A 72,089-nucleotide genomic window follows, 5' to 3' on the forward strand; every position below is an offset into this window, starting at 1 on the left:
GTAAATTTTGTTAATTTTTGTAATTTATATTATTTTATTTTTATGCATAACAAGTATTTGATGAAATATTTATATTAGTTATGGAGTAGATTTTATCTTTTTTGGCATGGGATTAAAAAATTGGATAACCTTGAGTCATTTATGTCTAATTTTGATTAGTAATTTAGAGTTGTTAGTTGATCTTGTTTTTATTAACGCTAACCTTTTACTAAGTTCATTTGGTAAATTGGTCAATTATACCTATTTAACTTTCTTCAATGTATAAAAATAAAATTCAAATACTATCACATTATATTTGGTATATACACTAACATTATATTTTAATGGTTATATAGGGATAATAATTAAAATTATTTTATTTAATTTAATACTTATATTTTTATGTTTATAAAATTTATAATTATATTTTTATTATATATAAAATTATAATATAAAAATATTTAAAAAATAATTAATAAATATTAAATAAAATATTTTTAAAATTTGGAATGAGTTTCTATTATTTTTTAAATATTATTGATAGTTTAATTTCCACTATGATACAAAATGAATTACGAGAGAAGTTAGAGGGTTATTAGTAATTTGAAATTGAGGGGGCAACTATAGTTCTAACCAAATCAATTAATTCTCTTAGTTTTGATTTTGAAATTCAAAAAATTTAGTTTGGTGCTCTTTTTATATCTACGTCTTATAACTCTAAGCTACAAATAATTTATGGTACGCATTTTTGTTCTTTCTCTCTCGCTCTTCCTCCCATCCGTTGCACATTTGACGTCTGCCTCCTGCCATCCATCGTGTCGCCGTCGTGTCTCCCGTCCGCCATCCTCATCGTGCGAGTCGCTCCCTCTTTGCCCTTCCATTGCGTGCAACCGCCTCTCCTTGTGCGTCCTCCCTCTCCGTTGATTCTACACTGTTGCGACGCGCAACTCTCTGTGCAACGTATCGCCGGCACGATTGGTCCCTCCCTATGGAGCTCCTCCTGCATTGTCATCATCGTCGTCGTCATGGAGCTCCTCTTGCTCTTCTTCTTTTTTTTGGTTTTGAATGATTCTTTTTACTAGTTTTGGATGTTTCTTTTCTTAAGTTTCGGATGTTTTTATCTTGTTTTTGGATGTTTCTTATTACTAGTTTTACATGTTTCTTTTTTTCTTGTGGTTTGGATATTTTTTTTTTTGGATGATTTTTTAAATAGTTTTAGATGTTTTTTTTCTTAGTTTTCGAATGTTTTTTTTATTATGAATTTTTAAAAAAAATTAAATATCTCATTTTTGTTAGATTTTGGATGTTTTTTGCTATGTTTTGAATTTTTTTATTAGAAATTTTTAAAATAGTTTTAAATTTTATAAAATGAATTTTGGAATTTTTAAAATGATTTTTAAAAATTTTAAACTGATTTGTTAAAACATGCACGGCTGTTTTTTTTTTCCAAATTTATTGTAAATAATAGTAAAAAGTGAAAATAAAGTTCGATTTAAATAAGATTGCGGGATATTTTTTGTTTTATTGAACCTTTTGTTGCGGTCTACGTTATAGTTGGCTAGTATTATATTTGGTTAGCTAGCAAAATTGTTTTAAATTATATTGGTTAATATTTTTTTGTTAACAGTTCAATATCTTTAATCCAACAGTTTAATGCTATATTTTTAGTCAATACTTTAAAATATTACTGCAGACTGATAATTAAAAATAATAAATTCAGATAGTATTGCTTATAAATTATTAAGATGTGAATGTTTAAAGGTAGAAATTCAAATACAATTAATTTCACATAAAATTAATAATTTTTAACTATTAATTTTACGTAAAATTAAATGCATCTTAATTTTCTTGTGTTTAAATATTCAAACAAAACTTTTGGTTCACCTGTCCTTATTGTTGTTTATATAAAGTGAAATATTGATGCACGAAACCCATTATGGTAGCTAGCTAACCTTTTCGAACCATTATTACATATCATGGAGATAGCATGGGATATACATGCTCCAAGTTATATTACAACTTTAATTTTGAGAAAAATCTAACTCATCATCACACATGATGAGAAACCAAAAAGAGAGAAAACTCATGAGGTTCATGAAGGCACCCTTCAGGTTGCTAATCAAGGCAAGGGACATGTACGTACAAGGCATGACCGATTGCTCCGCCAGCAGCCACTTCGCCTACGTGGACGCAGCCATGGGGTGCCCTACCGGCCAGCTCTGCCCTCTTCCTAGAAGCTTCAGTGTTACTTCATCGGCCCGGTCGAGCGCCAGTGATGACCACGATCTCATCATGGCTGCTGCTTCCCTTAGGAGACAAGAACGCAGCGGTAATGGCAATATGAATGAACACAGTGTTGTTGGGCGTTTAGGGACCAGGAAAGTACTTCGCCGTTGTAGCATGACGATTGGACGGATTGATGAGGACGAGGCGTGTGACTTTTCCGGAGAAGATTTGGAGGTCAAGCAGCGTGTCTTTCCCCGAAGCACAAGTTATGCTGCTTGGAGAGGAAGGGCCGTAGGGATCTTCTAAAGTTCTAATGAACAATATAAATGTAAGGGCAAAAATGAGTTATTTTCTCTTATATATTAAGATATCTGTTAATTTAAATTTAGGAAAATGAATAATTCGATAAATGTAAACATAATAAAGTTTTAAATGACATATTTTAAACGGAGAGAATATATATAATGATCTATGTTTTTCTTTATATAATTTGTTTCTTTTTTTTTAATTTTTTTTTTCCAATTGATTTGGTGTATTTAGCTTTATTATTGGCTGAATTTATTAGACGAACCTGAGATCTGAGAGACAAGGTTACAACTTACAGGCAAATGCATTTGTGCCTCTTTTCATGAGCAACGGCCACCCAAAATTATTGTAGTTAATTACATGTTAAATTCTTGTTTTTTTTTTTTTTTTTTTTTTTATTTTTTTTTTTTATTGAGTTCTAGACGAGAAATGGCCACCGAAAATTGTTGTAGTTACTTGTTAAATCCTTTTTTTATTGAGTTCTAGACGAGCAAACCGAACCGGCCAATTACCACTACAAGAGAGAATATTTTTTTGAAGAGAAAAGTTTGCTGTAAAATATTACTTTTGCTGCAATAGAAAAGTTTTCGCAACAAAAAATATATAATTGTTGTATGTTTTATTAGAATTTGTTGCCAAAAGTAGTAATTGGAGTCCATTTTTTATTTGTTGTTAACGATTTAGATTTTGTATCAAAATAGTTTGTTGTTAAATTATACTCAATAATAAAAAAAAATTTTGCTGCAAAAAATTTTAATTTTAGCAACCAAATTTTGTTGATGCAAAAATCAGATTAGCTAACTATTATAATATCTTTGGAAGAACATAATGTCGCTGCAAAGTTATTATTATTGTCGTCGGCGAATAAAATGAATAAAAAATATACATAACAAAAATCTCAAGCTCAAAAATACCATAAAATACTTTGTAATGGAATAAATATTGTTACAATATATATATATATATATATATATATATATATATATATATATATATATATAGAGGTGAATTTTACTCTACCCTTCCTATAATAACATGTAATTTACCATCTGTGACATGTCATCTTTTAATTGGTTGCTATGTTAACTATGGTTAAACTATTAGTAATTAAATTATAGTCTCAAGTGGGTGATTATGTAATTTACTAAAAATTCAATCTTTAATTTTTTCCCAAATCAAGCTCCCACACACCTAATTCTCTGTATCTCCTTCCCCATCTCCGTTTGTCCTTCTATCTCCTCTCTCCGCCGCCATGGATCCATACTTTCATCACTACCGTCGCCCAAATTCTTCCCCAAATCAAGCTCCCACACAATGAACCCTAATCTTCTGTATCTCCTTCCTCCATCTCCGTTTGTCCTTCTGTCTCCTCTCTCTGCCGCCATGGATCCCTACTTTCATCATTCCCGTCACCCAAATACGTACATTCCTCTTTCTCCGCCGTATAACCACCACCATCTCCGTCAAGTTTCCAACCACGTTCTTGTGAACCCTACCGCATTCAATTTCAACCCTCCCGTTTTTTTACCCGCCAATCCACTCTTTGTTCCTCAGGTTCCTGTTCTTTTCGAACATGATTCGCGTCACCGTAGTTCAATGCTATCGCAGTCTCCTTCAAATTCTAACCCTCGCCGCAGTGCTTCCAGGTTCAGTAAGGAGTGCTTTGGCAGAGCAAACCGCCGTTGCCGTGTGGTTGTTCCTCCGAATTCCGGTATCTAATCGAAACTTTGCTCGGAAGAGGCGCGAGACTCTTCTCTCGAGACAACGACTTTGGAACTGGATAGGTACGATTACGATAGAGCAGATAGGGTTCATGAATATAATGGCATTTCAAAGAAACAGGTTAAGAGTAAGAGTGTTTTTCTTAGAATCCAGGCGCCAAAACCGAGCAATGGTAAGAATGAGGATGATGAACAATTACATTGTGATGATTGTGCTGTTGTTGACTCATTGGTTATTTTAACACTAAAAAAATTATTTGGATAAGTTTTGCAAAGGAACACACTTAGATGCTCACACCCAGTAAGATTGTTTTTGATACACTGGCTTGATGGTAATAGTTTCTTGTGATTTGGAATTTTTTTCCCCCTAAAGGATGTAATGCTACATGATCTGGATTCTGCCAATGCACAACCTCAAGGTGGGCAAGAATCGATTGATGAGTGCAAACAATGGATATGGTGGCTTAGGAGTACAGGGACAGAATCGATTGATGAGTGTTGTGCTTCCACAAGGTACGTATTTTTATGGATGTCCATTATAATGGTGTTGAACAATACTTATCCACAAAGATGTTCTCATGCAATGACCCCTAATTGCATTTGCTTTGTGCAAGTGCAGCCATAGAGAAGATGACTTTATTTTCTGTTTGCATTGGTTCAGCTTGTCCAACTAGTTGGCCTTCTTCTATGCAACCACATTGTTCGCTTCCACATGTTGAAAATTGTTAAAGAACTGATGGTTGTTTTAGATTTGTATGTAATATGCTTGATGAAATCATTTATATTTGTTTTCATGCATGTTGAATGCACAAATATTTTTCTTACGATTGATACTCATTTGAGCTTATGATAGGTATTGAAGTATTTCTTTGTGGTGACAAGAGCTTCTTGATTCAGGATCTCCGTAGGTGATTTCAATGCTAGGGAACTCTTATCCCAATGCTGGTGGTCCACTTTCACAAAGCCATGTTATGGATATGTTGAATGATGTAAACTCAAGTGATAATTCTCGTTTTGACATGAATGACTTCCCTCAACTGACTAGTCGACCTAGTTCTGCTGGAGGGCCTCAAGCACAATTGGGTGCAAACGAAGATTTTCAGCTTTGCCAGGATTCAAAGGTGTAATAACTGGAGAAGATATGTGACCTGATTGGCTGTTATGCATTTCTTTCTAGCAATTTTGGCTGTTTTATGTTATCAAATAGTTTTTTTGTATAGTTGCCTTATGATTTGTTGTTTAAAGAGTCTCTTCTTACAGAGTTGAGTTATAGACTGAATTATGCACTTTCTCTTATGAAAAGTTTTATGGATTTACGTGCATATCTACCTTAGTTCCTTTGGTGCTTGGTTTTATTGCTTTGTTTATTATATTCTGAAATTGTAAGTCATGTAAGGTGTTAAATAAGCATATGGTTTCCTGGTTTGTATCTCATCAAGTGTTTGTAGGTTGGAACTACTTAATGTTGTCTTTTTATCACAAAATGTAGAATCACCATTAATAGATTGTTCCAACTCTTACTTCCTTGTGCAATTTGATTTTAACATGCTGATTTTTTATGTTGTAAGATATGATTCTGATTGGACTGAAAAAAATATTTTTTGCAAATCCTTGTTTGGACACAGAACAGCATAGTGAGTTCAAATTCATAATGATTAATGAGATCTGATAAATAAATGTCCTACTCCCTTCGCAAGTGAATTATGGTTAATATTAATAAACATGGCATAGAGAGTTCGAAATAATTAAAGAAAGGGAACCGAGGAATTTTCACGGTTCTTCCGGATTTTAAGAATTTGTTTAAAGATAGGTTTGGAGCAATGATTGAGTTGTCTTTGTGTGCATAAAAGTAATTAGCTTATACATTTTCCTTTAACTTTGAGTGTTTCTTGTTTTAGAGGATCTTGGTTGCCTGAAACTTGAATTTAAGTAAACGGTGGAAATGTGTATAGTAAAGTGGATTTTTTTTACTTCTTTTCATTATATTCCTCTAATACTTGAAATATTAGTTCATAATCATTAGCAACTGCTCCATTGTAGATTGATTTAAGAATTTCGAAGCTAAGACAATTCATCTGCAAGAAAGAAACCAGGTAACATCTACCTCAGTTTAAGGAAAATACACACAGGATTAAATAAAACTAATGCAGATGCTTATAATTTCTATATCTATTTAGTTGGAACCTAACACAATGGACATTTTGAATTCCATCTTGCCTCAGAGAAACACAATGTTCAAAACATACATCCCGAGAGAGGCAATGGCTTGATGAGTGTCAATGGCTGAAGCCATTTTACTTGTGGAATACCCTTCTAAAGCTTTTAAATGTTATAGAATTAACTACTATATTAAACATGATTCCACATAAAAATGTGACTATATTTGTAGAACTCCAAAGTGTGAAACAACTTGTCGGTTGCCACCATTCAAAATTCACCTTTGCCTTAAGATTACATTATGGTCTTGCTTTTGGTGCACAAATTGTGAATCACACTTTTCACAACTCGTACCACTGACCAGCAAGTGCACTGGGTCGTCTAAGTAATACCTCACGTGAGTAAGGGTCGAATCCCACGGAGATTGTTGGTTTGAAGCAATCTATGGTTATCTTGTAAATCTTAGTCAGGAAGTCAATTATGTTTATCAGTTGAATTGCAAATAAACAAGAGAGCATGGATTAAAGGTTACTTGTTATGCAGTAATGGAGAATATGTTGGAGTTTTGGAGATGCTTTGTCTTCTGAATATCTGCTTTCCTCTGTCTTCTTGTTCACGCACGCGCGTCCTCCTATGGCAAGCTGTGTGTTGGTGGATTACCGTTGTCAATGGCTACCTTCCATCCTTCCAGTGAAAACTACGCTCACGCGCTCTGTCACAGCACGGCTAATCACCGGTTGGTTCTCGATCCGGTTGGAATAGAATCCCTTGATTCCTTTGCGTTTGTCACTAACGCCCAGCCTTCAGGAGTTTGAAGCTAGTCACAGTCATTCAATCCTTGAATCCTACTCGGAATACTACAGACAAGGTTTAGACTTTCCGGATTCTCATGAATGCCGCCATCAATTCTAGCTTATACCACGAAGATTCTGATTAAGAGATCTAAGAGATACTCATTCAATCTGATATAGAACGGAGGTGGTTGTCAGGCACACGTTCATGGGTTGAGAATGGTGATGAGTGTCATGGATCATCACCTTCATCACAGTTAAGCGCGAATGAACATCTTAGATAGGAACAAGCGTGTTTGAATAGAAAACAGAAATACTTGCATTAATTCATCGAGACACAGCAGAGCTCCTCACCCCCAACAATGGAGTTTAGAGACTCATGCCGTCAAAGAGTACAAAGTTCAGATCTAAAATGTCATGAGATCCAAAATAAGTCTCTAAAAGTTGTTTAAATACTAAACTAGTAGCCTAGGTTTACAAAAAATGAGTAAACTATGATGGATGATGCAGAGATCCACTTCTAGGGCCCACTTGGTGTGTGCTGGGGCTGAGATTTAAGCAATTCACGTGCAGAGGCCATTTGTGGAGTTGAACGCCAGTTTTTGTGCCAGTTTGGGCGTTCAACTCCAGCTTTTGATCCTTTTCTGGCGCTGGACGCCAGAATTGGGCAGAGAACTGGCATTAAATGCCAGTTTACATCGTCTATCCTTGTGCAAAGTATGGACTATTATATATTTCTGGAAAGCCCTGGATGTCTACTTTCCAACGCAATTGGAAGCATGCCATTTCGAGTTCTGTAGCTCCAAAAAATCCACTTTGAGTGCAGGGAGGTCAGAATCCAACAACATCAGCAGTCCTTTTTCAGCCTGAATCAGATTTTTGCTCAGCTCCTTCAATTTCAGCCAGAAAAATACCTGAAATTACAGAAAAACACACAACTCATAGTAAAGTCCAAAAATATGAATTTTTCCTAAAAACTAATGAAAATAGACTAAAAACTAACTAGAACATACTCAAAACTATATGAAATTAACCCCAAAAAGCGTATAAAATATCCACTCATCAGCTTTCCATCTCAATCTTCATGGCTATCTTCATCTTCTGAATCTGCATAATGGAAATGAAGCAGTTCGAAATCAAATAATCAGTTGGAAGAAATTCATATTAAGCTTTTGAAACTTTTACAGGCTGAAGCTACTACTGAAAAAAAAGCAATATAGTTGACGCAAATCCATCAAGATTTATTGAATAAAAGTAAACTGCAGACAGCAATGTGTTAAGGCACAAAGATGTCCTACAATCATATACAATTACATTGAAGGAAGCAATTTAAGGGGAAGAAGTCAACCAAAACCTAGCTACCATATCAATACAGATACCAGATGTAAGACCCAGAATCTTTAAAAAGTCTTATTATGATCAAGTCTCAAATCCTACAGTTATTTATAGCCTTAATTTCAGGGATTATTTTATTAAAGATAATTAAGGCAAGTTTTGATTTCTTGGATTTGAGATAAGTTATGATTATTATCCAATTTTATAATTATTGGATTATTTTCTATATTTAAAGTATAAGGTTGATAGTTATAAAATGATAAGGATTTTATATGATTTGGATTAGATAAATAATATTTTAAATATTATTACTGCTATTTTGGAAAATGAAGAAATTAAGTACACTATTTCTAATTTTTAGATTTGGGCATTTTATTGAAAATAATTTGTGAAATTGGTGATCAAATAGTATTTTCTATATATAATTAGTGTTGGGTTTAATTTGGGTTTCAATTACTATATTATTCCCAATTTTAAGTGAAATTACCAATTTACCCCTAACCCTAATTTCACCCAACACCTTAACCTCTCTAACCCTAGCAGCCGCCACTGAAACCCTCTCCCAAAAACCCAGTAGCAGCCGTGGCACACAAACACGGTTTTCCCCTTTTCCCATGGAAAAAACGAAACAAAATCAAGAGAGATGGAATAGCATGCGACAGGGAGAAGGAAGAGAGGAGAGAGAGAGGCGCCGTCATCCTCATCGCCGGACCGCAAGGAGCGTCGCCGCCGAGCCCGTCACCGTGTCGTTGTCTTCATCGACGCCAGCTGAAGAGAGATGCGACGGAGAGAGAGAAAGGGCCCGCGGAAGGGAAGCGTCGCCGTTCCCTGAGGCCGCACCGTCGTCGCTGTCCATGGTGACCCACGAGCCGAGAGTGTGAGCGCGGGTGGAGGGCGGCACTGTTGTTGCCGTCGTTTCTCCCAACGGTGCTGCTATCACCGCCGTGAATCGCGATCCGGAGAGGGAGGAGATGCGAGCCATGGCCGGAGGGGAGAAGCCGCCGTCGTCCTCTCTGCGCCACCGTCGTCCTTGCCACAGGGTTAGCCGCTGTCATGTATGGCAGAGCCAGAAAGAGAGAGTTCAGGAGCAGAGCAAGAAAGAGAGAGATTTTAGGCTGGGCTGGGAGTCCAACCACCGTGTCCAGCCGCCGTTTGTGTCGCCGGTGCCGCCTCCACCAGAGCTGTCACCATCAGAAAGGGGTTCAGGCCGCCGCAGGTGTCGCTGCCGGAGAAGGGAGCTGCATCTCTGTGATTCCGACCGCCAGGAGTGGTTTTGTGACGTTAGGGACCACCGCCGGAGCTTCTGGCTATTGCTGCCGTCGCTGGAAAAGGTTGCCGGTAAGGGTTTTAATTGTGGTTTCTGTTCTTTTTGAATTCCGGGAATACTATAGTTGCTGCGTGTTGGTTTCAGATGTCGTGATCGGAATTTGTCGCCGCAGCCGCTTAAGGTGGCTGCCAGAGTTTTTCCTCTATTACCATTAAAATACAATAGATGAATAGTCATTCGAAGAAAAATCATTAAACATAAATATAGAATATTCAAAATATTCTATCACATCTTTTTACTAATATATATAAATCCAATCACTAGGATTGGTAACTAGTAATAAGTTAATAAGGAGCGAGTGGGTATAAAAAAAATCGTTCTTTTTGGTGAGAACACATAGTATTATTTCACTATGTATGTCACTATATGTGCTGGAATTCCTTTTCATCAATTCTAGATAAATCCTAATTAATAGAATAGGGAGATCTCATATATATATTTCATATATTTTCCATTTTTCGACTTTCTTTCAAATTATGCCTAACGGAGTATCAAACTTAGCTCTGCACAAATAAGATTGATATATTACGTATCAAATACGATTCAAAAATGCGGATATAGTCGAATGGTAAAATTTCTCTTTGCCAAGGAGAAGACGCGGGTTCGATTCCCGCTATCCGCCCCTGCCCTTAGTACTTTATTAAATCGATTATTAAATTATTAAAAAGTAATAAAAATTGTTAGAGTTGACTGTGATAGTATCTCCCCCCTTCGAGCTGGCCCGGAGACCGCCGCTGTTTCGGTTCAGCCGTCCTTTCTTAGTCTCAGTAAGTAAGTATATTTCGAAGAGCCTCGTGTTAGTATTTTGTTGTGTATGGTTAATGAATACGAGTTTTGATAACGTGGGGTCGAGTCCTGATTGTTGTATGTTGCGATTAGTGTTGCTATGGTCATTGCAAACGTGACTGGGAGTCGAGGTTTTGGTTGCCGTCAGTTCGGGGTGAGGCAAAAAGGACTCTATGAGACATTTGGATTATGGAATTGCGTTTTGAGGTAGGGGCGCTTTCCAAAAACTATGTTTTATATATTGGAATTATTACATATGGATACTGATATGAGACAATTGGTATTTGGTGATTGTATCTGCCTTGTGTGTTATTTGATTGTCTCGAATGGATAAGGATGCTTGTTTGGCTGAATTGTTGTGCGGCTTGTGAAATATAATGTTTTGAGGTTGATCCTTTAAAGATTTGAAATCTGAGTTTGATCTGTTGAGGATTGATTTGAATTGAGTTAATTATCTTGATAATGTGAGAAGTCGAACGCACTTTTGAATTCAGCCTGGTTTACTTTAATTGACTTGGTTTGGACAAATGATTTGTTATTGAGCCGTTTCTTTAAAGCTTTGGAAATGAGTTAAATTGGTTGATACTGAGTTGATCTTGAAATGGTTTTCTTGAAATATGCCACTGAGGCGACTGTTGGATTTAGCTCGCTTTGAATTGATTTCTGGTTTTGAGCTGTTGAAAAGGAATGAGAAACGGTTTAGTTGGGACCCGAACCGGGTGGCAAAAGTCCAAGTTTTAGGGGAGGTGCTGTCGAAATTTCTACAAAACCCTAGTCTTGCTTGAAAAGTTATTTTAAAAAGGTTGGATTTGAGAAATTGTATTACTTGATTTGTTAAGACAATATTTATGTTTTCAAGCTTAATTTATTTAATGAACTTTATGCGTTGAGTTCGGCTTATTTAGAAATGAACTATTTTTCACCGTTTGAACCACTAAAGGAAAGAATGATGCACTAATATTGATTTCAATATAAAAAGGAGCTTTTAGTGATTTCAAAGGAATCTAGACTTTTGATTGGGTAATTAAGTTGGAGGTATTTTGGAAGAGTTAGAAAATAGGTTCCAAAAAGAAACCTGAAAGTGGTTTGATTCAAATGAACCGGTTCCTTTTTAAATGAGTTGATTTTTGGACCGGGTTGGAACTTGTGATTTCGTATGGTCGGTTTCATAATAAATTCAGTTCATTTACTTGAACCGAGAATCCATGATTTTAATAGTTTTAGTGAATTTTAAGGAAATGATATAGGTTGACCTTCCCTAAAGACTTAGGACTCTGCCGAGAAGTTTTGAATATAAAATCCCATTGTTGGGTGGGTGATTTTGAATACTTTGAAATAAATCTTTAGCTTTCCATGGTTTTGGAAGTTTTGGAAAGAGAATGCTGAGAGCGGCTTTGTTTTGAAAAGGGAACTCACTTTGAGTAAATTTGGCTTATGAGCCTGAGATGATTTGAGAAACGAGATTTCTAAAGCCAAGGCTGAAAAGAGTTGAAACTTGATTTCAAAGTGAAATGAATTCAGAAAATGATTTATGGCTTAAATGCCGATTTCATGAATTTGATGATTTTGAATGTGGAAGTGCTGTATTGTTGTGAGCCGGAATGGCTGTGTATGATTATGAATATTGGCTGGTTCTGGATTGAACCGAGAGCCGGATGGCTGTGATGGATGTTGATCCATGGCCGAGAATGAAAGCATATATGCTGAGATAATGATAATTGTGATTTGCGCTTTCACTATCGGAGATTTGAGTTTCCCTATGTCATCAGGGTGGCCGGGCACTGTGAAATTCCCGGACGAGCTCACCCCCATAAATAATCACCAGTGATGGTGATGGATAAATATTCACCAGTGATGGTGATGGATAAATATTCACCAGTGATGGTGATGGATAAATATTCACCAGTGAGGGTGATGGATATGGATCATGATTATGATCAAGCTTATATTGAGCATAACTCGAGTTGGGGAGACACGACAGAGGGACAGTCCAATGGCTAGCTACCAGGACTTGTCGGGTTGGCTCTATAACCGACAGATGATATCATCAGCCACTAGGGACAGGCATGCATCATACGCATTTATGTGACATTGTTTGGGTGTGCATATTATACTTGGCTTGCCTATGTGATTAATTGCTAACTGTTCTACTTGTAATAACTGTTTGTTTGTGCTTGAACTTCCTATCTGTGTTTGCATCTGGGACTCTGTTGGATTGTGGTGATTGGTTGTTAGTTGGATTGTTTGGGCCTAGGGCCGTGGTTGGAATGAGATGAACCGATGGTTGATTTTGGTTTCGTATTTCTGGTTTGGAATAAAATATGAAAAACTATTTTGGTTCAGTATAGATAAACCTTTTTGAAAGGCTTGATGTTTTGAGAATAGAATGGTTCCTCTTTCAGAAAGGATTTTCGACCTTACTTTTATTGTAAACCGTTGTTTTTGAAAAGAGGCATAAGACGGTTATTAATTACTGGTACGGTTTATCTTCATGTATCCTATTACAGTAATTCCCAAAAACCCTCTACTGAGAACCCTTTCGAGGATGATGTTCTCACCCCCTACATTTTTCCCCTTTCAGGATATGGGCGCAGAAGTTGCGAAGAGCTTATTTATTTGTTGTTAAGATGTTCTGTATTGCTTTAGGTTATTATTTGTACCCTCGCCTTTATCTTGAGATATTCTGTAAGAGGGATAGGGATTGTATTGATTATTGCTTGTAATATATATATATGTATATATATGGATGTACTCTTTATGAGTTTTGTAAGTTGTATGGTATTTATGGATGTATGATATCGGATGAAAGTATTTTTGGATCGGTATTGCGGTTTAAAGTTTTTAAACAGGCTCATATTTTAGTATTAAATAGTATAAAAGTCGTCGTAATGTCCGAGCTATCAGAGTCGCACAGCCGGAAGTGTGAACTTTGGTAGTTAGGGTGTTACATTATGGTATCAGAGCAGTTCTTCCTGTAGAGCCTGAGGAATGGACTGACTATGCTTCAATTGCTTACTCTGAGCGTTTGTCATGTATTAGGCCTTGTCGAACGACGAGAATTAGAGCTTTATGCACATGACGATCTATGGATTTAACGCTGTTAGTCTTGCATTGCATAATTCTTGGTATTAAGTTTGGCCGGCTTAATACTAGTGAATTATGTATATGAAAGCACTAATGGTTATCATAGATGATATACGAGTTTCGAGTAAAGCGAATCGTGGGTTTGGGAGAACGTTAGAAACTTTTTCTCGAGGCTATTCAGTTGTGAGTCTTGAATTCTGTTCGAGTTGACCTGTTCTTTCATATCCTAACTTGAAGTTCTTGTTTGGTACTCCTCTTGAAAAGTAATTTGATGTTTCTACTCTATTTCTCTTTTCATATGCATTCTTGTTTGACCTCAGTTGCATGTGCTTGTTTGGAATCCTTGATGCATCTGTCTTCCTCTGTTTGAGTTCTTCTTGATTCAAGTATTCTTTGATATAGTCTTGAACTTGTCTTAATGTGCTGTGACTTTTAACTCCGGGTTCCGTGATTCATTCTTAGAGAACTTGTTGATTCAGTTTTCCTCTTATTTGACAGTGATTACAGCTAATTTTGAGATTTTTATAAAAAATTGCTGTTGATTAGATACATACTTATCTATATATGAACTTTGAAGATTTCTTATATAGTTTAACAATTATTTACTCCTAATACCTCGACTGTACTTTTACTGGTTTATAGAACTGCACCTACTTAAAATACAAGTTGACTTTCTAGTAACTTTACTATAGTTCCAATGGACATCTTCATTTGATTATATATTTGGATATTTTTCAAAATTTTGGAAAGGAAAGATTTTTCACTTTTTTCCCGGTTGAGTTTCATTTGATAAGCTTTACCTAACTTATTTTGTATTGAGTTTGATTTAGCATGCTATATGGTTCGTGCCATGGTTGTTCTTTTGGAAGTGTTGGACTCATAGCTTTCTTCCTATGAACAGGCTAAATTCTCTATTTAACCTTTCATCCCTATGAATGTCATACTTTACTTTATTTTTGACTAATCTTTTACATTTTGTGAACATTACCGTTGATCTTGGTTTGTCCTCTCTTGTGAATCTCATCCTTATGAGGGTCAGTTTAATTTGTTTCAAGTTAGTGCATTGTTTATTCTCCTATTATCTCTACAAGAGTTTTTAGTCAAAGATTTATCATTTAGAAATCACAAATGATTGAGTTGTCTTTTCCTATGACTTTTTCTTTTAGATCAATTGAAAGCTTGTTTGATGTCGCATGCCTAGTGGATCTTGTTTAAACTACTTTGATTTAAGATCTTTTCTAGTATGGCTTGACTCTTTTTTAGTACATCTTAAACTTCTTGAATGTTCTTCTGAGATGGTGATTTTAAGAACACTTTTGGAGTCTTGTTTTGAACTTTTTAAAGAAGTTTTGAATTCCCTTTGGAAGAATACTAAACGAAATTTATTTTTGTTGTTTGATTGAGATTGAAACCATTGTTCAATTTTGACGAAGTTAATTTAAAGTTGGCATACGCTGTTTTAAATGAAGTTTTGAAAAGCTTCCTTGTTTAGTGGAAATCGGTTCGTTTGTAACGCACCACTTATTTTCTCTACTAAATTGTAAGCAAATTTCTACCTTGGAATTTCTTTTCTAAAGAGAGTTTAACTTCCTCTTTCGTCCTTGCTATAAATGTTATACACGCCTGTTTGAATACGAATTTTGAGAATTTTGAACAAGTATTTGATTATTTCCGAGTTTTTATGAACTGCTTTTGGTTAGGTTGTGCACCCAACTATCCTTCTAAAATATTTGAGGAAATATTTTAGCTTTTAGCCAAACTTGTGTGCACCTTGTTTTTAAAATTCTACATGATCTGTTTCAACATAAAATTGTATTACAGCAAAGCCACGTTATTGCTTTTGTTATTCTCTTGGAGAATGTTTGTTACTTAACTTTTCTTCTAATTTGTGAAGTGGTTTTTCCGCAAGTATCGGTTCCTTTATGCACGATGTATTCGAAAGTATTTGTAATCATGCTCTTGAGTTCTGTGAGTTTTGTCTTGGGTTTGAAATGTTCTCTTCTGTAAACCTCATACTTCATCGACTCGTTTGAGTTTGTTTCAAACTGATGCGCTGGTTTTCTTCTTGTTGATCCTATTGAACTTATTTGATCCAAGGGTTATCTTTGAAGTTGTCAATTGATTTATTTCTAGCAAACTTCATTGCTTGAGTATCCTTGGTTATCTAGGATTGGATATATTCTCTCAAATCTATTATCGCTATCCTTGACATTTGACTCTCCTTTCTAAATCTTGTATCCTTCTGAGTAGACTCGAGAATTGTTTGATATCACGTGCGACTTGTAGACATAGTAACGCGATGCGTTAGTTCTTTAAGACGTGATATGTGTATGCGGAAGTTGATGCGGTAAGTGTACAACGTTAAGAGTTGTATGTGTTTTATTCCTTGCGAGCGGGTTTGCGGTTGTCAGGCTTGTGATCGAGTATGGGGATTGTAAAGTACTTGATGGAGTTGGGAAGTTGAAGCTTTGAGGTTGATATGAGATTAGTGTGCGAATGTTGAGTACGTCGTTTTAACCCCATTATATCTTATAGCCTTCGATGCCTTGCCTTACTATCACATGATTGACTCAGGATACCTTTTGCATTGAGCCTATCTTGTAATGTTTGCTTTGCGACCATGCTCCTACCTTTGCCTCCTTATGCTTATGACAATCAAAGTATTTGAAAATTGTATATATGATTATATTTTGATATATTTTTGCTTATTCCTTAAATGTGTTCAAGGGTGAACTGTTATGGAATTTCTTTCATTTTGTATCAATTTTCGAGGGCGAAAATTTTTATAAGGTGGGTAGGATGTAAGACCCAGAATCTTTAAAAAGTCTTATTATGATCAAGTCTCAAATCCTACAGTTATTTATAGCCTTAATTTCAGGGATTATTTTATTAAAGATAATTAAGGCAAGTTTTGATTTCTTGGATTTGAGATAAGTTATGATTATTATCCAATTTTATAATTATTGGATTATTTTCTATATTTAAAGTATAAGGATGATAGTTATGAAATGATAAGGATTTTACATGATTTGAATTAGATAAATAATATTTTAAATATTATTACTGCTATTTTGGAAAATGAAGAAATTAAGTACACTATTTCTAATTTTTAGATTTGGGCATTTTATTGAAAATAATTTGTGAAATTGGTGAGCAAATAGTATTTTCTATATATAATTAGTGTTGGATTTAATTTGGGTTTCAATTACTATATTATTCCCAATTTTAAGTAAAATTACCAATTTACCCCTAACCCTAATTTCACCTAACACCTTAACCTCTCTAACCCTAGCAGCCGCCACTGAAACCCTCTCCCAAAAACCCAGTAGCAGCTGTGGCACACAAACACGGTTTCCCCTTTTCCCATGGAAGAAACGAAACAAAATCAAGAGAGAGGGAATAGCGTGCGACAGGGAGAAAGAAGAGAGGAGAGAGAGAGGCGCCGTCATCCTCGTCGCCGGACCGCAAGGAGCGTCGCCGCTGAGCCCGTCATCATGTTGTTGTCTTCATCGACGCCAGCTGAAGAGAGATGCGACGGAGAGAGAGAAAGGGCCCGCGGAAGGGAAGCGTCGCCGTTCCCTGAGGCTGCACCGTCGTCGCTGTCCATGGTGACCCACGAACCGAGAGTGTGAGCGCGGGTGGAGGGCGGCACTTTTGTTGCCGTCGTTTCTCCCAACGGCGCTGCTATCACCGCCGTGAATCGCGATCCGGAGAGGGAGGAGATGCGAGCCATGGCCGGAGGGGAGAAGACGCCATATCTGGAAGCCGCCGTCGTCCTCTCTGTGCCACCGTCGTCCTTGCCACAGGGTCAGCCGCTGTCATGTATGGCAGAGCCAGAACGAGAAAGTTCAGGAGCAGAGCAAGAAAGAGAGAGATTTTAGGCTGGGCTGGGAGTCCAACCACCGTGTCCAGCCGCCGTTTGTGTCGCCGGTGCCGCCTCCGCCGGAGCTGTCGCCATCAGAAAGGGGTTCAGGCCGCCGCAAGTGTCGCTGCCGGAGAAGGGAGCTGCATCTCTGTGATTTCGACCGCCAGGAGTGGTTTTGTGACGTTAGGGACCACTGCCGGAGCTTCTGGCTACTGCTGCCGTCGCCGAAAAAGGTTGCCGGTAAGGGTTTTAATTGTGGTTTCTGTCCTTTTTGAATTCCGGGAATACTATAGTCGCTGCGTGTTGGTTTCAGATGTCGTGATCGGAATTTGTCACCGCAGCCGCTTGAGGTGGCTGCCGGGCTGCTGCCGAGCTGGCTCGGAGACCGCCGCTATTTCGGTTCAGCCGTCCTTTCTTAGTCTCAGTAAGTAAGTATATTTCGAAGAGCCTCGCGTTAGTATTTTGTTGTGTATGGTTAATGATTACGAGTTTTAATAACGTGGGGTCGAGTCCTGTTTGTTGTATGTTGCGATTAGTGTTGCTATGGTCATTGCGAACGTGACTGGGAGTCGAGGTTTTGGTTGCCGTCAGTTCGGGGTGAGGCAGAAAGGACTCTATGAGACATTTGGATTATGGAATTGCGTTTTGAGGTAGGGGCGCTTTCCAAAATCTATGTTTTATGTATTGGAATTATTACATATGGATACTGATATGAGACAATTGATATTTGGTGATTGTATCTGCCTTGTGTGTTATTTGATTGTCTCGAATGGTTAATGATGCTTGTTTGGCTGAATTGTTGTGCGGCTTGTAAAATATAATGTTTTGAGGTGGATTCTTTAAAGATTTGAAATCTGAGTTTGATCCGTTGAGGATTGATTTGAATTGAGTTAATTATCTTGATAATGTGAGAAGTCGAACGCACTTTTGAATTCAGCCTAGTTTACTTTAATTGACTTGGTTTGGACAAATGATTTGTTATTGAGCCGTTTCTTTAAAGCTTTGGAAATGAGTTAAATCGGTTGATACTGAGTTGATCTTGAAATATGCCACTGAGGCGACTGTTGGATTTAGCTCGCTTTGAATTGATTTCTGGTTTTGAGCTGTTGAAAAGGAATGAGAAACGGTTTAGTTGGGACCCGAACCGGGTGGCAAAAGTCCAAGTTTTAGGGGAGGTGCTGTCGAAATTTCTACAAAACCCTAGTCTTGCTTGAAAAGTTATTTTAAAAGGGTTGGATTTGAGAAATTGTATTACTTGATTTGTTAAGACAATATTTATGTTTTCAAGCTTAATTTATTTAATGAACTTTATGCGTTGAGTTCGGCTTATTTAGAAATGAACTATTTTTCACCGTTTGAACCACTGAAGGAAAGAATGATGCACTAATATTGATTTCAATATAAAAAGGAGCTTTTAGTGATTTCAAAGGAATCTAGACTTTTGATTGGGTAATTAAGTTGGAGGTATTTTGGAAGAGTTAGAAAAATAGGTTCCAAAAAGAAACCTGAAAGTGGTTTGATTCAAATGAACCGGTTCCTTTTTAAATGAGTTGATTTTTGGACCGGATTGGAACTTATGATTTCGTATGGTCGGTTTCATAATAAATTCAGTTCATTTACTTGAACCGAGAATCCATGATTTTAATAGTTTTAGTGAATTTTAAGGAAATGATATAGGTTGACCTTCCCTAAAGACTTAGGACTCTGCCGAGAAGTTTTGAATATAAAATCCCATTGTTGGGTGGGTGATTTTGAATACTTTGAAATAAATCTTTAGCTTTCCATGGTTTTGGAAGTTTTGGAAAGAGAATGTCGAGAGCGGCTTTGTTTTGAAAAGGGAACTCACTTTGAGTAAATTTGGCTTATGAGCCTGAGATGATTTAAGAAACGAGATTTCTAAAGCCAAGGCTGAAAAGAGTTGAAACTTGATTTCAAAGTGAAATGAATTCAGAAAATGATTTATAGCTTAGATGCCGATTTTATGAATTTGATGATTTTGAATGTGGAAGTGCTGTTTTGTTGTGAGCCGGAATGGCTGTGTATGATTATGAATATTGGCTGGTTCTGGATTGAACCGAGAGCCGGATGGCTGCGATGGATGTTGATCCATGGCCGAGAATGAAAGCATATATGCTGAGATAATGATAATTGTGATTTGCGCTTTCACTACAGGAGATTTGAGTTTTCCTATGTCGTCAGGGTGGCCGGGCACTGTGAAATTCCCGGACGAGCTCACCCCCATAAATATTCACCAGTGATGGTGATGGATAAATATTCACCAGTGAGGGTGATGGATAAATACTGTTAACTTATTTATTTATTTACAAAAATTAATCTAAAGTTTAACTACTTAGGCCTGCGAAATAACATGGGAAGACTCAAATAATTGCAATGCAGGATTGATTGAAAATATTTATTTTGTTTTCATGAATTTAGATTTTGAAACTGTTTTTTTATTTGTGTTTGAAAAATAAAAAAAAATGGGATACACAAGTCATAGTTTCCGATATGTGTTTAAAAAATTTAATTAAATTGGAGTACACAGATCTACATTTCGGAGTGCATATTCCAAATTTTTTTAATATTTTTAAACTCAAATCCGACGATCCGATTTCTACTTCCTAAATAAGATCATCACACTTTTAATACTAGAATAATTTACAATTAAAAAGCATCCCATTGTTAAATCAGTATTAAAAATAATAATGCGGAAATATGTAGTGAAAGTCTATGATAATAGATGTTAGGGTTGGCTCAAGTGAAAAGAAACCTCTAACTTTTAATTACACTCCAGTTCGGGGATGCCCCATCGGAGGTGTCATTTCTACTGGAGCCAGCCACAAACTGGTCTCCCCATTTATTGCGTGGGCGCCGTGCCAAAAATGCCTATTGCTCATGTCAATCCTAATTCATGGCTACCACATCTGAACTAGAGTGTAAATTCAATTCGCAGACGCGCCGCCTATGCTTTTGTGAATTTTTGGAACCATTTATCTTCATACTTTTTTTTGGAAATAATATAGTTGTGATATTTGTTTATATAAAAAAGTCTATGTATATTGATCACTTATATTAAGTAAACAAATTTTCTTAAAATTGATTTTATACTCAATCTTTTCTAACCACAGCTATGACTTCCTAATTTAATTTACTTTATACATTAGTTATTTGACGTCCATAAAATAATTCACTAATTATTCTTTATTCTTAAATTTCAGTAACAATAAATTTTTTATAGAGCACTTTTAAGTTTTTTTTCGATCAATCTAAAATTAGACTATGATAATCTCAGCAACTATGTTACACTTTTAAGCCATGTTATATAAATAATTATATGTTTGAGTACATTAAAAATATTTTTAATTCATATCATATTGTAACTATAATATATTTTATTACAATTATTATGGCTCCTTTATCAAAAAACTTTATTTTATGAACAAAAATTTATAACGGACTATACTGTGTATTAATTTATCATAACATTTGGTTTTGATAAAAAATAGCACTTTATATAAGTATAATATTAATTACTTAATTAATACCTTAAGTTTTTAACTGTAATAATATTTGTAATATTATGTTAATCTAAATAATTAATTAGTTTTTTTTTTATATATCAATGACGAATAAAAGAGTGATACATTGTGCAAAAAATCTTGTAAACTATCTCTTTAATCTTTTGAAAACGTAAGATGTTTCATTCCACTAGTCATTATTGAAGAAACACTTTCATATTAATCAACTGCAACATTTCAATCAACCGGGATTTACAGGATGGATTTGCTGGTTACACTTTTTTTAATAAATTTGAACCGTTTTAATAATTTTTATGCATAAATTCATTAATCAGCCATGAATAAATATTTAAAATTAACAACTATATATTTTCGGCTTTATAAAAGTCAATTGTCTTAAAATTATTTGTTTAGTATTTGACTATTAGTTTTATTTTTTACAATTTAATCCTATGTCAAGTAAATTAATATTAACTAGATTCTTGTTACGGTATTTTTTTTCTTTTTGTTATTTTCTCACAAGAAGAGACCTGTATGACAGTCTAAAATTTTTTTTTAACTATAATTTAATTTCGCACTTGTGTAGCCAAAGTCTTTCCAAGAAGAACACAAAAGCCTCCTTCGACAATTTATTTGTCAGCAATCAACATTTAGATTTACTCTCAGAACCAATGTATCAATGTTTAATTGAATACATTGATTCAAAGATTTTGAGAGTGAAACAAGAGGTACAAATAACGATACGCCAAGAGTTTCAGAATTTGGCCCAAACATTAACTCCTCCTGCAAACACCGTAATGTCTACTGCTGGAGGTGAAGAAGCAAATGGCAGTAGGGTAAGTAACAAGAATTAGTAATCTCTGTTTTAAGGATTACTAAAGTTTGCCAAATGCGAATTTCATGCTTAATAGTAGGTGAATATAGTAACATATGAACAGTACAAAATTGTGTTTAATGAAACTGAAAATGATCAAAATAAATATTTGTAATATATACATTTAATATGCAGGCAACTAACCGTGATGGACAACTGTGTGAGTTGGATGTCGTCAAATGTGAAGTTGAAAGATTGCATTCATTGACAATACCAGTAAGTAGAAATTATTTTATTAAGAATATGTTCATAATGAATAATTTGACTATGATTTCATGATTATTTTTATTTCAGTTGACGTTTGAAATCCCCAGAGATATGCTGGTCAATGAAGAAGAAGCAATGGTAGCTATATACTTATATAATGCTAATGCCTCTCCCGAGTAAGTATCTTGTTAATATACATATAGATAAAAGTTGTTAAATATTTTATTTCACGTGGTAAGATTATTTATTTATTTATCTATTTATTTTTACAACAGCGAGAAAATACTTGTATACGAAGGTGTGGATGGTTGTAGAAGATCATTCGATGCACTTAAGCCTATGCGATAGATAGATGCTAATGTAACATTCCAAATTTTTTTCGTTAAATTTTTTATTTTTCAAACCTCTGAGACTAACTTTATTTGTTACCTTTAAACTTGCTAGATATTAACAATGGTTGCATGCAAAATGACTCATGATGAAAAAAACCGTTCCGGAGGTCCAAAGATATGGTTTCTTCCGCCTAGGGTCTCCGTAAGTCATATGAATTCAAGGTCTACTATATGCTTTAATAAAACAACCAAAGTGAATCACAATTTTCATTGACTGTAAAACTTGATAGGAACAAGCACTTTCTTTTTTCTACCCACCATCAGAGGTGGTAATGAACTATTCAGCATACTTATCTGATGTTAGCAGCTTATCAAAGGTAGCTAATGTATTTGTTTTAACTTTGAAACCTACCCATCTACTTTCATTTGCCGTTATATGTTTTTATAATATTGGGTTTTTGTGATTTTTAGATTTATGTACCAATTAAGGACATCTTTAAACACTGGTACTTATTATGTGTTGACGTGAAGAAGATGAAGTTGATATGTATAGATCCGATGCAACAACGACCAAGGAAAACCATAAGGGATCGACAGATTCGACAACTAGTGAGTTATTCATGCTTCTCAATTGAATTTGTTGCCAGTAACTCATTTAATTTTCAGCAACAATTACTTATAGTTATAATTGCTGTCAATGTAGGCAAATTTCATTGACTGGATGATCCATGAACATTTGGCCGATGAGAGATTAGCGGGTAAGTCAGAGTTGGATGAAGTTGCATATCAACTCGGTGAATTTCAGATCTATTATCCACAGAATCTTCCACAACAAGATAACTCGTAAGCCAAGTTACTATATGAATTTAAGCAAATTCAAATAAGTTTCTAGGAAAAATGAAACAAATACTTTAATTCGTATGCCTCAGGTTTGATTCTAGGATGTGGGTTGCTAGATGGCAGTTATATGCTGATACCAGAAATTCATTTATCATACCAGTGAGTATAACATTATAATTCCTGATATTGTATCCTTATTGAATAGAATGTTCACTAATTTATTAATTTCACAACATGCAGCCAGTGGACGAATCTACTCGCATGCGATTGGCCTTAGACTTAGTGCTGAGTAATTACAATAAGGTCAAAGAAAACACCATCGAAGCCGCAAAGAAATTGGTCACCAAAATTAACTGAAATGCAGCTATTTTTTATGTTAATGATCCGAGTCTTATTTATTTTTCGAAGTTTAAGATTTTTTGAATTATTTACATTGACAGGGTTGGGTATTTTATTTTAGTAAGACTTTATACTATAACCGTTTCTAATTATTTGTTTCTAATTCTGCCGTTTTTATCGATAGTATTGTGTTGTTTCCATTTATTTTACTAAAATTGTAAACTAAAAAAGAAGAGACGTTGCAACCTCAAAATTAATGGGTAGGTACACTACACTACACAATAATTACAATTTTATAGAAATTATATAGCAAAGGTGTTAGAGAACTCCGCATGTTCACCCGAAAACTCTGCTCCCTTTGTAATTTAACTGATAGCAGTTGTTGTTCTGAATAGTTTGGGTGGTAGAAACCCCCCAAAAATTAAATCTACGAGAATCAAAAGATACTCTCACACATATACCCGCCAAACCAAAAACCCCGATAGCCCCAAACCCGTGAAAAATAAAGCACTCACCCAATTTTGTGACCCTATCTTCAGCCTTTCCTGCAAATTGGCAATGACGTCTGCTCCCCCGAGGGTCATCGCTGTTCATAGTGGCTCTCTTCTCGGACTGATCTTTAGGTTAGTGGGTTTCTTATTCTCTTCCTTGAATTGCTGTCGTATTTCACTTTTTCCCCTTTTTTTTTCAGATGACAAGTCAAGCGGAGAATTACATTAGATGTTAGTTTCTTCTCCCTTTAGAAAGTCTTGGAAAGTATAAGAGAAAATTGTTCATCTCAACTCATGCTACATAAAATTTTGCCCCTTTCCAGAGGATATGGTTTACGAAAAGTTTGGTATATTCATCATGCCATGTCTTCCAGCAGAGGCTGAGAAACTGGAAATTGATCTTCATGTTGCTCATCGTAGATCTGTTATATCAACATTTGTTCCATTTGGAGTTGTAGAATTCGACAATGATGAGGTAAATTGGATTTTATTTTGTGTTAAGCAGAAAAAAAAGAATTTTAAGAGTATGATTGGACTCGTCCTCTTGCAGATTAAGATGGCTGAACATTTTTAAGAGATGTTCCTTAAAATTATTCTTGACCGATCCAAATTTGTGTCTGATCGTGTAACCCTAGGTAAAGGTGCTGAATCTCACAATGATTCTTCAACTAGGTCTTGTACTTTGATTAGTATCTTCTTGTTCATCCCAATTCTTGTGTTTAGTTTTGAAACTTGTCGTAGTCCATCAATTTAGTATCACAATTTGACATTATCATGCTTGTGGCAGGCAATTCAAGAGGTTGTCTGCTATGGAAGTATCAGATTTTGGCTGATTTCTTATTATGAGTTGTGGAGTCATTCTTCTGCAGCAGGCAGGTCTTCTGATTCTCTACTCCTATGATCGTATGTTATATCATTATTTTTTTTGTGTTGATAAGGTATAATGCCATATACTGAATTTGTTTTATTCATCCTGAATATCATGCCGCCTCATATATCAGGTTAATATATCATATGATTCCGTGGTCAAGGAACAATTAAATACTAATGTGGTATTCAATGTTTTAGAGGTGATCATTTTCGTAATACATAAGGCTCAGTTATAGGGAATAAGTAGTTCCTATATGTCGATCCTTATTGTCAATTTTCAATCAAGAGTAATGTTAATGTGAGAAAGATATTGGCGTTACAATGGAAGGGAAATAATTCAACTCAGACATCAGTATAGATGAGACTGAGATTGCTTTGGCTACAATCGCAGAGCCTCCAGTTGCCCGGTTGCAAAAAGTGGTGAAGGAGAATCTAAAGAAGAAGAAAGGTCATCACCAGAAAAGTGACGAGAAGATGGAAGAGGATAAGGAGGTTGTGCACAAGGAGGTGGTGCAGACGGATCATGTGCAGGAGAATGTGAAGAGTCATGTTAAGGATGAGGATAAGGAAGTGGTCAAGAACACAACTGAGAAAACAATTTGGAAGCAAGACCTGTTAAGCGGCGAGAAACTGCGGTTACCAGGACAGTGAAGTTCATATTTGGAGAGGATATACGATGGGCGCAGCTGCCGGTGAATTGTAGTTTGACGATGATAAGGGATACAATAAAGGATCGGTTTCCACAATTGAAGAGTGTTCTTGTGAAGTATAAGGATTGAGAAGGTGATTTTGTTACAATAACCAATGTTGCTGATTTAAGGCTAGCTGAAAGTTCCGGTAATGTGCTGGGATCAATTCGACTTTATATTCCTGTGAAGTGGATCCTTCACAGGAACCATCTTATGATGATAAAACCATGGGACGTGGGGTGCCAACTTATGTTAGCAAATCAGGTGAGGATATACAGAATATAGCTAGGCAAAGAGCCGAACCGGTAGCAAACCGGGTGATTACTGTGGAGGACTGGCTTGTCCAGTTTGCAAGGCTGTTCAAGAACCCTGTTGGATTTGACTCTGATGCATATCTATATATTCACGAGGTTGGAATGAAGCTATATTCCGAAGCAATGGAGGATACTGCATTGGATGATGATGCTCAAGAACTGTTTGAAATTGCAGCTGATAAATTTCAAGAAATGGCAGCTTCGGCATTATTTAATTGGGGGAATGTTCACATGTCTAGGGCGAGGAAGCGTGTATCCTCTGCAGAGGATGGATCAAGAGAGTCTTTGGAGAGTATCAAGTCTGCATATGACTGGGCTCAAACTGAGTACACAAGAGCAGAAACGAGATATGAAGAGGCCGTGAGAATCAAACCCGACTTCTATGAACGACTTCTTGCACTTGGGTATCAGCAGTTTGAGCAAGCAAAGCTTCATTGGTGTTATTCGGTGGCAACCAATAAGGACCTGGACATTGATGCTTCTGAAGAGGTTTTGCAGTACTATAACAAGGCAGAGGATAGCATGGAGAAAGGCATGTTGATGTGGGAAGGGATTGAGAAGCAGCGTTTGAATGGATTATCCAAATTCGACAACTATAAAGAACAGTTAGAGAAAATGGATTTGCATAATCTTTTCCGGTATGTTTCTTCGGAGGAAGCCGAAGAGCAGGCTTCAAAGATGAGGTTACAGGTATATCTTTTATGGGGAACGTTGTTGTATGAGCGCTCTGTTGTGGAATATAAGCTAGGCCTACCCACATGGGAGGAATCCTTGGAGGTTGCAGTTGAAAAGTTAGAACTAGCTGAAGATTCTTCGTCTGACATTGGTGTCATGATAAAAAATCACAGTTCTAATACAACAACACTTGGAGGTATGTGAAGGAAAAAATATTAGCCATCGTGTTTAAGACTCACATCCATTTTGAGTCTCAATTATTTCAGGGCAATAAGAACACATTATTAAATTTTAATAATCACAGGGTTCAAAATTGACGAGATGGTGCAAGCATGGAATTAGAGAATATCAATCACAAACAGAAAGAGTAAAGCAGAAACCAGGGATTGCATCTCATAGTTATGTGCAAAATAGGATTGGCTTCTGAAATGACATAATTCTTCATGACGATTTGATTTTTGGTCATTGTCAGATTCCATGACGTAACTGACCTCGCCTAGTAGAATAAGACTTTGTTACTGTTGTTGGATTGCATGATAGTGCATATAATTCAATATTTTATTTTCTACTAATCCTTTCAGTTAAGTTGTATTTATATAATGTCAATGATGACATTGTATCTCTTTGATTGCAGGAATTTTTTTCATATTTTTTTTTATTTTCTCCCCCTCCATGCTGCTTTGAATAGCTCATTGATGGTTGCTGAGATTGGATTATGTTTTCATTTCCATGTCAATTTTGAATGAAGTTGGGATGTCATTCTAGAAGGCATTGTTATATGTATATTTTTTAAATCTTTTATTAGGGTATTATGGTGTAAGGTTGTCATTCTTTTCGGTTGTAATAGCAGTATATGATTTCATTTATTGACAAGGTAGTGAGGTGACCTGAATTTTTCAGTTGGAAAAAGGAAAAAAACCAATAAAATGATTGTTCAGTGTGTTGATCAGCTGAGGTTTGCTGATTATTTTGGTTGTCAAATTGCCATTTTGTAACATTATATGATTGTCATATAGCAAAAAGTATGTATTTTCATCCTGTATTCCTTTGTTACTACTTATATACTATCCTTCTCCACTTTTAAATTTACATATTGAGGAAACGTTGGTGTTATACTTATAGGTTGTTATTGGCTCATTGTGTGTTATGTTGGGGTGTGAAATTTGAAAAACGGTTAGAAACAAATCAGACCATATGAACTTCTTAATTATTTTATATTTTAAAACCTCAACACTAACCCGGCAATTTTCCAGCCTTATAAATAAAGAAAAAAGAAAAACCTCAAATCGGAGGTTTCGAGTTACAACCCTTCAAATTTGAATTTGTCATTCCATAAATCGAAGCCTCTGGTTTTTATGCTTATCAAAAACTGCGGTGCAGGGACAAATAGTTTTAATATGAATTGTCAGAATATCCCGCAAAAACAGAAAACAAAAAAATAAAAAAATTCAGATTCTTCATCTTTAGAAGCCGATAAAGAGTATCTCTAGGGAGAAGTCAGCTTTTAGCTATTTCATTTATATAAAAAATAGAACTCATACAAAATCACTTTTTCTTTATTCAGTAGTCAGGTTTTGCAAGCCATAAAAAAAACCAAGCAGTCGATCAGCTCAACTGTCTTCTAGCCAAACATAACAATATAGAATGGTTCTCAAAAGCATGGCCAAGACCACAGTTTACCATACCATCAGAGGAAGGCAAAAGTAAGATAGATGTTAATGCTCACCAAGTTTATTATACATGATTTTAAGTTCAGAATCAATACTAAAAAAGATATATACTTCAAGCTAGTGAATTAAATTTTATGGAACAAAACATACAGCATTCACTTTTGTAAAAAAAAAATAAAGCAAAATGAAAGAGCCAAGAGAGATATACAAAGTGAAAGTAAATAGTTGTAAAAAAGATGCATCAAATCAGAAGGCTACTGAAGCGACTGTTGTAAATAAGGGATATACAATTAGTTCTTTTGCATCATAGTAAAACGAAATTCAAGAAAGGAAGGAAGGGGGAACAACAAAAAAAGTGGGAAATAAATACGTACAAGTATTGTTTACTCATTTTCAGTCATTAATATGTGCAAAGTATTCAAAACAGAAAAATCAAAACCAGCAAAGAAAGGACTGTTTTACTGAGAACCGAAAACTTATCCAACATTAATAAGCAAAAGATAGAGCAGGCCATATAAAAACTCTGCATAATGCCTCATCAACCATTAAATTGTGTAACATCACCTTACCCCAAACTTTAATAGGTATAAATTCGTCCATTGTGCAATGGTCTCACCATTCTCCATTTGAATAGCATCCACTGGGTTGATGCCATATAACCCTGCATGCTGCAAAATTGGATCAAATGAACAAATTAAGTATAAAATTTGCATGATAGGAAACTAAGTTAACTCTTCAAGGAGGCCAATTGGCAAAGCTAATTTTCAACAAAATAGTGTAGCAAATGCGGTGAAAGTATTTACCTACCTCACAAAACTTAAGAACTGACATGTGGCAAGAGTGGCATAAGCAAACAATACCAAGAAGCCCTGTATTGCTGAGAAGAAGGTATCCACCTTTTAAGATAATATCAAATGTGAGTTGTCAATATAGGTAGAATGGATATCCCTTAACTGCAGTTGGGGTAAACAGAATCTTGCATCTCTCCCACAAATTATCTCAAACAATGATTAACTCCTCAGTAGCTACCTTGGCCTGCATTCAACTTTTTTTTAAAACTAACATAGTCATTCTGAACATGAATATCTTTTTTAAAGAGAAATAGAATTATAGAAATAAAAAACGCAGCAAAGGCAAGGGGAAAAGACACGGTAGTAAATAGAAGACACGAGTTAGCGTTCGTAGTTATAATTTGGTGGTTAACATTCGTATACGTAATTACTTACTACAGTACATGGGGACACTTCAAATGAACTAGCATTAAGCTCAAATTCGTTTATTGATAGAATAAGTCGAAAAGTAATTTCTACAAATTTAATAGTAAATAAGCAAAATGACATAATCTTCCTAGTTCAATAAATGTCAATTCAATCAATGAATGCAAACTATACAATCATCAATAAAAGGTAATTAGTAAATGGAACGAAATAACCAATCATCCAAAAATCTGAATCATCTTCAAGCTGCCATTCCAGTTTCAGGGGCCACAACAAACGACCCAGCTAGTATGGAACTCATCCCGGACTCTTCGTTACTTGTAGACGCACAAACCGGGATATTGGGACCAAGACTTGATGTTTTCACTTGATCAATAAAAGCCGACTTAGCTGCTGAGGTTGGTGCTGTTCCACCACCAATGTTCCTATCTTTTTCCATCTTATGCTGATTTTTCACACTGTCATGTCTTTTGTGCTGATCCCAAAGCAAACACCACAGTCCATTACAAATGCATGAGAGTAACATAGTTTATAAATCCATAACATAATATGACGGATCAGCATACAACAAATGTCTAGACATAGTTATAGTATGAGATACCTTAGGGAGGATGCTGCTGATATTCGTTTCTGTATAATCGTCTACTGGCTCCTTTGGGATTCTACCAGGAGCATTAGGACAACTTTTGTTGTAGTGCCCTGTCACACTTCAGTTTGAACACTTTCTCTGTTGCTTGAATTTTGAGTTTTTCTTGGGAGCTCCCTTACTCTTCACCACCAATGGGTCACCAACACAGTCATCGTCTAAGTTAGCGTTACGTGGATTTTCACCTCGCTTTTGGAGTTTTGTAATTGTGTCGACAACACTATTCATTACTTCGACAAAATCACTTGAATTCTTACAGGCCAAATCCATCAACCTAGAACACTCAGCACCTAACACACCCAAACGACACTTTAGTACCTTATCAGAATCACTTGGATCATCGACGTTTGACTTCATGAAGTCACTCTTGGCATTCTTCGTCCAACGCTTGCACACTAAGCTTTCTGGAATAACTTCAACGTGTTGGTGCTTTAGGCAGGCGAATATATGCATGCAGGGAATTCCTCTATTTTCGAACCACAGACACTTGCAACGGAGAATCCCCCGAACTCTGTCAAACTCAACCACATGATGAATCTCTGGCACTCCAAAAATGTTACACTTGAAGTATAGTTTTCCACCATCCTGAATTACCAACTCTGTATTCATTGCACAAGCATCCTCAATTTTCTTCCTGACCTCCCGAAACATGTTACGAGTGAAAGTCTTTGCAGCAAAATCTTCAAGTGTCGGCAAAGAAGTCACAAGTACTGGAGCGGTATATTTACTATTGAACTCTGCGACTCTTTCATTGTTCCTGTAATGGCTAACCACGGTCTCCATGTTATTGATGAATTCAAGAAGGGTATCTTTCTTTCTCACATATGCTTTTATTAGAGAGTTAATCCCTTCACACTGGGATGTTGTCCTGATTCGCCCAAAAAATTGGTCCCTCAAATATGCAAGAGCCCATAGATTCCTCATCTCATAGGTTTGGACGACCCAAGAGTTGCTTGATAAGTTATACCTGTCCACCATGTCTTCCCACCTGACCTCAAACTCTTCAACACTCACATTGGCATAAATCAATTGCTTGAAGTCCATTAGAAATCCATTGTTCTTAACCTTCTCGCATGCATTCCTATGTAAGTGCCATGCACATAGTCGATGTGTTGCAGAAGGAAAGACCTGTTTAATTGCTTCTCTCATTGAAAGATCTCCGTCGGTGACAACTGCCGTAGGGTGTTTACTCCCCATTGCTTCCAAAAAAGTTTCCAAGAGCCACTTGTATGAACCAATATCCTCATTAACAAGAAGACCACAACCGAATATGACGATCTGCCCATGATGATTGCTACCAAAAAATATAACAAGTGGTTTATTGTAGACATTCCTATTGTAAGTCGAATCAAATGTCAATACATCCCCAAAGCACTCATAATCAATGCGGCTAGTCCCATCAGCCCAGAACAAATTTTCTAATCGATTCTCATTACTTAATGTGTACTTGCCAAAGAAATAAGAATCGTTCCCAGCTTTACCTCTCAGATAGCTTATTGCAGCATTTGCATCACCACCCTTCACCTTTTCCTTCCTATATTGAGTAATGAGGTTGTACATGTCTTTTTGATTGAATGGCAAGTTTGCATATCCACCTTTTTGAGCAGCCAAGTATCCCAAGATGTGACAGGTCCTGATGCCTATGTCGTGCAAATTCTTCGCCTGAGCTTTATCCGAGACACTGAATGTGCGATACTCAGGCATCATGGTAACGTCGAGTGGAGCAACTAATTCATGAGGGTGCTCTTCGTAGAACGAAACAACCTTCCATTGCTGAATTTTTGTATCTAGTCTTGCACGAATTCTAGCCGGGCAACAACTTCGAGTTAGGGGTCGGTGGTCCCTGATTCTTTCGTCCTTTTTAACCACTTCCTTTCTTGAGCCCGCCCGATTGCAAACAATTTGGCGCATAATTACGGAACCATCACTATCGCGTCTGACTTCATCCAACCTCACAGCGAAACCATGTATCATTGCATAAGTCTTGTAGAATCGATAGACAGCTTCCTCATCTGTAAACTGAAGTTGCATGATATCTTCTCGTGACAGCTCTGCTGTTCTCTTATCTTGAGGTCTATCTTCATCAGCCTCTGAATCGTCGTCTAAAAAGTCTAGATCGTCTCCTCTAGGGAACCCAACATCGGAGTCTGATCCGAAAAAATCGCTATCCGACGGATCCATCTCCCAAAAACGAAGATACACCTCCAATTTATAAAAAAAACAAACACATCACGACACAATTAACATTTCACAGATATGTAGACTACAAAAATTATCACTAATTCACATAAAATACAGCAACACCTTTTAAGGAACTAAAAGTTTTTAATACAATCCATCCAATTGTATTTACTTTTATGTCCCTCATTTGGTTGACTATCTTCTTTGTATCTTAAAGATCTAAGCATAACAACATATATTTAGATTAATTTTTTTTTAAAAATGAGCATCAATGATTTCATCACTTTAGAATTTCATTTGTAATGGTCTGTACGAAATAGAATGACATTCTCACCAAAATTGAGGTGGCTACGGTGGTTGGCGTGGCTGCAGTGCTGCGGGCAGCGGGGCTGGGTAAATGGGTGGGTAGAGCTTGATTGCCTTTTTCTTTCAATTTCAGAGAGGAATGGGGCTGAGGTGCATTGAGTTTCTGCAAAATGATAAAAAAATATAACTTAACTTTTTTAATGCTTACAGAAATTATATATCCAGTCCTCTTATAAAAATATTTAATTACGAAGTTGTCCTATTTTAGCTAAGATATTAACTCAAACTAAAACTAAACATCCATAATAATTAGCATTAAATCATATCCAGATTCAACATGTATAGCATTTAGTTCAGTTAATACAAGTAACTACATTTATCCCATAATACATCACTAACCAATAATAAACTGTTATTTAAAATATCCAAAAATTATGTGCATTTATTTCATCCAAGCCTATATAAATCAGACTTCAGTTCTATACTTTGTTCTTTCTTAGTATAAACAATTCGATGGAGTCCTCAATAAATCTATGTTCTACACAATTCAAATAAGAGACAACGGAGTATCAATTTAAGACGCATCCATGTCCCAGGTTCCCCTCACCTTTTTTTATTTTTAAATATCATTTCTTTTCTCAGTAAGAGCATAAGTAAAACTACATTAAATACAATAAATCAGAGGAATGAAAGAGTCAAAATAATGTCATAGTCCGTACTCCATATAATATCCTCACTACCTGAATATAGTATGCTGTCTAGTTGAAAATGTGTACTATAATATCGGTGCCCAAGATTCAGAAAAGAGTTCATATAGTTACAGTTTTCAGGATCTCATCCTCTAACATGCAAGATGATTATTAGGTATACATAACATCAGCTAGTAACAAGAAGAGTGTGGCATTCTTATGTCTAATACATTTCAAACTCTTACCGAATCTTACCCTTTGCAATTCTGGAAAAGTTTACTCTATATCAAGTAATGAATTCATATATACTGGATTAAACTGCAAAAATTAAAGGAAAAAAAAAAACCACGTGCAAAAGCACCATTCCTAGAGGATGTAATTTATACAGTCTAACATAATAAATGCATCCATGACCAATTACACGACTTAATCTCGTGACCTTAAGGTCATACAAAGATAACTCAACCATTGCTCCAAGACATCTCTTTTATCAAAATGCAAATAGTTGAAGATAAATTTCAAACCAGCATAACAGCACCTTTTCTGTTTGTTGTACAGTATTGTAAGACCTCGTGTAATGCCACTGGTTTGATATCTAACACTACCCTCCAACCAGGTTACAAGAGTAGGATCAACAGCTGCAAGAAATGCGGTGGGGTCATGAAGGTAAACCCCTGCACAGAAAAAAACACATACATTAGAAAAAAAAAAGAAAAAAAAAACAGGTTAAAGTCAGTATAAAATGCAGAGGCAGCAGCTGAAAAACCAAGGATTTTCCCGTTTCAGAAACAGAAACGTCCACCCAAAACATGTTATAGTTGTGAGCTCAAGTAAAAGATAACTATAACAACAAGAAAATATTATAATTACTATAAGTGGATTATATTAATTTCACAGATTTGAAGTCAAATTCCATCTACTTGTGCAGAGACCCAATTCAACAAAGCAACCGTTGCTTACCAACTTTTCGTTTTTCTATACAGCAACTCGCTGACAAATGCTTTCCATAATCCCACGTAATCATCTTTTAATATTTGGTACACAACGCTTACTCTTTCTGTCACTAATTAATTGCAAGAAGATAAAATAAAAAAACAAAAGAAAACACCAACAACAACACGACATCAGCAACTATAACATGAAAAGTTCGGAAAAATAACACAACAACATCGAAGGTGTGTCTGATCAAAATTATATCTACTCTTATGCCAATTACATACTTTAATTCCAATAACTCAGTTCAGAACAAAATTAAAGGACATCAAGCAAACAATGAACAGCACAAAACTCAGGCTAGAATAAACCAATATAAATACTACAAAATGATTCCAAGTCACAGCAAACAGAATTCAAATTCCAGCTAACGAAGATCAAATTACAAAGTTAAGTAGTTAACCACAATACATGATTCCTATTCCCCAGTCACAGAAAATAAGACATGCAGAACTAAAAATCATGAACAACTTAGGTTAAGGATCTTAATGATAAAAAGTCTATTATTGAATAATGTGTATTTATTGATTCAAAATTGGTGTCTTAGGCATTAACAAGTTAACGACTGTGACTAGGACAAGTATAAAAGGATACTATAGGAGTATAGTAGATATAGTAGAAAAATTGATCTGATTAAAAACTATGATGAGTTAAATATCTCTTTAATAGAAGTTCCAATGATATACTGTGATAACTTCAGTGCAGTATTATTAGCTGTCAATCCTATTTTACATTATAAGTCTAAATATTTTAAGACATACTTGTATTTTTTTAGAAATCATGTAAATAACAAAGAAATCGGAATATACCAAATCTCAAAAACTGTGCAAGTGGATGATATTTTCACAAAGATTATACACTTATAAAACTTTCTACACTTCAGAGACAAACTTAGCATTAGTGATCAAGGTCAAATCAGCACAGCAACAGCAGTTTTCTAGAAAGCATAATTTAGAGATGATGAAGATCAAAGAAAAAAGAAATAGCTTAAAAAAAAAGAAAATTAGAGATAATGATAGGAGTTACGGTATGTATATATCTTAGTAAGGACTTTCTTAATTATAGTTAGTAATGGGTCAGCACAAATTAGTTATAATTAGCTTAGTTATAGCTAGAGGTTAGTAAGAAGGAGTACATGCTAACAACTTTTGTTAGTTAGTTTATAATAGTAATTTCCTTTCTCATTGTAATTCACTTGGCTTTCACCTCATGTCATAACAGAATCATCTCATTTTGATTGATTCAATGTATTTCTCAACCAATTCCTCTTCTTCCTTCTCTACCCTCTAAGGCTTGGGGTTTTTTATTTCAAACAAAATGATTCTAAGTCACAGCAAACAAAATTCAAAATACAGCTAACAAAAATTATGAGCAAGATTAAGTAATTAACCAAAACAAATTATTCCTATTTCCTAGTCACAGAAGATAAGATATTCAGAACCAAAAATCAAGCACAACTTTAAAATTTCAGAATTAGTAACCACAAGCATCAACAGCGCAAAACTCAGGCTAGAATACACACATAAATGAATACTATACAAATACAAGTTTCTTCAAATCCTCTACCAACTCTTTAGGGTTCAGTTGTAGCAAAATACAACACAAAATATCTGTCTAACCTTAATACTTATAAAATTAAGCATACTACAGAACAAGAGCAGTTGGATAAGAGGGCCACCATCAACACCGAAACAATCACAAGCATACAGAACATGTGAATATTATTATACCAAACATAATAATAAAATAGCTCTTCTAATGCATCTCCGAAAATATCCCAAATAAAGAAAACTACATAATCTGATCCACCTGGTTCAGAAAGCTACATACATTAGAAAAATTAAGAATCAACTAAGAGAAAAATAAAAAGAAAGCATGGTTGATTTGATTCAATTGACTGAGATGAAGAATCAAACAGGGCTGAAAAGCTGAGAGTTTAAATGTTAAACCTCAATATTCAAGTAACATGACTCCATTATTGTTATTATTACACCCTTCTGATGTCACAAATTCAATACATATTATGGTCCGTTGACACTAGTGTATTCACAACTTGGCCTCATCATTCTGATTCATACCTTAAGTAGAAGAAAAAGTCCCAATAAGCTTTCATTACAATTTTTTACAAAGAGTTGGGGCTTTGGTTCGGAGTTCATGCCATTGATAATTACGAGAGGCATGAAGCCGTGAATCAGTAACATAGGCAGTGCAAATTTTAACAAAGTTCACCACAATGAGTAACAACAAGCAAAAGCACTGAAGGAACACTCAGTAATATAGGCAGTTCAAATTTTAACAAACCTCATCATGATGATTAACAACAACAAAAAGAACTGAAAGAATAGTGAATCAGTAACATGGGCAGTGCAAATGTAAATTTTAAAAGTTATCAACTTAAAATTTATCATCAAATACAATCAGTGAGCAAAGCCAAGTATTCAAGCACTGACTGAGCATTCTGTTCTGATTCTGTGACTGAGACGCAATAAATTCAGCAACAAGTGCAAGTTACAGCAACAAATTTAACAAATCCTAGTAAAGTACCGATTTACAGCAAAAAGGCGAACTTATTGATTACCAATTCAGCAACATGCGGGAACACAGGGAGAAACATATGCAAATTAACCATGCACAGCCAGCTGTTTAATGCCTTTTTAATCAGAATAAACAACCAAAACTAGTGCATGGATGAAATGCACATAAAATCAGATGAAAAAACCAGTTTATAGAGGTCTTCAAGGAACTCAGACTATGTACTGGGTTTCATGTCATTGAATTTAAAAATGAATGAATGCTTGATGAGCTCAATTATCATTTCGCATACATATTACCATAGTTCTCACTCACTAACAATGTACCTCCTAATTGCCCATAAAACCCTTATCATAGTCATATCATATTTCCTTAAAAAATCAAAACGCATACATAAAATATTTATTAGTGTTTAACCAATGCAACCCATTAAGTCCTAACAAAATTAGAATTTAAATCAAAGGGATGCACTAATCATGGACTTCAACACCACATCTAACTTTCATAGAAAACAATCTCAAATACAATGATCACCAATATCCAGCAAATAAACAATAAATATACAGCAACAAGTTAGCAAATAAACAAGAACAAGACCTAAATAGAAAATCCAACAAATGAAGTCGCATCAACCAAACAATTTGACAAATTAGGATAACAGCAGCCCAACAATTTAGCAAATCAACTTAAGAAATTCAATAACAGAAAATCACAACAAAAAAAAAAGATAACACAAGAACACAAGAACAATTAGCAAATTAAGAAGTTCACAATAACAGTTTAAACATTTACCAGAAGAACACTAATGCAAGTGCAATCATCATGCTAACATGTTTTCTGCAAAGATGCTATTTGTACAGCTAAAATTTCCTAATTACTATGATCCAATTATTCTAATTTCACATGCAATCAACTTAATAAGTTTCTAAAAGCTAGAAAGTATAAAACCAACCAGAAATATGGTTAAAGCAATTCATCAAACATGTTGAGTGTGGTAAAATTAAAACGAAATAAGAGAATTCAAAGCTTGATTTCATCGTGATAGAGAAGAGAACATAACTTTTGTAACTTTAATTTAGTCTACCAAAACATCCAAACCAATACCAAATAAAATAAGTACTTATTGTAATATAAATCATAGGTTGCAGAGTTTGAAGAAGAGTATTGGTGTTGTGCGAGTGTATTGTCTGGTGGCGGGTTTAGGGAACTCACGGCGGGGACAAAAGAGAGCAGTTTGAAGGCTATGTGGAGCGCGCGGGTTGGTCGCAGAGTTTGAATTAGAGCATTGTGGCTTCCAGACGCACGCGAACTCAAACGGTGAACGGTGATTGAACGCGAACGGTGAACGCCGAGCGAACGCGTACGGCGAAGAATGCGATCAAAAACGCGAACGTGAACGGCAAACAAACGGCGACGGAAGTGGGGCTGAGCAGACAAAGACGACGGACGCCGAGGTCAAGGAAGCAACCGCGATTGGTGACAGCAAACAGGGGTTGAAGATTTGGAGCACGAGGGACGCTAGATGACGGATAGCGAACTGTGAGTGCGACGGACGGCGGCAGTATGACACTCATTGTGGCAGTGGTGTAGGCTTACAGTGCTAGGGTTTTGTGGTTGGGTTTGGGTGATTTCTTTAACTGAAAGAAAGAAACGGAGAAAGGGAGAAAGAAACGAATGAGCTTCCCTTTTTTTGTGTAAACCGGCCTGGTTCTGGTTCGATCCGACCGGTCGGCTTTTGTGCGGTTCAACGATTTTTTGCCGGTTTTTTAATTACCAGTTTTATATGCCTGCTCGGTCTGTTAGTGTTATTAGTTTGCGGTTAAACCGATCCGATCGACCGGTCCGTTCCAGTTTCGAGGTTTATTGTTGAGAACAAAAACCGCTATCAATTAAGCATCAACACATTTCGCGTTCAATAGTGAGGTTGCAATTTTTCATCTTTTTATTGCAATATTTTTTCTGTAGGAGCAGCATGAAAGAGGTCCTGATGGAGGACCATGCTCTACTCTCTTCATTGCAAATCTTGGTCCAAACTGCACTGAAGATGAACTGAGACAAACTTTCTCAGTGTGAGTTGTTGTGTCTATAGTAAAGTTGTTCATATTGGAGCAGTGCTGGACCTACTGGTTCTTGTTATATCTTGATCTTGCAATGTTCATCTTTCACTTGATTTTGAGTTTTTACTATCGAGCTTTAATGTCTTAAATCCATTTTCCAGGTATCCTGGATTCAACATGGTCAAAATCCATTCTAGAGGAGGAATGCCGGTTACATTTGCTGATTTTGATGTGAGTCATAGTTCTTGTTCAATCCCCTGTTGGTCAGTGTAGTAAATTTTTCTTGCTTACCCCTTATCAATTTACTAACCTTTATTCTTTTACAGGAAGTTGAACAAGCTACTAAGGTTATGGAGCAGCTTCAGAGCAGCATGCTGTCGTCGTCAGATCGTGGTGGCATGCACATAGAGTAACTTCTAACCTAATGGTTTCTATTAATTTTAGATACTCTAGCTAGGATTGATGTCTTATGTCCCTAAATATTTTCTTGTAGATACGCAAGGTCTAAAATGAGGAAGCATTAGAAGAAAGGGAAGCAAGCCAACCAATGAATTTATGTTGTCTGAACCCTCTCAGGATTGTCATCATCAGCCAACCAATGAATTTTGCTTCACATGATTCCTAGAAGTCAAGAATTCAAAAAAGCATAGGACATTGTCAACATCAGCCAACCAAGATTTTTTGGTTTTATCAATTGCTTCAAAATTTTAAGATTTTTAAAATGGATAAACTCTATCAGTCTCATTAACTGCTACTATATATTCAGCATTTTTTGCTTTTGTTTTGTCATGTCTATACTTACCTCTTTTTTAATTATGAGATATTGAGATTAGTGATATATTTTATAAAATATGAAGATATTGTGTCATGAGTTATGAGACTTGCATATATTAGAGTTTAGTGTACATTTTCATAAATAAAATGTTTCTGATATCATTCAAACTCAAAAAGGTGAAGTGTCATTATTAATTACCCTGTGATTTTAGTACCCTTCATAGATGCAAAAGGCTAACTCTGATTTGTATGTGTCGCTGTCCAAGTTGGTTCAGAACTTCATATGACAACCATCAAACCATGTTTGTTTGCTTCTCAACGCATGCATGTGCATGGACACGCACATGGAAAGTGAAAAGGGATAATTAAACCAACAATCTTTGAACTTAGAAGAAGCTACTCCATTTCATTTCATTTCAAGACCCCATAAACTCTCTCAAGTCAAAGAGGCCCTTTTAGGCACAATAGTGTGTACATGATTTTCCCTGAAGAATTTCAAAAACTTCTATATTTTTTTACCTATCCTACTTTCACCCTGCTATTATACACATGCAAAATTAGATCACTGCAGAAAGATAGATAGAAAGATGCAAAATTACAAAATAGGAGGGAAAATAAACATATTTAGCATAACAAGAAAAAAGCAATTCTCAATTTTGATCAAGTATCAACCCCTTTCTAAATGTCATCTTCACATGAAGTCCTTCTTGCTTTGTTGTCCCTATCCCAATATGCAGGCCTCTATTTGTCAAGAGATAGCTTCTCACTGAATGATTCAAGTGACTCCTCTAACAGAGGATCCCTGTAATGGTGCTGCCTCTGCAGCGGCTCCGACCAGAGTCGGCCACTCCGGTTTCCCACATCATAACTTGGAGTTGAAATGTAACTTGTGTCCATGACCATGTCGCAGTCCAGTATACGAAGAACCTTGAATAAACAAGCAGAAATAATTTTAAAAACAGTTAGGCAGGGAACATGGTCAAATTCAAAAACATGATCTAAACATGCAGCATTAGCTTTTCCTATTGATTTTAACTTAAAACAGAGTTTGATCAAATTATAATAAATATGTTATTGAGAATTCTTCAAAGCAATTTTTTCCAACAAAAAATAAGTTCAAGAACTTGTTTACCTGTGACATGCGTGGTCTAGAATGAGGATCTCGCCGTATGCATAATGATGCAGCATGCAACATGCAATATACCTCATTTTCTAAGTATTGGTTCCCCAGCCTTGGATCAATCAGTTCCTCAATGGCATATTCATCCAACAGAGGTCGTGCCTGTTAAATATCAAGACATTTACTCAAATTTCGACAAGACTGGGCATGAATAACCAGAAACATAAAAGGGGATTAATATAGGATTTCTGATTGTTAATTGTAGACATAGCCATACTTTAACTCTTAGGCAATGTTTGGTTGGGGATAAAATAAAGGGTGAAATTTTTCACAGAATGGTTCGAGTAAAAATTGCAAATATAACTTACCCACTCAGTAAGACACTGCTGTCCCTTAGGCCGCATGAGAGCCACAGCTTTTCTCCCTGTAACAAGCTCCACCAATACCACCCCAAATGAATAAACATCAGCTTTCTCAGTTATTTGGCCGCTTTGAGCATATTCAGAAGCCAAATACCTACACAATAACGACATATCTTAATTGTGAGTTCATATTTCTCAGACAAGTTTTGATTATGAAAACCATTCAGGACAAACACAAATACATACCCGAATGTTACAATTACTCGGGTTTCCACACCCGTGTCTCCATCAGGTTGCCACCTCGCCAATCCAAAATCACCAACCTTGAAATCACAATATAATGCTGTTAGAAAAATTAGGCATGTATGTAATCCAACTCAAATTCAGCATACACCAGAGTTTAGAATGTAATCTATACAAGACTCAGAAAATTCTGTCTTTTACATCCAATGGTAAGTAAATTTAAAAATGTAGATGGGTGGATATTCAAAAGTGAGGTAAAGGTGCCTTTTATAGTGTAAACTACAAACCTACAAGAATGCATTGTACAATAGGCAAGCACTACCATACCAGTGGTTCAAAATCATGAGTTATGAGAACGTTGTTAGGCCGCATGTCACGGTGGATAATGCATCCCACTTTACACTCTTCATGAAGATATCGTAACCCACAAGCAGCTCCAATGGCAATTTTTTGACGTGCAGCCCATTCTAATGGTTCTCGCTGTCTCCCTGAAATAGTTTGAAATATTAGACTAATTTATCATATCAGGAAAATATATGTCTTGTTTCAATCACTGTATTCAAAATAAAAAAACATCGTCACATTAATCCTACTTCACCACCTGCTTTTAGTTGGCATCAGATTAATAAAAATCAAAGTAGCAAACATAAGTATGATATTATAGTCTAGTGCAATTGAAAAAAATTCTGTAAGAACAGAAGTTCGGATGCAAGAGAGCAAGAGAAATCACCATATAAATGTGAATCCAATGATCCATTGCATATGTACTCGTAAACTAGTATCCTTCTCTTATCCTCTATACAGAATCCAATCAGCATAACAACATTTCGGTGCTGAGCACAACTCAGGACTTCTACCTCTGAGCAAAACTCAAGGTCACCCTGAGAACTAGCCAATTTATGTTGCTTGACAGCAATGACTTGTCCATCTGGTAGAACCCCTCTGTGAACGGATCCAAATCCCCCCTCAGCCAGGAAGTTGGCCTCAGAGAATCCACCAGTGGCAAGTTCTAACTCGGCATAGCTGAACCATCTTCAAGTCAGTCACTGACTTGCCATTATCTTACACAAGAAATTAAGTAAGTATTTCATGAATCAGTTTAACATGAAACCAACCCTTGAAACTATCTAACTAATACAAGGTTAGCATTGGCTGACGGCTCTGTGAGTTATGGTTAACAGATTGGCTTAGAACATGAGAGAGATTTGCTCTCGGTATAGGTCAGAATTTCTCTGACCACGCTCACTATCTCAGATTTTAGAACTATATCAGATTGAAGAAACAAAAAATCATGAAAATTTTCAGAACAATATCAAATCAATAACAAAATTTCCAAACAATATCAAATCAATAACAAATAAATTCAGAACTGTATCATAATTCAGGCAAATCAAATTCATGAAAAATAAGTTATAAAAAAAAACCTCAGGAGGGCAGTTCCATAACTGTTTTGCTAGAAAAGGGGAGTTGAGGGAAGGGCGAAAGCGAGTCGGCTGCTTGAGGGTGAGAACGACGGCGAGCGTACGGCTTCTTCGACGGTGAGAACGAAGGTTGGGGACTGGGGGGGCACTAGTGAGTAAAGCCCGCCTTCTTGGTTTTTATCATCGTTCTGCTTCTTCGTCGCCATTGAAGCCCAAGCTCTGAACTCTGAATGGGGATGATTGATTTTGAGTCTGAGCAAGCCGTGAGATAGCTACTATCATTTGAGCCGCAAACACAATATCACCAAAACAAAAGGAGTAGTCTGGGTGCTCTACAAGTTCCCAGATGCTCACAGTTTTTTCCGTTTTTTCTCCAGCAAAATTATCTTCATTGGAATTGGAAACAACTTTCCATTGTAGAGAGTTGAGTTGATTTTTTCTTTCAATTTCAGAGAGAAATGGGATCGGGGTGAATTGAATTTCTGCACAATGATAATAATATAATTTTACTTATTCATGTTTATAGAAATTATATGTTTATCTCTCTTGTAAAAATATTTAATTACAAAATTACCCTACTTTAGTTAAGATATTAATTCTTATTGAGTTAAATTAACTCAAACTAAAACTAAGCATCCAATTAAAACATGCCATGTCACGAGAGGTAATTTACATGTTGAAATAGAAAAGGGTTGGGTAGAACTCACCATATATATATATATAAAGCATAAATTGAATTATAACAATCCAATCTAAACACTATAAACCGTATAACAATATAGTTTTCTCTTTTACGCTTCACTCCAGTTATACTTTGATGCAACTTGCATTGTTGGATTGAAAGTTTGTTTAACCAAATGTTATAATTTGACTTGATTATAGAAATATTATGCATGGTTTAGTCAAATAAATAGAGCTTCTTTTGCTCAGGGATTCCACTACCAAAAATAGGGACTTAGTCACGGGAAAAATTTGTGGCTAAATTTTAAAAAATTCTGGCAATTATACTTTTGTAACAAATAAATATTCGTGGTTAAAGAGGGGGATACGTTTTTAATTAGTTACGCTTTTTACTCCGATGGCCACAATTTTAATATCTGTGAAAATATTTTGTTAGTCACAATTTTGGCACGCTCTTTTTCGTGGCAAAATAAAAGAATGCACAATAAAATAATTGTTTCTGCCACACTTTACTGGTGATAAAATTGGTCAGGTCGGGCTTTTTGCCACACTTTTTTTCGTGGCTAACGATAAAAGTTAAATTAAAAAAAATATCATAATAAAAATACTCCTTAATATAAAATTACATCATATAATATTAAAAAAAATAATCATATTTTTATACGTATTATCCATAGTATAAAAATATGAAATTAACTAATACTTAGTATTGAAAAGCAAATATCCTAGATTAAATGGGTTTAATATTAAAAAAAATTACCAAATAAAACTATTACAAAATAAATATCAAACTTTACTAAAATAATACAGAAACCTAAAAGCCTGAAAGTACCAAGACAAAATGAATTTATCAAGCTCTACATTTCTTGTTATACAGACAATCCACATGCAAAAATATTTTCAGGTAAATAGCAAAAATGACATATAACTTCAGCCACTGAATTATACACTTCATCGATACTCCAGTTGCTTTGTATGCTCCAATAAAATCTGCTAAGCAAGACATTAAGCTAAGAAATTAATAAGTCATTATTTGACTCTTTCGAGAATGATCAAAAAAATTAAGGTACAACACTTACTTCTCGGATATAATTTGTAACTGCTTTGCAGCCTTTAGATGTCAGTTTCATAACATTTTTCAAAATGTCAATTGATAGTTTAGAATCTATCTATAGCCAACAACAAAAGAAATAATTCATATTGAGATAACAAAAAAGAAAAGTCTGAAATTAACTTACATTATTGACTAAAAGAAATATAAAAAATAAAATAATGCCATAAAAATTAACCTAAAGAAGTGTAACTTTATCCAATTTTAGCAGAATTTCAACAATAACATCAGGACCTCTAGCACTGTCTTCTACATAATTTAAATCTGTCTATATTCATACAAGTCTCAATAATTACAAAGCCACAAAACTAAATCAAAAGTTGAACAGTTTAAAAGAAAACACAAACTTGAATTTAGCCAATTAAAAAATTAAAGTAAAATAGATGCATACCAAGCAAAGGGGTGCTATAAGTATCCAACACTATATGAAGTTACAAGATCATCCATGGGGATCCCAGCATCGGCAAGAGCCAAAGTTGCAGCATTGATGCATGCAGATCTAGTTCCTAGACAAGGAATATTAGGAAAAAGAGTTAGTGAATGGTCAAAAAAGTAGTCTTTTAAATACAAAAAGTAGTCAACAGTAAAAAAAAATTAACAACTTCATCACCGCCGATAGCACCTACCATTTTTACTTTATCCTTGAACTAAATTCTTTCTTAGTTTCAAATAAATAATTCAGTAAACAAACTGTCAATTTTCTTGATTAGAGAGAGATCATTAGGGTTGCAAAAAATTATCTTTTTATGAGACGTATTTTAAATAATCATAATATGCGGCTTACCTAAAAAATAGCTAAAATGCTTGTTTGAGAAGGGAAGAAATGGGTTGATCTGCAAAACCAATGGTAATGGATTAAAAGCAAAGGACATATACAAAATACACATAAATATATTATTTCCAAATTAGACACATGAATTTAATTAATAGTGAGTAATTAAATTAATTATTATTCCAATTAATCATACTTAATAAATTCTACTCTTTAGAATTAGTTAGACCTTATTCTGTTAAAGATAAACATGTATTCTCTTTGTACTCTTTTGGTACTTTTTTTATAATTTTAATATTTATTTTCAATTGAATCATTTTATTTCATCACCAAAGTCTCTAAATTAACACATATTGTGAAATTAGGCACTGAAACTGCATTTGGCCAGAAAAAAACTAGACGAAAAATATAACTAAAAAATATAAATAGTGAATTTGTATATATATGATTTGATTTCTTTGGTCGCATTACAATGTGATTTTTATAAAAGTAATGAACAACACAATTACACTAAAAAACAGTTGTTAAATCATGAATAAAAATTAACAAAATTAGTGCATAACCAGTACTAAAAAAAAATTCATAGATATTATAGAGTTTAAGAATCATACTAAGTGAGAAAATTACACATTATCAACAATATTTAAAATCAAACAATTAGCATACTTTATTAATTTTTCAGTGGTAACACTGAGAAGGAGGGAGAAGAAACCAACGATCAAGGAATTGAAAAAACTTGCACTGTATCTGATAAATTGAATTTACCTTAGGTTAGGGTTTAAATTTGAGAAAAGTATAAACTGCATAAAAATATTTAAAAAGGGATGATGAACCACTATTTTATGACTTAATTTGTATCGAATCGAGTAGATTTTGTCAATTATCCTCACATTTATTCATGTAAATTGCATGTTTTGAAGATTCCTTCTCATTTTTATTCTATGATTGAAAACATGTTTCCTAAGCCTTAAAAACACTAATATTTAATCCTCTCTTATTATCATTTGATGCCGTGATTCGTGTGTTAAGTGATTTCAAAGTTTATAGGGCAGGAATGGCTTAAAGGATGGAAAAGAAGCATGTTAAAGTGGAAGGAACACAATAAATTGAAGATTTGAGAAGTTGGGATCGATGCGCGTGCATGGCTGAAGCGTACGCGTGACAAGCCATCTTCCAGGCGACGGGTACGCGTGACTAAGAGCGTCGTCCACTGACGCGTACGGGTGACTAATGCGTACGCGTGGCCAGTGCAGAGCTCACCGATGCGTACGCTTGTCTAACGCGTACACGTGACGAGCGTCACGTGCTGCAATTAAGGGAATTCACTGGGGGCAATTTTTGGGCTGATTCTGACCTAGTTTCAGGCCGAAAAATGAGGACAATACGCTGGGAATGGAGCTGGGACAGACACTTTTACACTTTAGCTTAGTTTTTTTAGTTTTGAATTCTAGTAAGAGAAACTCCTACTTCTCTCTAGGGTTTTTGGTTTTCATAGTTTACTTTTCAATTTGGATCTGGAGAGAAGCTGTGGTTACCTTCATTTCTAATCATTTTCCTTATAGTTTCTTCTCTAATTGCTTTAGTACTTTTTTCTATTTGGTTACTTGAATTCATGTTTGGATCTTGTTACTATTGAATTTTGTTAATGCATTGAGTTATTTCCACATCCATTGTTATTGCTTGTTTTGTTATTGTTGATTTTTGTTAGTGGTAATTTGAATTGAGTTATTTTCTTAGTTATCATCATGTCTTTTATCTTTATTCACCAAGTGTTTGAGGAAATGTCATCCATGATTATGGAGTAGATTTCCTTGCTTGGTTTGGGGTTGAGTAATTAGAGCCACTTGAATTGTTATATTCCAGTGTTGATTGGTAAATGAAGATTGCCAATTAGCTTGAAACTCACCAACTCTAGTTCTTCTCTACGAAGTGACTAGGACTTGTGAGCTAAAAGTTAATTGTTTCACTTGACTTTCCTTCAATCGTTAGAGGATAACTAAGTGAGCGCAATGAGCTTTTACCATCACACTTGGGAAAGACAATAAGGATAAAAATTCTGATTCTCACCCCTAACCAAGACTTTTTATATTTGATTATTTTACAACTCTTGCTAGTTATCTATTGCTCTAAATTCTAGTTATTTATTTTTCTTGTTCTTAAATTCAAAAATCTCCAGGAAATTCCTAACCAATAAATTGCATCTTGTGTCAATTCCTAGGGAAATGACTCAAGATTCTACTCCTGGTTATTGAATTTAATTGTGACATACTTTTTAACTCTGGCAGCAAAAATCTTGTCGGTTGAGAGTATACTGCGCGACTTGATTTGGGAAAAACCTTTTTGGTAATCTTGACCGACATTTATCCGCTTGTCAAATTTTGGCGCCGTTGCTGGGGAGTTGCATATGTGTGCTATGTTATTGGTTGGTGTAAATATATTCATATTTGCATAATTGCATCTTTTACTTGTGTGCTTTTTGGTTATTAGTAGTAGCTATTATTTATTTTGCTTAATATATTTTGTTGCCATGAGCTCTATGTTTCTTTTATTGAATGACACGTTTATTACTAGATCCGAGCTTAGCCCCATTTGATCCTGAAATTAAAAGAACCGTTTCACATATTAGGCGAGCTCGGCACCGGGGGCTTTCGAGGGTGGTGAAGGGGTTTAACCCAATTCACCAATCTTACCCGAGGTTTGAATCCGAAGCGTCATTTGAGGAAGAAACTAACTCTTCTCCCACTAAATCTATTGACGTCTCTTCCATTGATTTAGGTACCGATACTATGGCCGCTCCTAGAAGAATCACTCTCAAGGAGGCGGGAGCTCCGGATTTCACTCTCCAACTATTTCAAGCATGTCATCCGAATTTGAATGCCGATTTTGAGCTAAAGACTTCATTGATTAATCTACTTCTAAGTTCCATGGTCTACCCGCTCAAGATCCCATCAAGCACCTTAGAGACTTTCAAACTGCTTGTTCAACTACGAGGTGGTATGGTGCGGATGAGTTGCCATTTGGTTATATGCCTTCCTATTTTCTCTTAAGGGAAGGACAAAGGAGTGGTTCTACACTCAACCCGAGAATGTTGTTACTAATTGGGATTTGCTTAGAAGGGAATTTCTGGATAAGTTATTTCCACTGGAGGTCACGGATAGATTGAGGAAGGAAATCTCTTGCGTCATTCAAGGTGAATCAGAAACTCTCTATGAGTATTGAGAATGTTTTAGGAAGCCCCTTGATTCGTGCCCCCATCCCATGATTGACGAGTTGGTACTTATTAGTTACTTTTCCCAAGGCATGAAGCCTCAAGATAAGATCCTTCTGGATGCTTCGAGTAATGGCTCTTTGACAAAGTACAAATCGGCGGGGAACGTGGCAACTTATCACCGATTTAGCTGAGTCTACCCAACATGCAAGGCACAGGAATAATCATCCCAAGGCTATTGTGGAAGTTTCGTCTAGTATTGAGTTTGCCCTCACCAAGACTTTGGGAGAGATGACCAATATCCTCAAGCAACTCCAACTCAATCAATAACAACCTCCACCTCCTCCACAACAACAATGTCAACAGTTAGTTCCTTAAAGAGTATGTGAAATTTGTGCCTGTTATTCTCACTATACTGATGAATGTCTACAACTCCAAGAAGACAATACCTTGGCGGCCACCAATGTCTATTACAACCATCCAAATCAAGGGTATTATCAACAAGGCGATAACTATAATCAAGGTGGTAACTACAACCAAGGTTGGCAAGATAACCCCAATCAAGGATGGAGAGACAACTACAACTAAGGAGGAAGAGACAATGGTGGAAACCAAAGGTGGAACAACAATTACCAACAAAATCGGTATCAACAAAACCCTCCTTACCAACAATAAAACCAACGTCAAAGGTACTAACCACCTCACCAAAGGCAAGCTCAAGCACCTCAACTCACCCAACCACAAGTCTCCCAAATTACCTACCCTCCTTCTTCCTGCAACCAAGATGAAACCCTTCGCTCTGTTCTTCAAGGGCAAAAAGAGCTTCAAGCCACAGTTGCCTCTAGCATCACCATCTCACCTCTACTCTCCAAACTCTTATATCCCGTATGGACCCATCCTCTACCTCCAATACTCAACCTTCAAGCTCTAGTGCACTTCCCTCTCAACCCTTACCTAACTCCAAAGATGGAATCAATGCCATCACCTTGAGGTCCGGCACTACATTACAAGAGAGGAGTTTTGAGGAGCCAAGCTCAAAGAGAAGCCATTCAAGATGAAGATGTTGTTGAGGTAGAAGATGTCGAAGACGAGGGTGAGGTACAAGAGGCGGTTAAAGAAGAAGTTGCTCAACCGAAGGATGGAGTTTCTAAGGAAGAAATTTTTTTGAAAGAGGTTATTCCAATTCCTTTTACACACCTAGCTAGGAAGACTAAAAAGCAAGTGGAGCTAGATCCCAAGATGGTAGATATATCCAAAAAGGTCGAGGTAAATATTCCCCTTTTTGATGCTATTCGCCAAGTTCCTAAGTATGCTAAATTTCTAAAGGATTTATGCATGAATAAGAAGAAGATTCATGATTTAGAAACTATTCCTTTGGGTAGCTCAATTTCTACTTTGATGGGTGCTATACCGGAGAAATGTGGTGATCACAATCCTTGTCTAGTTACTTGCACTATAGGTGGTATACAATTTGTTAATTTTGTGTGTGACCTAGGTGCTTGTGTTAGTATTATGCCGTTATTTGTTTATGATGCATTGAAGCTTCCACCGTTGAAAAGGTTGGTGGCCCATTTTGTTTTGGCAGATAAAAGCATAATCTCTGTGGTTGGCATTACGGAAGATGTCTTAGTGAGCATTAAGGGGTTGACTTTTCCAATTGATTTCTACATTCTTGAGATGCCCCTAATGACTCTGGAAGACCATCATCTAATTTTCTAGGGAGGCCGTTCTTGAAAACCTCTCGGTTTAAATTGGATGCTTTTTCGGGTACCTACTCCTTTGAAATTGATGGAAGAGCAGTGAGTTTCAACCTTGATGAAGCTATGAAGCATCCATCGGAGGACCATTCTATCTTTTGGTGTGATATGATTGATGATATTGTGGCCGAAGTCCATCATGATATAGTTGATGAGAAGAACATGGGTCAAGGTGCAAGTGTGGGGAAACCTCCTGAATATGACGAAGATACCTTGTCACCTCCGGTGCTACCGGATAATAAAGTGCCAAGCCATGAGCTAAATATAGAGTTGAAGCCACTTCCACCTCACCTTAAGTATGCTTATCTTGAAGACAATCAAAAGCTCCTGGTGATCATTGCAAAGGAGCTTACTTCCCAACAAGAGGAGCGATTGCTTAATGTATTGCGAAGGAACAAGAAAGCTATTGGGTGGAGTTTGGCGGACATAGTTGGTATAAGCCCTCAAGTTTGTGAGCATCGCATTTTTCTAGAGGAGGGAGACATGCCTATCCGTCAACCTCAAAGACAGTTGAACCCCACAATTCTAGAAGTTGTGAAGAAAGAGGTGACCCAACTACTTGAAGCCGACATTATCTATCCAATCTTGGATAGTGAGTGGGTTAGCCCGGTAGAAGTGGTTCCTAAGATGTCCGACGTCACCATAGTCAAGAATGAGAATAGAGAACTGATGAGCGGATAATTTATACGCTTTTTGGCATTATTTTTAGTATGTTTTTAGTAGGATCTAGTTACTTTTAGGGATGTTTTCATTAGTTTTTATGTTAAATTCACATTTCTGGACTTTACTATGAGTTTGTGTGTTTTTCTGTGATTTCAGGTATTTTCTGGCTGAAATTAAGGGACTTGAGCAAAAATCAGATTCAGAGGTTGAAGAAGGACTGCTGATGCTGTTGGATTCTGACCTCCCTGCACTCAAAGTGGATTTTCTGGAGCTACAGAACTCGAAATAGCGCGCTTCTAATTGCGTTGGAAAGTAGACATCCAGGGCTTTCCAGAAATGTATAATAGTCCATACTTTGCCCAAGTTTAGATGACGCAAACTGGCGTTCAACGCCAGCTCTCTGCCTAATTCTAGCGTCCAGCGCCAGAAACAAGTTGCAAAGTAGAGTTCAACGCCCAAACTGGCACTAAAACTGGCGTTCAACTCCAAGAATGACCTCTACACGTGTAACACTCAAGCTCAGCCCAAGCACATACCAAGTGGGCCCCAGAAGTGGATTTATGCATCAATTACTTACTTCTGTAAACCCTAGTAGCTAGTTTATTATAAATAGGACCTTTTACTATTGTATTAGACATCTTTTGAACCTTTGAATCTTTTGATCATCTTTGGACGCCTGGTTCTTAGATCAGAGGGGCTGGCCATTTGGCCATGCCTGGACCTTTCACTTATGTATTTTCAACGGTAGAGTTTCTGCACTCCATAGATTAAGGTGTGGAGCTATGCTGTTCCTCAAAGATTAATGCAAAGTACTACTGTTTTCTATTCAATTCATCTTATTTCGCTTCTAAGATAGTCATTCGCACTTCAACCTGAATATGATGAACGTGACAATCATCATCATTCCCTATGAACGCGTACCTGACAACCACTTCCGTTCTACATTAGATTGAATGAGTATCTCTTAGATCTCTTAATCAGAATCTTCGTGGTGTAAGCTAGAATGATGGCTGCATTCAAGAGAATCTGGAAAGTCTAAACTTTGTCTGTGGTATTCCAAGTAGGATTCAATGATTGAATGACTGTGACGAGCTTCAAACTCACGAGTGCTGGGCGTAGTGACAGACGCAAAAGGAGGGTGAATCCTATTCCAGCATGATCGGGAACCTCAGATGATTAGCCGTGCCGTGACAGGGCATCTTGGACCATTTTCACAAGAGGAGGGGATGTAGCCACTGACAACGGTGATTCCCTTGCATAAAGCCAGCCATAGAAAGGAGTAAGACTGATTGGATGAAGACAGCAGGAAAGCAGAGATTCAGAGGAACAAATGCATCTCTATACGCTTATCTGAAATTCTCACCAAGGAATTACATAAGTATTTCTATCCTTCTTTTATTACTTATTTTCGAAAACTCTATAACCATTTGATATCCGCCTGACTGAGATTTACAAGGTGACCATAGCTTGCTTCATACCAACAATCTCCGTGGGATTCGACCCTTACTCACGTAAGGTATTACTTGGACGACCCAGTGCACTTGCTGGTTAGTTGTGCGAAGTTGTGAACCATGGTATTGGCATCATGTTTTTGGCGCCATTGCCAGGGAAAGAAAGAGTAATGAATTTTACATAATCAAAGTGTAATCACAATTTCGTCCACCAAGAACTCATGACCACAAGAGTGTAAAATTCATGGAGAGTTTGCATCGACTAAAAGCGTTTGAACTTGGCCACTCGCAAGGATCACTATCCACTACCATTCATCGATTAAATTCTTGATCGCTGGTGCACGAAATTATTACTCTCTTACAATTTCGCACACATGACCAGCAAGTGCACTGGGTCGTCCAAGTAATACCTTACGTGAGTAAGGGTCGAATCCCACGGAGATTGTTGGTTTGAAGCAATCTATGGTTATCTTGTAAATCTTAGTCAGGAAGTCAATTATGTTTATCAATTGAATTGTGAGTAACCAGTAGAGCATAAATTAAAAATTACTTGTAGTGCAGTAATGGAGAATATGTTGGAGTTTTGGAGATGCTTTGTCTTCTGAATCTCTGCTTTCCTCTGTCTTCTTGTTCACGCACGCACGTCCCCCTATGGCAAGCTGTGTGTTGGTGGATCACCGTTGTCAATGGCTACCTTCCGTCCTCCTAGTGAAAACTACGCTCACGCGCTCTGTCACAGCACGGCCAATCACCGGTTGGTTCTCGATCCGGTTGGAATAGGATTTACTATCCTTTTGCGTCTGTCACTAACGCCCAGCCTTCAAGAGTCTGAAGCTCGTCACAGTCATTCAATCCTTGAATCCTACTCGGAATACCACAGACAAGGTTTAGACTTTTCGGATTCTCATGAATGCTGCCATCAGTTCTAGCTTATACCACGGAGATTCTGATTAAAGAATCTAAGAGATACTCATTCAATCGTATATAGAACAGAGGTGGTTGTCAGGCACACGTTCATGATTTGAGGAAGATGATGAGTGTCACAGCTCATCACCTCCATCACAGTTAAGCGCGAATGAACATCTTAGATAGGAACAAGCGTGTTTGAATGGAAAACATAAATACTTGCATTAATTCATTGAGACGCAGCAGAGCTCCTCACCCCCAACAATGAGGTTTAGAGACTCATGCCGTCAGAGAATACAAAATTTAGATCTTAAATGTCATGAGATACAAAATAAGTCTCTAAAAGTTGTTTAAATACTAAACTAGTAGCCTAGGGTTACAAAATATGAGTGGACTATGATGGATGATGCAGAGGTCCACTTCTGGGGCCCACTTGGTGTGTGCTGGGGCTGAGATTTAAGTGAGTCACGTGCAGAGGCCATTTGTGGAGTTGAACGCCAGTTTTTATGCCAGTTTGGGCGTTCAACTCCAGTTTTTGATCCTTTTCTGGCGCTGGACGCCAGAATTGGCCAGAGAACTGGAGTTGAACGCCAGTTTACGTCGTCTATCCTTGTGCAAAGTATGGACTATTATATATTGCTGGAAAGCCCTGGATGTCTTCTTTCCAACGCAATTGGAAGCATGCCATTCCGATTTCTGTAGCTCCAGAAAATCCACTTTGAGTGCAGGGAGGTCAGAATCCAACAGCATCAGCAGTCCTGTTTCAGCCTGAATCAGATTTTTGCTCAGCTCCTTCAATTTCAGCCAGAAAAATACCTGAAATTACAGAAAAACACACAACTCATAGTAAAGTCCAGAAATATGACTTTTTCCTAAAAACTACTAGAAATAGACTAAAAACTAACTAAAACATACTCTAAACTATATGAAATTATCCCCAAAAAGCGTATAAAATATCCGCTCATCACAACACCAAACTTAAACTGTTGCTTGTCCTCAAGCAACTAGACAAATAAAATAGAAGACTAATAGGTTGAGAAGCAATAATATCTCAGAGTTTTTGATTGAAGCTCAGATTCTAATTAGATGAGCGGGACTAGTAGCTTTTTGCTTCTGAACAGTTTTGGCATCTCACTTTATCCATTGAAGCTCAGAGTGATTGGCATCTATAGGAACTCAGAATTCAGATAGTGTTATTGATTCTCTTAGTTCAGTGTGATGATTCTTGAACACAGCTTCTTTATGAGTCTTGGCCGTGGCCCTAAGCACTTTGTTTTCCCGTATTACTACCGGATACATAAATGCCACAGACACATAACTGGGTGAACCTTTTCAGATTGTGACTCAGCTTTGCTAAAGTTTCCAATTAGAGGTGTCCAGAGTTCTTAAGCACACTCTTCTTTTTGCTTTGGACCTTGACTTTAACCGCTCAGTCTCTAGTTTTCACTTGACACCTGCACGCCACAAGCACATGGTTAGGGACAGCTTGATTTAGCCGCTTAGACCAGGATTTCAGTCCTTTAGGCCCTCCTATCCACTGATGCTCAAAGCCTTGGGATCCTTTTTAATTGCCCTTGCCTTTTGGTTTTAAGGGTTATTGGCTTTTTCTGCTTTTTTTTTTTTCTGCAAGCTTTGTTCTTTGCTGCTTTTTCTTGCTTCAAGAATCATTTTTATGATTTTTCAGATTATCAATAACATGTCTCATGTTCATTATTCTTTCAAGAGACAACATATTTAACAGTCTTAAACAACAAATTCAAAAGACATATGCACTGTTCAAGCATTTATTCAGAAGACAGAAAGCATAGCCACCACATCTAACCAATTAGAATTTGTTTTATTTAAACTCGAGATTTTATTGCTTCTTATTCAAAAGATCTACTATTTTATTCATGTTTAATGATGATGAGAAAAATAAACTATAGCTTAATTGGAGATAAAATCAAATAGATACTAATTACTACTATATGACTTCTAAGGTACTTTTATAAGGACACTGTCACAGAGTTAAGGCAGAAATTGGAAATTAACAACCTTTATTCTGGGGGTTTGGGGGTTCCTCTGATCCTTGGGAGGCTTGGTATCACAGAAGATTTTTGGCGCTTCAGTTCCCTTAAGTCACGTCCCTGCTCCTCTTGTTCTTTAAGCATATGGGTCAGCATTTGACTGTGTTCCTTCTGTTGTTTTATTATTTGCTCCATAGCTTCCTGTATCTTGGTGACAGACGTCTCAAGATATTCCCAATATTCCGCTTGAGGAATCTCTGGGAGGAATTCCTGTGCTCTCTTCTTGATATGTTCCTCCTGTGCTTGTTGTCTCTCCATTGATGCTTTGGTGATTGACTTTTCAATTAGGATATATTCAGTTATTCCCATCTTGACTCCAGCGTCCTTGCAGAGCAGAGAAATCACGCTTGGATAAGCCAACCTGGCCTCTCTTGAATTTTTGTTAGCAATCTTATAGAGCTCTGTTGAAATCAGCTGATGAACCTCCACTTCCTTTCCCATCATGATGCAATGAATCATCACTGCTCTTTTAACTGTGACTTCAGAACGGTTGCTGGTGGGCAACAGAGAACGCCCAATGAAGTCCAGCCATCCTCTGGCAACTGGTTTGAGATCCTCCCTCTTGAGTTGATTTGGGACGCCCTTTGTGTTGGTGGTCCACCTGGCTCCAGGGATACAGATGTCCTCTAGAATCTTATCCAGGCCAATGTCTGCTCTCATCATCCTCCTGTTGAAGGAGTCTGGATCATCCTTTAGCTGAGGTAGCTTTAGTATCTCTCTGATCTTGTCAGGGGTGGTATGAACAATTTTTCCCCTGACCATGGTCCGAAATTCGTAGCAGGCAGTTCCAGATAGTCTTTGCTTGTCAGTCTGCCACATATTAGCATAGAACTCCTGGACCATGTTCCTTCCTATTTTCGTTTCAGGATTAGCTAGGACTTCCCAGTTCCTGATTCGAATTTGCTCCTGGATCTCCGGATATTTGTCTTCTTTCAGATCGAATCTAACTTCCGGGATCACTGATCTCAGACCCATTACTTTAAGATAATGGTCTGAATGTTCTTTAGATAAGAACTTCCCTTGATTCCAAAGTGGTTTTGGAACGCTCTCTTTCTTGCCTCTTGGAGTGTATTGTTTCCCTTTGGGAGCCATGATCTTAGTGATCTCGGAAAAACACACCAAACTTAGAGGTTTGCTTGCCCTCAAGCAAAAGAAAAGAAAGGAGAGGGATAGAAGGAGATCGAGGTGCACTTGTTGATGGAGGAGGGGGGGCCGAACCCAATTTTAAAGGGGTGGGGGGGGGTGGCTTTTCGAAAAAAAAGGAAGAGATAAGATAAAAAGATTGAGTTGAAAAAGATAAGATAGAAGATAGAGTTTAATTTTGAAAAGAGATGATAGATTTTTGAAAAAGATAACTCTGAATTTTGAAAAAGATAATATGGATATTTGAAAAAGATATGGATTAGTTGAAAAGATTTTTGAGTGAAAAAGATAGATTTGTTTTCAGAAAAGATTTTGAAAAGAGTTGGATTGAATTTGGAACGATGGATTTTTAGAAATTAGGGATTTTAGAAACCAGGGTTCTTGATATGTTTATGTAAAAATCATGCATTGAAGCATAAAATTTGAAATTAAAATGGAAATACGTGTGGGATTACTGGATTTGGCTCCTCCCTGTCCTCCTGGCGTTTGAACGCCCAAACACTGCCTGTTTTGGGCGTTCAGCGCCCAAATGCTGATCTCCTGGGCGTTCAGCGCCCAGTTGCTGCCATTCCTGGCGTTCAACGCCCAGTGGGTGGCCATTTCTGGCGTTGAACGCCCAAATGCTGCCATTACTGGCGTTCAGCGCCCAGTGGATGCCCATTTTGGGCGCTGAACGCCCAAAATGCCCCTTTAGTGGCGTTTTCTTGCCATTGAGCTCTTTTACTCTGTTTTGTGTGCCGAGGTCTTCTGTAAATGATTATTTACCTTGTTGTCAATGAACTCTATATAAAAAATAAAGATAGAAATAGGGCAAAATGCTTAGAGGATTGTTGCCCCATGGCTGGGTTGCCTCCCAGCAAGCGCTTCTTTATTGTCTTTAGCTGGACCTTGCTGAGCTTTTAATCTAGCTTCAGCCTTGAGCATTCGTGCTCAGTGTTGCCTTCAAGATAATGCTTGATTCTCTGTCCATTGACAATGAACTTCTTATCAGAATCAATATCTTGAAGCTCCACATAACCATATGGTGACACACTTGTAATCACGTATGGTCCCCTCCACCGGGATTTCAGTTTCCCGGGGAATAGCCTGAGTCTAGAGTTAAACAACAGGACTTTTTGTCCTGGTTCAAAGATTCTAGATGACAGCTTTCTGTCATGCCATTTTTTTTATTTTTCTTTATAAAGCTTGGCATTCTCGAAAGCTGTGAATCTGAATTTCTCTAGCTCATTTAGCTGGAGCAATTGTTTTTCTCCAGCTAATTTGGCATCAAAGTTTAGGAATCTGGTTGCCCAGTAGGCCTTATGTTCCAGTTCCACGGGCAGGTGACATGCCTTACCATACACCAGTTGGTATGGAGAGGTCCCTATAGGGGTCTTGAATGCTGTTCTGTAGGCCCACAGTGCATCATCCAAGCTCCGTGCCCAATCCTTTCTACGGGTATTTACTGTCCGTTCCAGGATTCTCTTTAATTCTCGATTAGAGACTTCAGCTTGCCCATTGGTTTGTGGATGATATGGAGTGGCCACCTTGTGGCAAATTCCATACCGAACCATGGCAGAGTAAAGCTGTTTATTGCAGAAGTGAGTGCCCCCATCACTGATTAGTACTCTAGGGACACCAAACCTGCTAAAAATATGTTTCTGGAGGAACTTCAGCACTGTTTTAGTATCATTGTTGGGTGTGGCAATAGCCTCAACCCATTTTGATACATAATCCACTGCCACCAGAATATAAGTGTTTGAGTATGATGGTGGGAAAGGTCCCATGAAGTCAATTCCCCATACATCAAACAACTCTATTTCCAAGATCCCTTGTTGAGGCATGGCGTAACCATGAGGCAGGTTACCAGCTCTTTGGCAACTGTCACAATTACGTACAAACTCTCGGGAATCTTTATAGAGTGTGGGCCAATAGAAGCCACATTGGAGGACCTTGGTGGCTGTTCGCTCACCTCCGAAATGGCCTCCATATTGAGATCCGTGGCAATGCCATAGGATTCTCTGTGCTTCCTCTCTGGGGACACACCTACGGATAATTCCGTCTGCACATCTCTTAAAGAGATAGGGTTCATCCCACAAGTAGTACTTTGCATCAGTAACTAATTTCTTCTTTTGTATTCTATTGTACTCCTTGGGTATGAACCTTGCAGCTTTATAGTTTGCAATATCGGCAAACCATGGTGCTTCCTGAATGGCAAATAGATGCTCATCAGGGAACGTCTCAGAGATCTCAAGAAAGGGGAGGGACGTCCCTTCCACTGGCTCTATCCGGGACAGATGATCAGCCACTTGGTTCTCTGTCCCTTTTCTGTCTCTTATTTCTATATCAAACTCTTGCAGAAGCAATACCCATCTGATGAGCCTGGGTTTTGAATCCTGCTTTGTGAGTAGATATTTAAGAGCAGCATGGTCAGTATACACAATCACTTTTGATCCTACTAAGTATGATCTGAACTTGTCAATGGCGTAAACCACTGCAAGTAATTTCTTTTCTGTGGTTGTGTAATTTTTCTGGGCATCATTTAAAACGCGACTGGCATAATAAATGACATGCAGAAGCTTGTCATGCCTCTGTCCCAGTACTGCACCAATGGCATGATCACTGGCATCACACATTAACTCAAATGGAAATGTCCAGTCTGGTGCAGAAATGACTGGTGCTGTGACCAGCTTAGCTTTCAGCGTTTCAAACGCCTGCAGGCATGCTGTGTCAAACACAAATGGCATGTCAGCAGCTAGCAGATTGCTTAGAGGTTTTGCGATTTTTGAAAAATCCTTTATAAACCTCCTATAGAATCCTGCATGCCCCAGAAAGCTTCTGATTACCTTAACATTGGCAGGTGGTGGTAATTTTTCAATTACCTCTATTTTTGCTTGATCCACCTCTATTCCCTTGTTTGAGATTTTATGCCCAAGAACAATTCCTTCAGTCACCATGAAGTGACACTTTTCCCAGTTTAAAACTAGGTTGGTTTCTTGGCATCTTTTCAGAACAAGTTTCAGGTGATCAAGATAGGAGCTGAATGAGTCTCCATATACTGAGAAGTCATCCATGAAGACTTCCAGAAATTTTTCCACCATGTCAGAGAAAATAGAGAGCATGCATCTCTGGAAGGTTGCAGGCGCATTACATAGCCCAAATGGCATCCTTCTATAAGCAAACACTCCCGATGGACATGTGAATGCTGTTTTCTCTTGATCCTGGGGATCCACTGCAATTTGATTATAGCCTGAATAGCCATCCAAAAAGCAGTAATAATCATGACCTGCTAGTCTCTCTAGCATCTGGTCTATGAATGGTAAAGGAAAATGATCCTTTCTGGTGGCTGTATTGAGCCTTCTGTAGTCAATACACATGCGCCACCCTGTAACTGTTCTTGTAGGAACCAGTTCATTTTTTTCATTATGAATCACTGTCATGCCTCCCTTTTTTGGGACGACTTGAACAGGGCTCACCCAGGGGCTATCAGAAATGGGATAAATAATCCCAGCCTCTAGTAATTTGGTGACCTCTTTCTGCACCACTTCCTTCATGGCTGGATTTAGCCGCCTCTGTGGTTGAACCACTGGTTTGGCATTATCCTCCAATAGGATTTTGTGCATGCATCTAGCTGGGCTTATGCCCTTAAGGTCACCTATGGACCACCCAAGAGCTGTATTGTGTGTCCTTAGCACTTGAATAAGTGCTTCCTCTTCCTGTGAATTTAAAGCAGAGCTTATGATCACTGGAAAGGTGTCACCTTCTCCTAGAAATGCATATTTCAAGGATGGTGGCAGTGGCTTGAGCTCTGGTTTAGGAGGTTTTTCCTCTTTCAGAAGAAAGTTCAGAGGCTCTTTCATGTCCCCTGAATCCTCCAAATCAGGCTGAACATCTTTAAAGATGTCTTCCAACTCTGATTCGAGACTCTCAGCCATGTTGATCTCTTCTACCAAAGAGTCAATAAGGTCAACTTTCATGCAGTCTGTTGATGTGTCTGGATGCTGCATGGCTTTGACAGCGTTCAACTTGAACTCATCATCATTGACTCTCAGGGTTATTTCCCCCTGTTGGACGTCAATGAGGGATCGTCCAGTTGCTAGGAAGGGTCTTCCTAGAATGAGAGTAGCACTCTTGTGCTCCTCCATTTCCAGCACAACAAAGTCAGTGGGAAAGGCGAATGGCCCAACTCTGACAATCATGTCCTCAATCACGCCTGAAGGGTATTTAGTGGAACCATCAGCAAGTTGGAGACATATCCGGGTTGGTTTAACTTCTTCAGTTAAGCCAAGCTTCCTGATAGTGGATGCAGGTATTAGGTTGATGCTTGCCCCAAGATCGCATAAGGCTGTCTTGGTGCAATCACCTTCCAATATGCATGGTATCAGAAAACTCCCAGGGTCTTTAAGCTTTTCAGGAAAGCTTTTCAGAATGACTACACTGCATTCTTCAGTGAGGAGAACTCTTTCTGTTTCTCTCCACTCCTTTTTATGACTCAAGATCTCTTTCATGAACTTGGCATAAGAAGGTATTTGCTCAAGTGCCTCTGCAAAATGAATCTTTATTTCAAGAGTCCTTAGATAATCTGCAAAGCGAGCAAATTGCTTATCCTGCTCCTCTTTCCGGAGTTTTTGAGGATAAGGTATCTTGGCTTTATATTCCTCAACCTTAGTGGTTAAAGAAGCCTTTTTAGAGGGGTTGTTATCAGCACTTGTGTGTGTCTGATCCCTCACTGACAATTGAGTACCAGAGTCAGAAGCTGGAGTGACGTTAGACGCCAACTCACTGTCTGTTCCTGGCGCCTGAACGCCAGAAATGTGCCCATTTTGGGCGTTCAACGCTGGATTATGCCCCCTTTGGGCGTTCAACGCCAGATTCTTGCCCATTTCTGGCGTTGAACGCCAATCCTGCCTTGTTTCTGGCGCTGAACGCCAGTTTTGGGCATGGTCTGGGCGTTCAGCGCCAGCCTTCCACCCATTTTCTGGCGTTTTAGTGCCAGAATTAATTTTCCCTGGGCTCTTACTGTCCTCAGGTGAATCTTTGGTGGGTCGCTCATTTCTTGAATTTTTGATGCCTTGAGGTGGGGTATTTAATGTTTTCCCACTTCTTAATTGAACTGCTTGGCATTCTTCTGCTATTTGCTTTGATAGCTGCTGCTTTGTTTGCTTAAACTGTTCGTCCATATGTATATTAGCTATCCTTGTCTCCTGTAACCTGTCTTTGAATTCAGCTAGCTGCTTTGTTAGAAAATCTAATTGCTGATTGAATTCAGCAGCTTGTTTTACAGTACTGAATTCAGCAGTTACTGTTTTAACCTCTTCATTCATGGAAGGGTTGCTGCTTAGATACAGATGCTGATTCCTGGCAACTGTATCAATGAGCTCTTGAGCTTCTTCAATGGTCTTTCTCATATGGATAGATCCACCAGCTGAGTAATCTAAAGACATCTGAGCTCCTTCTACAAGCCCATAGTAGAAGATGTCTAACTGAACCCACTCTGAAAACATTTCAGAGGGGCATTTTCGTAGCATCTCTCTGTATCTCTCCCAGGCATCATAAAGAGATTCATTATCTCCTTGTTTAAAGCCTTGGATGTCCAGCCTTAGCTGTGTCATCCTTTTTGGAGGGAAATATTGATTCAGGAATTTTTCTGTCAGCTGTTTCCATGTTCTTATGCTGGCCTTAGGTTGGTTATTTAACCACCTCTTGGCTTGATCTTTTACAGCAAATGGAAACAGTAATAGTCTGTAGACATCCTGATCTATTTCCTTATCATGTACTGTGTCAGCAATTTGTAAAAATTGTGCCAGAAACTCTGTAGGTTCTTCCTGTGGAAGACCGGAATACTGGCAACTTTGCTGCACCATGATAATGAGCTGAGGATTCAACTCAAAGCTACTGACTCCAATGGAGGGTATGCAGATGCTACTTCCATATGAAGCAGTAGAGGGGTTAGAATATGACCCCAGAGTCCTCCTGGACTGTTCATTTCCACTTATGTCTATGATGGATCTATGGATATAACTTGGATTGATTTACCTTTTTATTTATTTTATTTTATAAGAAGTAAACACTTAAATAAAATAAAATAACTAAAAAGAATTTGAATTTTGAAGTTAAAAAAAATTTTTTTTCGTAAAAAAAATAAAAATAATTAGTTAAAAAAAACAGAAATTTTTGAAAAAGAGGGAAGATATTTTCGAAAATTAGAGAGAGAGAGAGTTAGTTAGGTAGTTTTGAAAAAGTTAAGAAACAAACAAAAAGTTAGTTAGTTAGTTGAAACAAATTTTGAAAAGATAAGAAGTTAGGAAGTTAGAAGAGATATTTTGAAAAGATATTTTTGAATTTAGTGAGGAGAGAGAAAAACAATAAGATAGTACAAGATTTAAAATTTTTAGATCTAATGCTCCTTGTTTTTGAAAATTTTGGAGGGAAAACACCAAGGAACACCAAACTTAAAAATTTTAAGATCAAGACACAAGGAAAACTCAAGAACACTTTGAAGACTCACAAGAACACAAGAACATGAAGAAAGAACACCAAACTTAAAATTTTTAGAAAACCAAACCAAAATTTTCGAAAATCAAAGGGAATTCAACAAGAAAACACCAAACTTAAAGTTTGGCACACAATTTAATAGAGAAAATATTATTTATGAAAAAGAATGTTTTGAAAAGAGTATAAAAGATTCTAACCCAATTACCAAGAACACAGATTAATGCTCTAGCCAAATGAGTTATGGAACTTTCGAAAATTTTTAGAAAGATTATTTTTGAAAACACCAAAATTAAAGTTTGGCACAGGATTTAATAGAAAAAATTATTTTTTTGAAAAAGATTTTAAAAAATATGATAGCCAATTATCATGAACATAAACACCACGTTCTAAATAACTGAGCTATAAATTTAAAGTGTTTTAACAAGGGATAAATAATAAAAGACTCTAAACCAAAAAGAGAAAATTTTTCCTAATCTAAGCAACAAAATAATCCGTCAGTTGTTCAAACACGAACAATCCCCGGCAACGGCGCCAAAAACTTGGTGCACGAAATTATTACTCTCTTACAATTTCGCACACATGACCAGCAAGTGCACTGGGTCGTCCAAGTAATACCTTACGTGAGTAAGGGTCGAATCCCACGGAGATTGTTGGTTTGAAGCAATCTATGGTTATCTTGTAAATCTTAGTCAGGAAGTCAATTATGTTTATCAATTGAATTGTGAGTAACCAGTAGAGCATAAATTAAAAATTACTTGTAGTGCAGTAATGGAGAATATGTTGGAGTTTTGGAGATGCTTTGTCTTCTGAATCTCTGCTTTCCTCTGTCTTCTTGTTCACGCACGCACGTCCTCCTATGGCAAGCTGTGTGTTGGTGGATCACCGTTGTCAATGGCTACCTTCCGTCCTCCTAGTGAAAACTACGCTCACGCGCTCTGTCACAGCACGGCCAATCACCGGTTGGTTCTCGATCCGGTTGGAATAGGATTTACTATCCTTTTGCGTCTGTCACTAACGCCCAGCCTTCAAGAGTCTGAAGCTCGTCACAGTCATTCAATCCTTGAATCCTACTCGGAATACCACAGACAAGGTTTAGACTTTTCGGATTCTCATGAATGCTGCCATCAGTTCTAGCTTATACCACGGAGATTCTGATTAAAGAATCTAAGAGATACTCATTCAATCGTATATAGAACGGAGGTGGTTGTCAGGCACACGTTCATGATTTGAGGAAGATGATGAGTGTCACAGCTCATCACCTCCATCACAGTTAAGCGCGAATGAACATCTTAGATAGGAACAAACGTGTTTGAATGGAAAACAGAAATACTTGCATTAATTCATTGAGACGCAGCAGAGCTCCTCACCCCCAACAATGAGGTTTAGAGACTCATGCCGTCAGAGAATACAAAATTTAGATCTGAAATGTCATGAGATACAAAATAAGTCTCTAAAAGTTGTTTAAATACTAAACTAGTAGCCTAGGGTTACAAAATATGAGTGGACTATGATGGATGATGCAGAGGTCCACTTCTGGGGCCCACTTGGTGTGTGCTGGGGCTGAGATTTAAGTGAGTCACGTGCAGAGGCCATTTGTGGAGTTGAACGCCAGTTTTTATGCCAGTTTGGGCGTTCAACTCCAGTTTTTTATCCTTTTCTGGCGCTGGACGCCAGAATTGGGCAGAGAACTGGCGTTGAACGCCAGTTTACGTCGTCTATCCTTGTGCAAAGTATAGACTATTATATATTGCTGGAAAGCCCTGGATGTCTACTTTCCAACGCAATTGGAAGCATGCCATTCCGAGTTCTGTAGCTCCAGAAAATCCACTTTGAGTGCAGGGAGGTCAGAATCCAACAGCATCAGCAGTCCTGTTTCAGCCTGAATCAGATTTTTGCTCAGCTCCTTCAATTTCAGCCAGAAAAATACCTGAAATTAAAGAAAAACACACAACTCATAGTAAAGTCCAGAAATATGACTTTTTCCTAAAAACTACTAGAAATAGACTAAAAACTAACTAAAACATACTCTAAACTATATGAAATTATCCCCAAAAAGCGTATAAAATATCCGCTCATCAATCGCCTGTCAGGTAAATCCCATTATTGCTTTTTAGATGGCTATACTGGTTATTTTCAGATCCATATTGCTTCAGAAGACCAAGAGAAAACTACTTTCACATGCCCGTTTGGAATGTATGCATACAAAAGAATGCTTTTTGGTTTATGTAATGCACCGGCTATGTTTCAAAGGTGCATGATGATCATCTTTTAGGATATTCTTGAGTACTGTATGAAAGTATTTATGGATGATTTTAGTGTTTATGGTGATTTTTTTTACCTTTGTTTGGATAATCTTTCTAGAGTATTAGAAAGATATGCTAGTTCAAACCTTGTGCTTAATTTTGAAAAATGTTACTTTATGGTAAAGCAAGGTATTATTCTAGGTCATGTTATTTCTAATACTGGTATATCTGTTGATCCTGCAAAGGTTGATGTTATTTTTGGTTTACCTTACCCCTCTTCTGTAAGGGAAGTCCATTCTTTTCTTGGTCATGCAGGTTTCTACCGGCGTTTCATCAAGGACTTCAGTAAGGTTGCACTACCCCTTTCCCGACTATTGCAAAAAGATATAGAGTTTGACTTGAGTGAAGATTATATGGAAGCATTTGACAAGATAAAGATTTTCTTAACCCAAGATCCTATTGTAAGAGGGCTTGATTTGAGTAGGCCATTTGAGATAATGTGTGATGCATCTAACTATGCGGTAGGAGCAGCGCTGGCTCAGCGCGTAGGTAAGGATCTCTATATCATAGCTTATGCTTTTAAGACTTTAGATGGTGCCTAGTCTAACTATACTACCACTGAAAAGGAACTTTTAGCAATTGTTTTTGCCTTGGATAAATTCCGGGCCTATTTACTTGGAACCAAAGTGGTAGTATATTCAGACCATGCGGCTTTGAAATACATGATAGCTAAGAAAGAATTAAAACCAAGGTTAATCCGTTGGATATTGCTATTGCAAGAGTTTGATTTAGAGATCAAGGATAGGAGTGGTTCCCAAAATTTTGTAGCGGACCACTTGAGTCACCTAGAGCATATAAAAAGTGACTCCACTCCTATCAATGATGCATTTCCTCTTGATAGCTTGCAAGCAACATCTGAGGTGGTTCCTTGGTATGCACCCATTGCTAATTATTTGGTCAGTCACACCTTTCCTCCAAATTTTTCTAAGGACAAGCTCAAGAGCGAGTACAAGCATTACATATGGGATGACCCATATTTGTGGAGATGTGGTACTGACCAAATAATTAGGAGGTGTGTTCCACAATCCGAAATCCAGTCTATCTTGGAGGCGTGTGATGTGGCGGAAATTTTCCAATTAAGAAATTATAATAAGAACGGAGTTGCAAGTACAGTTCTTAACTGACTAAAAATCTGCTTATCAATTTAGAAAAAGTGTCACAATTTCAGAATAAAATACTGGGAGTAGAAATCCCAGGTCGTCTCCCAACGAGATGACAAAAGAGTGCTATTTTATTAATCAGGAATTTTTCGAAAAATTTTAAGAGTTGGGGAACAGAAAAATAAATGATTATAAATTAAAGCAATGAAACTTAATGAGAGAATTTATATAATCAAAATAAAAGCCTTGACCGGGAGAAGATTAATTGGAAGTTCTATCCTTGTTGAATTTTCCCAAGTGTAATAGTAAGAGGTTGTTGTTCTACTTAGTTATCCCTTACCTGATAAAGGAAAGTCAAGTAACTAACTAACCAACTCTGAATCCCAAGTCCTAATCCTCTCCTAAGGAAGGATTAGAGTCAGAGACTAGAGAGCCAGCCAACAATTTCCAATTCCCAATTAACGCTTGAGTAATTCAACTCAAGGGTCTCCTTTTAACCAACTCCCAAGTCAAGTTGGGAGTCTACTCCATTGACATGAATACCATTCTTATAGACATATAAAGGGAATAAAGAGAAGACATGAAAATTCAAATAAAGCAATAACAGAAATTTAATTAAAAGTAAAAATAATTCTTTGCATTAATAAATTCCAAAACCATAAACATACATATCTGAACAGGGTTAATAGGTAATTAAAAGAGTAAAGGAATAAGAAAACAAACTAGGACAATGGAAACTTCAACGGAGGTAGTAACTTTTTTCAATATCCAAATCAAAAGCACAGAATCCTAGAAACTAAGAATGTGAAGAACCCTAGAGGAAATGGTGTTTTTCTCTAAGATTTCAATCTAAAACTCAAAACTATGCGAATGAAAATGTGTTTTTAGTCTCTGCTTGTCCCCTGGCTCTAGTCTGTGTTTCTGGGCCGAAAACTGGGTCCAAACTCAGCCCAAAATCGTCCCCAGCATCTTCTGCGTTTTCTGCATGTGGCGCATGTCACGCGTACGCGTCGATGGTCATCTTCGCATGTCACGCGTACGCTTCAGGCACGCACACACATCGCAGTGGAAAGCTCCAAGTCACGCGCACGCGTGAGCCATGCGTGTGCGTCGATACTCGCTGGTTATCTCCTTTAATTCTTGTGCTCCTTCCATTTATGCAAGCTTCCTCTCCATCCTCTAAGCCATTCATGCCCTATATAGCCTGAAAACACTTAACGCACAGATCACGGCATCGAATGGTATAAAGGGAAATTAAAAATATACAATTTAAAGGCTTAGGAAGCAAGTTTTCAATCATAGAACAGAATCTGGAAGGAATTGTAAAACCATGCAAATTGTGTGAATAAGTGTGTAGAGACTTGATAAAATCCACTCAATTGAGCATAAGATAAACTAAAAAATAGTGGTTTATCAATCTCCCCACACTTAAACATTAGCATGTCCTCATGCTAAGCTCAAGGAGACAAAAAGAATGAATGGGAAAAAGTAAGACTCATGAGATATAACCTATGTATGTGAATGCAACTATATGCTAAGGTGTTTCTATCCACTCAGTTAAAAGTAAACAAGTTCTCTAAGACAAACAGAAATCTAATTTCACTAATTCAAATCATACAGTAAAGACAAGTAAACTTGTAAGAAGATAGCTCATGAAAGCAGGGAACATAGAATCAAGTATTGAACCCTCACTGGTAGTGTATATGCACTCTAATCTCTCAAGTGTTTACGATTGATCACTCTATTCTTCTCTAGTCATGCTTTATGAAACTTTGTTCTTCATCTAACTAATCAACACATATTTAGTATACCAATGCAAACATCATGAGGTCTTTTCAAGGTTGTAATGGGGCTAAGGTAAGTGCAAGGATATATGTATGGCCAAGTGAGCTATAAATTGAATCTTTGACTAGCCTAAGTTCTCACCTAACACACACACACACACATACACACACAGACACACACACACACACACACACACACACACACACACACACACACACACACACACACTATGTACTTCTAAAATCATGCCTAACTACCCAAAATTCCTACTTTTGCATCACATACTCATGTATCAAAATTGTCTTTAATTTCACCACATATGCACTGATCTTTTATTAAACTTCACATTGGGGTAATTTTGTCCCCTATTTATTTATTTAGTTATTTATGGTGTAAAATAAATTATTATTTTTTTTCGAACATGAAAGCAAACATATTATTTCAATGCATATGGTTTCTCTGGTTTCGCATGAGTATGTACCCAAATTTCCAATATTTAAATAAACTAAAAACACAATACATTCCTATTAACCTAGGTTTCCCACAATTCTCCACACTTAGTTAACACACTATCTTAAGCTAACCAAAGATTCAAATCAGGTAATTAATTATTTTTCCGCTTAAGGCTAGTCACGTGGTAATATAAAGAACAAATGGGGATTAAAAGGCTCAAAGTGGCAAACAAAGGTAATTAAAATGGTAGGCTATTTGGGATAAGTGAGCTAGTAGCAAATGATGGCCTCAATCATATGTATGCATGTAAATACACTAAACAATGGATATATAGAATGGAACAAACTATAGATTGCAATCATAGGGAAGAAAACATACAAGAATAAAATATTATAGTTAAATAATGTAACCACATAATTAAGCTCAAACTCTCACAGGTTGTGTGTTCTTAGCTATAAACCATGTTCCAAATTACAATCTTCAAACAAGTTCAACACAAATTTTCAATTTAAATTAGTGAAATAATGTAAAATAGGGTCTTGAAAAGAAACTCATTACTTTAACCAAGCAAACATACATGCAAACAATTATTATCAAGCAAACTACCCTATCTAATAAAAGAAAAGCTAAAATATTGGTGTTAAGAGAGAGAAATTACCTCCGTAAGTCAAGGACTGACCTCCCTACACTTAAGGCTTGGTGGTGCTCGAAATTGTGATCTCAGGCAACGGCGCTAAAAACTCTGTACGCACGTCTTAATAAATCGTTTGTCATTCACAACTTCGATGCAACTAACCAGCAAGTGCACTAGGTCGTCCAAGTAATAAACCTTACGTGAGTAAGGGTCGATCCCATGGAGATTGTTGGTATAAAGCAAGCTATGGTCACCTTGTAAATCTCAGTCAGGCGGATATCAAATAGTTATGGAGTTTTCGAAATTAATAATAAATAGAAAATAAGGATAGAAACACTTATGTATATCATTGGTGAGATTTCAGATAAGCGTATAGAGATGCTTTCATTCCTCTGAACCTCTGCTTTCCTGCTGTCTTCATCCAATCAATCCTACTCCTTTCTATGGCTGGCTTTATGTAAGGACATCACCATTGTCAATGGCTACTTTTGATCCTCTCTGGAAAATGGTCCGATGTGCTGTCACTGCATGGCTAATCGTCTGGAGGCATCACCGTGGTCAATGGCTACATCCTATCCTCTTGTGAAAATGGTCCAAATGCTCTGTCACAGCACGGCTAATCATCTGAGGTTCTCGATCATACTGGAATAGGATTCACCCTCCTTTTGCGTCTGTCACTACGGCCAGCAATCGCGAGTTTGAAGTTCATCACAGTCATTTAATCCCAGAGTCCTACTCGGAATACCATAGACAAGGTTTAGACTTTCTGGACTCTCATGAATGCCGCCATCAATCTAGCTTATACCACGAAGATTCTGATTAAGAGATCCAAGAGATACTCATTCAATCTAAGGTAGAACGGAAGTGGTTGTCAGGCACGCGTTCATAGGGGAATGATGATGATTGTCACGTTCATCACATTCATGCTGAAGTGCGAATGAATATCTTAGAAGCGGAATAAGTTGAATTGAATAGAAAAACAGTAGTACTTTGCATTAATTCATGAGGAACAGCAGAGCTCTACTCCTTAATCTATGGAGTGTAGAAACTCTACCGTTAAAAATACATAAGAGAAAGGTTCAGGCATGGTCGAATGGCCAGCCCCCATGATCTAAGAACCAGACGTCCCCAGATGTCTAATACAATAGTATAAAGTCCTATTTATAATAAACTAGTTACTAGGGTTTACAGAAGTAAGTAATTGATGCATAAATCCACTTCTGGGGCCCACTTGGTATGTGCTTGGGTTGAGCTTGAATGTTACACGTGTAGAGGTCAATCATGGAGTTGAACGCCAGTTTGTAACATATTTTTGGCGTTCAACTCTGGCTTGTGACGTGTTTCTGGCGTTTAACTCCAGACAGCAGCGTAGAACTGGCGTTCAACGCCCTTTTACATCATCTAAACTCGGCCAAAGTATGAACTATTATATATTGCTGGAAAGCTCTAGATGTCTACTTTCCAACGCAATTGGAAACACGCCATTTTGAGTTCTGTATCTCCAGAAAATCCACTTTGAGTGCAGGGAGGTCAGAATCCAACAGCATCAGCAGTCCTTCTTCAACCTCTGAATCTGATTTTTGCTCAAGTCCCTCAATTTCAGCCAGAAAATACCTGAAATCACAGAAAAACACACAAACTCATAGTAAAGTCTAGAAATGTGAATTTAACATAAAAACTAATGAAAACATCTCTAAAAGTAACTAGATTCTACTAAAACATACTAAAAACAATGCCAAAAAGTGTATAAATTATCCGCTCATCACAACACCAAACTTAAATTGTTGCTTGTCCCCAAGCAACTGAAAATCAAATAGGATAAAAAGAAGAGAATATACTATAAATTCCAAACTATCAATGAAACATAGCTCCAATCAGATGAGCGGGACTTGCAGCTTTTTGCCTCTTGAATAGTTTTGGCATCTCACTTTATCCATTGAGGTTCAGAATGATTGGCATCTATAGGAACTCAGAGTTCAGATAGTGTTATTGATTCTACTAGTTCAGTATGATGATTCTTGAACACAGCTATTTTATGAGTCTTGGCCGTGGCGCTAAGCACTTTGTTTTCCAGTATTACCACCGGATACATAAATGCCACAGACACATAACTGGGTGAACCTTTTCAGATTGTGACTCAGCTTTGCTAAAGTCCCCAATTAGAGGTGTCCAGGGTTCTTAAGCACACTCTTCTTTTGCTTTGGACCTTGACTTTAACCGCTCAGTCTCAAGTTTTCACTTGACACCTACACGCCACAAGCACATGGTTAGGGACAGCTTGGTTTAGCCGCTTAGGCCAGGATTTTATTCCTTTAGGCCCTCTTATCCACTGATGCTCAAAGCCTTGGGATCCTTTTTATTTACCCTTGCCTTTTGGTTTTAAGGGTTACTGGCTTTTTGCTCTTGTCTCTTGGTTTTAAGAGCTTTTGGCTTTTTCTGCTTGCTTTTTCTTTTTCTTTCTATTTTTTTCTCGCTATTTTTTTTTCTGCAAGCTTTGTTCTTTGCTGCTTTTTCTTGCTTCAAGAATCATTTTTATGATTTTTCAGATTATCAAATAACATGTCCCCTTGTCATCATTCTTTCAAGAGCCAACATATTTAATTAAACTAAATTCAAAAGACATATGCACTGTTCAAGCATTCATT

General features: G+C 36.9%; 2 protein-coding genes, 1 long non-coding RNA gene, 1 other non-coding gene and 2 pseudogenes across 4 annotated transcripts; 4 read left to right on the plus strand and 2 right to left on the minus strand.

The window, feature by feature from the left end:
• The first annotated feature begins 2,064 nt into the window (after positions 1 to 2,064).
• Positions 2,065 to 2,511, plus strand: LOC112723839 (uncharacterized). The gene has a single exon (XM_025775232.3). It carries the CDS (start codon positions 2,065 to 2,067, stop codon positions 2,509 to 2,511), a length of 447 nt encoding a protein of 148 aa, XP_025631017.2.
• Positions 2,512 to 4,623: 2,112 nt separating this feature from the next.
• LOC140176333 (uncharacterized) lies at positions 4,624 to 5,750 on the plus strand. Its single transcript, XR_011867435.1, has 2 exons — positions 4,624 to 4,745; positions 5,130 to 5,750. It is a non-coding gene; the product is annotated as an uncharacterized lncRNA (long non-coding RNA).
• A 4,643-nt stretch (positions 5,751 to 10,393) lies between these two features.
• Positions 10,394 to 10,464, plus strand: TRNAG-GCC (transfer RNA glycine (anticodon GCC)). Its single transcript has one exon. It is a non-coding gene; the product is annotated as a tRNA-Gly (tRNA).
• Positions 10,465 to 22,629: 12,165 nt separating this feature from the next.
• Positions 22,630 to 27,068, plus strand: LOC112721205 (protein PHOX1-like; annotated as a pseudogene).
• A 13,252-nt stretch (positions 27,069 to 40,320) lies between these two features.
• On the minus strand, positions 40,321 to 42,442 carry LOC112723840 (inactive protein kinase SELMODRAFT_444075-like; annotated as a pseudogene).
• Positions 42,443 to 44,569: 2,127 nt separating this feature from the next.
• LOC112721206 (exosome complex component RRP41 homolog) lies at positions 44,570 to 45,358 on the minus strand. Its single transcript, XM_072205934.1, has 5 exons — positions 45,340 to 45,358; positions 45,165 to 45,235; positions 44,923 to 44,997; positions 44,698 to 44,787; positions 44,570 to 44,608 (listed from the first exon to the last, which is right to left on the minus strand). Exons 1-5 carry the CDS (start codon positions 45,356 to 45,358, stop codon positions 44,570 to 44,572), a joined length of 294 nt encoding a protein of 97 aa, XP_072062035.1.
• Positions 45,359 to 72,089: the final 26,731 nt, after the last annotated feature.

The sequence above is a fragment of the Arachis hypogaea genome, chromosome 11 (assembly GCF_003086295.3).
Source record: "Arachis hypogaea cultivar Tifrunner chromosome 11, arahy.Tifrunner.gnm2.J5K5, whole genome shotgun sequence".
Classification (NCBI taxonomy): domain Eukaryota; kingdom Viridiplantae; phylum Streptophyta; class Magnoliopsida; order Fabales; family Fabaceae; genus Arachis; species Arachis hypogaea.

Bases quoted from the DNA above. Each gene is read 5' to 3' on its own strand.
- LOC112723839 (XM_025775232.3), top strand. From the start codon at position 2,065: ATGAGGTTCATGAAGGCACCCTTCAGGTTGCTAATCAAGGCAAGGGAC.
- LOC112721206 (XM_072205934.1), bottom strand. The intron at 44,788-44,922 runs GTTACACTTCTT...TGTTGGCTATAG, and splicing joins TTCTGCTAAAATTGGATAAA to ATAGATTCTAAACTATCAAT. The intron at 44,609-44,697 runs GTAAGTGTTGTA...CTTGCTTAGCAG, and splicing joins TTACAAATTATATCCGAGAA to ATTTTATTGGAGCATACAAA.